General features: G+C 35.8%; 2 protein-coding genes across 2 annotated transcripts; both read right to left on the reverse strand.

Annotated features, from left to right (window-relative positions):
• Window positions 1-26,926: 26,926 nt before the first annotated feature.
• On the reverse strand, window positions 26,927-41,472 carry LOC131027740 (cytochrome P450 704B1). The gene is made up of 6 exons (XM_057957834.2): window positions 41,110-41,472; window positions 40,800-41,015; window positions 28,648-28,923; window positions 28,205-28,567; window positions 27,374-27,577; window positions 26,927-27,293 (listed from the first exon to the last, which is right to left on the reverse strand). Exons 1-6 carry the CDS (start codon window positions 41,446-41,448, stop codon window positions 27,030-27,032), a joined length of 1,662 nt encoding a protein of 553 aa, XP_057813817.2. The 5' UTR covers window positions 41,449-41,472; the 3' UTR covers window positions 26,927-27,029.
• A 5,479-nt stretch (window positions 41,473-46,951) lies between these two features.
• LOC131027741 (cytochrome P450 704B1) lies at window positions 46,952-51,469 on the reverse strand. Its single transcript, XM_057957835.2, has 6 exons — window positions 51,090-51,469; window positions 50,353-50,568; window positions 49,157-49,453; window positions 48,612-49,001; window positions 47,494-47,694; window positions 46,952-47,410 (listed from the first exon to the last, which is right to left on the reverse strand). The coding sequence occupies exons 1-6, from the start codon at window positions 51,393-51,395 to the stop codon at window positions 47,231-47,233; spliced, it is 1,590 nt and encodes a 529-aa protein (XP_057813818.2). The 5' UTR covers window positions 51,396-51,469; the 3' UTR covers window positions 46,952-47,230.
• Between the last annotated feature and the right edge of the window lie 20,620 nt (window positions 51,470-72,089).

Here is a 72,089-nt window from a genome sequence, read left to right on the forward strand (position 1 = left end):
ATCTGTATTATAACTCCTAGAGATCTGAAACCACTCTCAAACATCCTGCAAATATATACATGAAATAAAACTTAAAGTATAAAAAAGGAAAAAGACAAAGGGAAATGTGACTTAAACTTAAATGTTATATTTCATGTATATATAGTTTGTTTTTAAAATAAAAAAATTAATTTAAAAAAAAAAAATGTATATATAGTTTATTTTTAAAAAAAAGGGAAACAAGATCCCGTTTTGAAACGAGATCTCGTTTTGTTTTTGAAACGGAATCCCGTTTCAAAATGGGATCCCGTTTGCTAAATGTGTTTTTAATTATTTTAAAAAACGAAACGGGATCCCGTTTCTAAAAATTTCAAACTTTGGTTCGGTTGTAGCTTCGGTTTTGGCTTGGAGAGCCGACCCTTTGGCTTGGACCTAGTTTGACCCGCAACTTGAAGGCCAAATCAATCTTCATATAAAATAATGACTTCAAAAATATATTTGAACACCAAATTTTTAGAATTTTTTTAAACAATGAAAACCCATTATAGTAGAGACTGTCTAGATTTACAATATGTAATTTTTTTAAAAAATGGATCAATTTTTTTATTTTTTAAATAATTACTAATGAAAGAGGTCTATAAACTCGAAATAACATGGTTTTTTAGTTTTTTAATAACTTTTTGTCTCTAAGTTTTTTGAAATTTTTTTTATATGGCATCAAACTAGAGACAATTCTATACAGTTTAAAAAAATAAAATAAAAATGTTAAGTTTAGGTCAAATTATGCTTGCCGTACACAAGAATTTTTCAAAACAATGATTATGCCCAATAAAAAATTAACAAAAAAAAAAATGCAGAAAAAAATTACAAAAAAATATTCTCATCAAAGGTGAGTGAATTATAGATCTTTTCCCAAAAGGATTTATAAAAACAATTTCATTTAGGTCAAATTATGCTTGCCGTACACGGGCATGGTATGGTCCTGAAAAGTGACTTTTAAACTATAGGTTTTAGTAATGCCTATTCGAACTTCATTTTTAAGATTTGGGTATTAAAATAAATTACATATTTGGAAAGTAGACTTCGAGCACTACATTTTCTATTACTGAAGTTTTTAAAGATTCATTCTTTAAGTGCCTCAAATATTTAGGTCAAACAAGATGAAATTGAAAAAAATGGGAAAAAACTTCAGGTACCCTCTCTCTACCTATCTCTCTCACCCACCCTCTTTATATCTACCTATCCCCCTATATCCATATCTCTCTTCCTCTCTAACTCTCTCTATCCCTCTCCCTCCAACCTTTTCTCTCTCCCTTACCTCTTCCTTTATCTCTCCTCTACTCTTTTTCTCACTTCTCTCTCTATATATATCTTTACTTAACTCTCACTTTCTCCATCTCTCTCTATCTCTCCCTCCCTCCCTTTTATCCTCTCTCTCACTCTTACCGACCCTCTCTACCTCTCCCTCCCTCTCTCTTTCTCCCTTTCTATCTCTCCCTCACCTCCCTCTCTATCTCTCTCAACATATCTCTCCCTCTCCCTCCATCTCTGAGCATGTTATTAAATTCAAATAGCACACTGTTATTTAGATTTTCTAATAACATGCTCTTTTTTTGTTTATTTTTGGTGATTTGGCCTTTTTTGTGCACCATCTTGGTGCATACACCCCATTTAGGTTTTCATGTTCAACTTTACCTCCTCTTCATGGGGATTCAACCAAATTCAAATCATTCTTTGCAACAACATAACCAATATCTTGAAAATCATCATCATAGGTCCAATCATTCCCATAAATTGCATATTGAACCTTTATTTGGTACAATTACTTCCATGCTTTAAAATTTAGAGATTTTTCTTAGAGAAAATTTGCAATTATTGAAACATATTCAACATACAATGTTGATTCTTCATTAGGGACCATGCTATGTTGATTTTGGTTCTCACTATCTCCTATCATTTAGGTGTCCTCTAATTTGACATTTGGTTCTCACTGATGAATACTAAGAGGCGGGGGGGGGGGGGGGGGGGGTGAATTAGTATGCCAAAAAACTGGAAACAAGCTTTTAAACAGTTTAGCAGGTAACCGGTACAACAGATTCACTAATAAACCAGTTAAGATAAATGCAAACCAAATAGAAAACAAAGCATTCACCCACAAGAGCACAATCACCATAACACAAGATATTTGATGTGGAAACCCAAATGGGAAAAACCACGGTGAGCAGAAACTCACAAGTAACTATCTGCAGAATAGAAACCAGACCAGTTAAGGTCATACAATGTTCTTCACCAGAATAGATCTTTGTTAGGAGAAGTCCTGTTAAAGACTACCTTGTTAAAGGATTTCAGATCCACAATTGTGAACCACCTTGTTAGAGGATTTACAAAGGCTTTGTTGAGCCTACCCGGTTAAGGGCTCTAGACTTGTTGAATATGTGAGTAATCAACAAGTGAATGATCTAGCTAATAGCACAGTCTTCTTAATTAGATCCTTGACAACTCCTTGTTAATGCATTTCAGCATTACTTCAATCTTCAATATCTCCACATTCTATCTCATCACATAGACCTAATCTTCTCTTCAATGATCGAACATAACCTTTTTTCTTCTATGTCTCACATATCACACATCACATATGCAAACCCTAGATATGATGTCCTTATAAAGGAAACTGATTTCAAGTCGGTCCAATAGAATTAGACTACAAGTTCCTAGGTTCAGCGCATCTAGACACATTTGGTAACATGACACAAAATCACCGCCAAAGTGTCGGTGGATGATAACTCATCACACATTATAGTAATACCGGTTGGTAACTCATCACAGAGTAATACCAGTTAATACAATTTACCGATTACCGGTTGTCAAAAATGAAGACTGGTAGATCGTAGTGTTCCGATCAAAAGTTAACTACCGCTTGGTTCCTTCGTGCCGCTTGAGCTCCTTGAACCGCTTGGGATCCTCGTACCGCTTGGGGTCTTCATACCGCTTGCGGTTTTCATATAATTTGTGACCAGTAAACCATTTCCTACAAAACACCGATAGTCTAAAGACTATACATTCAATAATACACAATATCAGTTGGAGCAATTATCGGTTGAGCATAACTCATGCATCAAGAAAGTGTGTGTCCATCAATGACAATCAAAACATCATCAAAATGCCAACAATCTCCCCCTTTGGCATTGATGGCAACACTTAGGAAAATTTTGACATCTAAGTGTTTTACAACAAAAATGCCATAATCAAAATTACTCCCCTAAGCATATACACTACTCCCCAAAATGGTAACATGAAAGTACATGAAATGGTAACATTCACCAAAATTTTAATGTACACTACTCCCCCTTTGCCAACAATGACAAAGTAATGCAAAGTAACCACTTTTTTCTTATATAATAAAATAGAGTAGATGTTCATGACAATAAGGAATGAAATTTCTCAAAAATAGATTTAAAGTCCTGCATAATAGTTTTCATGGCCAATATCCATGACTCAAGAAATGAGGTAGCAACCTCACTTTCAGTCTTCATCTGGAATGCCAGTTCTTCCATTGCATCAATGGTACTCATCTCTTGAGTTACCGTGATAGCTTCCAGGTTGAGAAAACATTTCTGAAGAATCTGCAGTTTTGGCAATAGGAGCAGTTGAAGCTCCTGCAAATCTTTAGTCTGGTTGCTGATCTCTAAGTCCATCTTGGTAGTCTGATGCTGATAATGATGAATGGTTTGTCCATAGGTAGTGAATGAATCATATGGCATCTTGAAATTGCTGATATAATATATGCCTGTAACTCTGATTGGAGTTTAGCTTTTTGTTTAAGCACATCGTCACAAAATAGATGGGGTTGGCAGATTTTACTCAATAGTAATTTACCTTCACCCATAGCAACACTCATATCATTATGTTGTTTCAGTAGTTGTGTCCGTAGTTCATTCATTTGCTTGACTAAGGCAGTATTGAGTGCCTTTTCATGGTTCTTCTTTGCAGTTGCTTCAGCAACATCTTCCAAGCATTGTACCTGGTCCTCTACTATGGTACAAAGAAGTTTGATCTTGGATAGAGAGGAATCGGTACTAGGGAGGTTGGTATCGGGAAGTAGACTGGTAAGGGTGTCAGCCATAGTTTGTATGACATCTTGTTCTTTCTTCCTTCACAATTCTTCTAGTCTCTCTTGTGCAAGTTTGATGCTTTGTAGCAGCTCAGACTCATATGCTGATTGAGTCAAACTTGCAAGAGCTAGATCAATAGGACTGGTGGTATCAACCTGTTTGGTTTGATCACCGGTTGCCTTAGGAGTATGCCCTCCTTCTTTTGTTATGATCTCCGCTTGTTTGTTCTTCTCTACTTCCTTCTCCTCTTCTGCTCTTTTCTTGTCCTCTTCTTTCTTCTTTTGCTCCTCTTCTTGTTTTTTCTTCTCTTCCTCCTTCTTCCTTTCTTCTTCCTTCCTCTTCTCTTCTTCTTTCTTCCTTTCTTCTTTCTTCCTCTTATCTTCTTCTTTTCTCTTGTCTTCTTCTCTCTTCTTCTCTTCGTCTTTCTTCTTTTCTTCCTCTTTCTTCTTCTGTGCCTCTTTTCTCCTTTCTTTCTCTTTCTTTTTCTCTTCCTCTTTTCTCTTGTCTTCTTCTCTCTTCTTCTCTTCCTCTTTCTTCTTCTCTGCCTCTTTTCTCTTATCTTCCTCTTTCTTTTTCTCTTCCTCTTTTCTCTTGTCTTCTTCTTGCCTTGCTTTTTCCTGTTACTCTTTCTCTGCTTTCTCTTTGTCCTATTTCTCTTTCTTAGCTTGTTCTATATCAGGAGTGACATCCTCAATATCTAATGCATCAACATTGATAGGATCAATTTGTTCCATCACTCCTTCTCCTTGACTATCAAATACCTCATCTGGTTGGCCTGAGGATAAGTCAGGTTCTTGATCATCCTTCCTAGCGGGTTCAGATACTTGATGTATTTTGACAACAACTTTAACATGTATATGTGTGTCCTTTTCCATTTCTGAAGATTTACCTTCTAGTAGCCCGAGTCTTCTCCTTCTCATGAAGAAGATGCCTTTGTTCTTATCCATTATTTCAGATAATTCAGAATTTGAAGCATCAAGAAAGTATTGTGTAAAATTTTTCTCCCTGATCTCCTGTTCTCTTTCAATGGCAATGCGCCATTTATTATCTAAAGAATTATACAAAGAATCTGGTGTAACCGATCTAATCTCATATGGCGACCGATCATTAATACATAAGTATTTAATGACTTTCTGTTCTACCTCTTCTTTCTCATTACAAGTTCACCGCTTAGAGTTCTTTCACTGATTGCTTGAAGATGGTTGCAAGATTTCGCACAAGATTTCGTCAACTGCTAGACAAATTGCTCTGGTTGCTCTACTCTTGAAAAATTCTTCTTTCGAAAATAGATAAGTGATAATGACAATGAAAACCCTTTTAAACAAACTCTCACCTACCATAATAAATGCATCATTGCTAGGGCACAAACCCTAATTTTGCCTTTTACCTCTTCAAGCCTTTTGCCGACTGACAGGTAACATATACCGGTTAAGGTCTTTACCGATATAAATTGGGGGTTCAAAATATTTCACCGATATGTTCCCCCTAAGCTTTTTTGAAGCGCAGTTTGCTGGTTTAGAGACTTCCACACTAGGTGCAGAAACAGGTTCATTTTGTGACTCTTCTTCTGATTTCTTTTTCCAAGTTTTATTTATTTCCATTTGAACGGTTTCAATATCAATATTCCCTTCTGGAGTGATTGGTATATCACGTGATAGGTTCTTTCTCAGTCTGCAAGTTCTGACAGTGTGTCTCAGTTTGTTGCAATGATAACATACCATTCCAGGTGTTCTCCATAGTCAGTTATTCATACTTTCATTCTTTCTTCTGCATGTTGCAGCAATGTGACCACTACCATGACAGATCAAACAAGTTGCTCTCCAACTAGTAGCTGCTTGATAACCACCTGACCAATGGTCATAGGTATTGTACCGGTTGGGATTTTGGTTCATAGAAGGTTCCGAGATGACTCCTTGAGTCCTTGGAGGATATCTCCCAGTGTTGTGCAAAACTGACCTGCATTCAAATGCTCTATGCCCAAACTTGTTGCATGCATAACAATTTCTATTGAATCTATTGGATCTAGGCATATTGTTTTGAAAATAAGGAAAATTGTTGTAGGCCTTGCTTCTACACACATTGGCAGTATGTCCTTCTTTGAGACAATTAAAGCAAACAGGTTTAAATTTTTTCTTACCTTTATCCTTGGATATCGGTTGCTTCTTTGATGCTTCAGCTTTTGTTCTAGAGGTCTCACCTTCCTCATATCTAGAGAAACCAAGTCTAGTGGTATTCTTTACTGGCTTTGCCGATTCTATCTTTTGCTCTAGCTTAGTAGTACTCTGATTGAATTTGGCAAGTATCTCCTTTGACTCAGTAAGTTCCTTGGAAATAGTAGCATTAGATTCCATCAAGGTTGCATTCTCAAAAATAGCCATGTTTAGTTCACCTTGCATTTCTTCTTTTTCCACTTTACTCTCTTGGAGATGAGCAGTAAGGGTACTGATTTCTTGCTTCAGCTTGGAGATCTCATGATCTTTGTCTTTTACCAGATCTTCAACTTTCCTTCTATTCTCAAGCACTTGACACATTCTGATAGTCAATCCTTCCAACTCTTTTCTCAGATTGGCTTTAGATTCATTCATTTTTTCAACTTCTTCAACTAGGGCATCCATGTCAGCTTCATCAGAAGAGCTATTTTCAGTAAGTTCCATAAGTTTTTCAGCATGCTCTCTTCTTTTGGCCAAAGAGGCTTTATACTTGACTTTGAGTTCATCATAGGCTCTCTCAGTCTGAGTGAGATGATGAGTAAGTTCCCTCACACTGTATTCCCCCATATCTCCTTCCAAGTGGTTAGACTTATAGAAAGGTTGGCTCTGATACCAATTGATGAATACTAAGAGGGGGGGTGAATTAGTATGCCAAAAAATACTGTAAACAAGCTTTTAAACAGTTTAGCAAATAACCGGTACAATAGATTCACTAATAAACCAGTTAAGATAAATGCAAACCAAATAGCAAACAAATCATTCACCCACAAGAGCACAATCACCATAACACAAGATATTTGATGTGGAAACCCAAATGGGAAAAACCACGGTGAGCAGAAACTCACAAGTAACTATCTACAGAATAGAAACCAGACCGGTTAAGGTCATACAATGTTCTTCACCAGAACAGATCCTGTTAGGAATCTAGATCTCTGTTAGGAGATAAGTCCTGTTAAAGACTACCTTGTTAAAGGATTTCAAATCCACAGTTGTGAACCACCTTGTTAGAGGATTTACAAAGGCTTTGTTGAGCCTACCCGATTAAGGGCTCTAGACTTGTTGAAGATGTGAGTAATGAACAAGTGAATGATCTAGCTAATAGCACAGTCTGCTTAATTAGATCCTTGACAACTCTTTTTTAATGCATTTCAGCATTACTTCAGTCTTCAATATCTCCACACTCTATCTCATCACATAAACCTAATATTCTCTTCAATGATCGCACATAACCTTTTTTCTTCTATGTCTCACATATCACACATCACATATGCAAACCCTAGACATGATGTCCTTATAAAGGAAACTGATTTCATGTCGCTCCAATAGAATTAGACTACAAGTTCCTAGGTTCAGTGCATCTAGACACATTTGGTAACACGACAGAAAATCACCACCAAAGTGTCGGTGGATGATAACTCATTACACATTACAGTAATACCGATTGGTAACTCATCACAGAGTAATACCGATTAATACAATATACTGATTACTGGTTGTAAAAAATGAAGACTGGTAGATCGTAGTGTTTTGATCAAAAATTAACTACCGCTTGGTTCCTTCGTACCGCTTGAGCTCCTCGAACCGCTTGGGATCCTCGTACCGCTTGGGGTCTTCATACCGCTTGCGGTCTTCATACAATCTGTGACCGGTAAACCATTTTTTGCAAAACACCGATAGTCTAAAGACTATACATTCAATAATACACAATACCGGTTGGAGCAATTACCGGTTGAGCATAACTCATGCATCAAGAAAGTGTGTGTCCATCAATGACAATCAAAAAATCATCAAAATGCCAACACTCACTATCTCAGTCTCCTCCTCCTCTTCCATAAATCTCTTCAGCTTGAACTTTGAAGGATTATGCCACCACTCTGGATTGTTTGCCCACCACCAAGTGTTCACCACAATGTACAACATGTTTTGCTCATTGATTTCTGCTAGTCGGCTTCTCTTCGTATTAAAAGCAGTGTGATCTGAATTATTTTGTCAAATCAGAGGACAATACCCAAAGTAGAATTTGTGGTATTGTAAACACATAACAAATCATATAAAATTTCATTTCATTGAAAATATGTAAGAACCATACAATTTTTGGCAAACTCTGTGAAAGATTGTGTGCCCTTGAATCTATCCCATTTGGGCAAACTCTGTAAAAGAGAGTTGTATGCCTGGAATCTATCCAATTTGGGCAAACTCTGTAAAAGAGAGTTGTATGCCCGAGCCTTACAATTTAGGCAATCTTGTGAAGGAGCGTATGCCTATAACTCTGTAACTCTATAACTCTCCAACTCCTTGCAATTGGATTCGAATTGGGCTTATTTATAAGCTTTCAAAGAAGCTGAACAGTCACCACATTTATGCCCTCATCGGAAGTCGAAAAGACAATCCAATATTGAAAGGTTATTACATTTATATGAGGACAAAAATTAATTAAAGATTAAAATATTTAATACTCTGACTTATTTCTGATCATTACTCCCTTCTTGAAAGGCAATGGGCCCCATTGCTTGATCATCTTCCAAATAAAATTCTGCCATGTAACTTGAAAGTGCTAGTGAGACTCTCGAGAGAATAATCGCTTCTTCCTGATTTGCTGTATCAGCAGGAGCCTGGTCAGCTTGAGGCGTAGTAGCTACTGGTTCCTTGGTAGATGCTGCAGTAGCTTCCTCGTTTCCTTCTGCTGAAGACGAAGACAAGGAAGAGTTTGGCGTAGTATGGGCAGTGGCTCATTGGCTGTAGATGCACCTGCAGCGATCGAAAATGACTTTGATACCACTGATCTGATTTATGAAAACCAGATTACAATACCTAGTGTGATACTTGCGGTATTGTAGATTTCAACACAAAAAAGAAATTGACAACAAGAAGATTGCAAACCAAAAACTGTCTCCATTCTATTCAAAATTGGAGTTTATACAAGTTGAATGTATCCCAAGGGTCACACAAATCCCTTGGAATTTGAAATGAAGAGTCATCATAATGTTTATTACAATTAAACTATTAAAACTATCAAAATTATCAAAAAACTAAATATAAAATTTCAGTCCACTTTGAGAAGGCATAACTTTCTCATCCTAGCTCCGAATTACAAACCGTTTGATGTGTTGGAAAGGTACTCAAATAATCTAGAACCAAATTTCGAAAACATCAATGATGTCTCGTTACGTTTCCAGGCACCATATTTGTCTAAAAATGCACCGAAGACCCTCAAAATTGCAATTTACTAAAACATATAAAATTTTGGAAAAATTAGATTTCAATATTTTCCCAATTTAATCCTGATCATTCCTCCCCCCTTAAGAGGCAATGGGCCCCATTGCACTAATCTGCTACAACAGATGAGGAAATTGTTCTTCAATTTGTTCCTTAGTAAGCCACTTGCCTTGATGAGAATGCTGACCAACTCGAACCACCCGATACAAAGGGATTTTCTGATTTCTCAAAGTCTTTAAAATGGCTTCAGTAACATGGTCACACTGGACTGGAGCAGTAGTAGAGGGGTTTAACTCTGCAGCTTGAATGTATTCAGTAGCTTGGGAGATATCCAATAAAGGAGGAAAATAGGGTCTCAACAACTCCACATTGAAAACTGGATGCAGTCCCAAAAAGGATGGCAAATTAAGTTCAAAAGCATTCTCACCAACTTGTTTCACAATAGTGTATGGTCCATAACAAAGAGGTCAAAGCTTCCTATTTGGTCCATGCAGGCGCTCTTTCTAAAGATGTAACCATACCTTGTCACCAACCTGAAACTGATGGGGAATTCTATGTTTATCATGTCTTTCCTTATACTTCTGATTACTCTGCTCCAATATCTCATAAACTTGTTGTTGTAGGTGTCTAATGTTATCAATGAATTTTTCTGCTTTATCTACCTCCTTGTCACCATTCAATGGACTACTAGACTGTAGAGATGGTATTGCTACATCCATAGGTGCCAATGGCTGGTACCCAAGAGAAACCTCAAATGGACTGTGCCCTGTAGTACTATGGAGTGCACGGTTGGTACTATGGAGTGCACGGTTGTAACTGTGTTGCACATAGGGTAAGCTTTCATCCCATGTGCGAGGATGTTTTAAATGATACATCCATAAAATCAACTTCTGAATTTGTCTCTTAATCTCATTATTTTCCAAAACTGACCTCCTATATATTGGCTCATGTGGTAGCGGTGTGCCTGGCATTAAATCAATAGAGTGCCTGACTTGACAGTGTGTTGGTACTCCCACTGGTGGTGTAAACACACTGTGATATTCTTTCAAAATTATATCTATTTGATTTTGTTGATTCTCTGTTACCTTAGCATGTGTATAAAGAACAACTGACTTTGTTTGTTCAGGGCGAATCATGAGTACAATAAAAGCTCCAGTTTGAGCAATCAAGCGTTTACATTGTTTAGCACTAATTAAAGATGTAGTTTGTGTTGGACATACCTCTGGTATTCGGTACCTCTTCTCACCAAGCTTGATTGTAACACTACGTGGCCTTGACTCATACACCCCATGCCTCTGATACATGTATGGCTGCCCCAGCAAGACATCGCATACATGCAATGGTGCTACATCACATATCACTTCATCCTTGAAAGGCTTGATTGAATATGGCAAACGACATTGTTGATTGATTTGAATATCTTGTCCCTCATTCACCCATCCCATAGAGTATGGTTGTGGGTGTCTTGTTACTTTCAAATTTAATCTTTTGACTGCCTCCCTAGAGATCAAATTCTTTTGACTCCCACTGTCAACAATAAAATGTAGAGGCTTTCCATCAACCCACATCTGTGAATGAAAAAGTCTCTCTTCATCTTCATGGGGAAATACTTTAGTAGTTCCAACTACGGCATATGGGTTTGCTTCTATGATGGAATCATTCTCCTCTTTCTTAGAATTATCTATTGGTGACGATTCAGGTTCAGCTTCCTCCCCTCGTATTTCTGTCATCAAATTTTTAATACTTCGACAATCCTTTGTATTATGGGTTGGGGACCTATGCATCTCGCACCACATGCCTGTGTCTGTCTTTTTAGTAGACCACCATGTGTTCTTGGGTGAATTTGAATGAGGTTCCTTGGTCATCTGTTTCCCTGCAAATTTATTGCCACCTTCAGCCCTTGGCTTGTTGTTTGCAAAGTAGTCCCTCTTCCCTGTTTGCTTGGATTTTTCTTCAATTTTTGTAGCATATTTATAGGTAGTTGCCAATGTCTCAATATTTAAAAAATCCATCTTTGTTTGAATATACCTGTGAAGTCCACTCCGATATTTCAAAATTCTATGCTTCTCTGAATCATTAATACCGAGTTTTGCTGAAAGTGAATGGAATGTATTGGTGTAATCTTGCACAGACTGATCCCTCCTTTGGTGAAGAAGCTGCCATTCTATGTATTTTTGTTCATATACATCCTTCGGGAGGTAGGCTTCTTTGATATATTCCACAAATTCTCCCCATGTGGGCTTCTTATCAAGAGATAGTATAAAACCATCTTCAGCAACTGATTCTTGTTCTTTATTTGCTACTTTGGTTTCCCATGCTAATTTCACATGGGTTTCAGCTTTGAGGAGAGCAAATGTTATCTTTTTAGCATCTGAGAAATTATTTACAGAAAAGTACCTATCCAACTTTGATAACCAGTTATCAACAGCTTCAGCATCGACCTTTCCTTCAAAATTTGGGATGTCGAAATTGACCTGCACTTTGAAAGGGGTATTTCCACGAAATGGTGTTTCAGATTCAGAGGGTTTTTGCTTCTGTAGGAGGTATGAAAATTGACTCATCATCTCCTCTCGTTGCTTATTTAAAGCTTCCTCGACCAACTTCTTAACATCATTGTCTGACATCTTTGATTGTGTGCGTCTCAAAGGTGGGTATTTTGACAAATCTTGTGTATCCAATCCTAATCTTTGGTAGGAAGACCTTGTGTAAATTGGCATAAAGGAGCGTTCCCGCTCTGATACCACTGATCTAAATTATTTTGTCAATTCAGAGGACAATACCCAAAGTAGAATTTGTGGTATTGTAAACACATAACAAATCATATAAAATTTCATTTCATTGAAAATATGTAAGAACCATACAATTTTTGGCAAACTCTGTGAAAGATTGTGTGCCCTTGAATCTATCCCATTTGGGCAAACTCTGTAAAAGAGAGTTGTATGCCTGGAATCTATCCAATTTGGGCAAACTCTGTAAAAGAGAGTTGTATGCCCGAGCCTTACAATTTAGGCAATCTTGTGAAGGAGCGTATGCCTATAACTCTGTAACTCTATAACTCTCCAACTCCTTGCAATTGGATTCGAATTGGGCTTATTTATAAGCTTTCAAAGAAGCTGAACAGTCACCACATTTATGCCCTCATCGGAAGTCGAAAAGACAATCCAGTATTGAAAGGTTATTACATTTATATGAGGACAAAAATTAATTAAAGATTAAAATATTTAATACTCTGACTTATTTCTGATCACAGTGGCATGAACGAACAGTGAGTCCTCCTAAGATTCGAACCTGTGATCACACATCATCCTATACAAAATATTATAAAGCATGAGTTGAATTCATTTTCTAATAACTATATGTTAGCACAATCTTCCGCCTTATTCTATTTTTTTACTCTGCTTTATTTGTGTTTTATGGATATCCTTCACAACATCTTGTTTTATCGGTGATGGATGGATAGCTTTAGCTTTTGCTTGTTTTAAGCAAACTAAGGAAGATTTTTGTGCATTCAAATCTGTTGTTTCCAGATTTGTTCACGTCTTTCCTTTTTCTTTATCCTACATTGGAGATCATTGTAATCTATATATTTTGTAATTACTTCATTTCCAAATCAATGAAATAGTTTAGTTCTTATTCTTCTCTCAAATGTTATCTTCTATTTTACCTCAAGTTGTGTTGTTACTTTCCTAGCTAGATTCTTACTGTGCATGTTTAAATAAAATTTTACATGGTATCAAAGCACAGGTCATCGGTTCGAGTCCCTCAAGCCCTAGACCCATCATCCATGTAAGCTTGACTTATCGATATGGTACGTAGTGGGTACAAATCCTACATGGTATGTGATTGTATATGGCTCTACGTGTGGGGGGGTGTTGGCATAGCGACCATATCGACGATGAGATCCCTCTCCACCATTGGTACATGCTTTTGGTGTGATGGAAAAAATCCTCATGGTATCAAAGCGCACGGTTGCTGGAAAGAAGAAGCATTAACAATCTTTTGCAGTTTTTGAAGATTAGAGTTGTTTTGGAATGAGATTTTTTATTGTCTTGGGGATTGTCTGTTATTTCTTTTATGTATTCATGAACTGAAATAAAGTTCCAAAAGGAAGTAATCTAAGTCTAGAATGAGAATTAAATATCATCCATCTGTCATAACTTTGGAAGAAGGAAATTACAAGTCCTGGCATGATGGAATCCTAAAGCACTATCGATGGATTCATCTATTGCCACATTTGTATGGGCTTATTCCTAAACCAAGTACTTGTTGGCACAAATCTACATGGGAAAGTAGAAATGATCATGTCTTAGGATTAATTGATTTAAGTGTTGGGGAACACACATCATGGGCTCTATCACACATTGAGTGCCCTCACACTCTTTTGGACACTTTATGGGAAATGTATGGAGATCCCATAGAACCTCCATTCTTGTATGATCCAACTATAGACATGCTTCACTCCCTTGATAATGATGATGATCCTATTTGTGATGATGACACTGAAGAGAAAATTACTTATTGGAAGAGTCTTGATTGTCTAGATTGTCTTGATTACACAAAGACATCTCTTTCTGCTTCTCCTCTTTCTACACCTCCAACATTGGTAGCTATTTAGTCACCTCCACCTACCAGTTTGACAGAGATTTTGGCTTCTCTGAATGCTACCTCAAATTCTCTATAGCAGGTTCATTCTTGTCCTCTTGATGAATGAGATATCATCCTATCAGACTTTTATCATTTGTTTGTTGAATCTCTTCTTGATCATGATGACAATATTGAGGACACATACCATCTCTCCAATGTCAGCTCACATCAAGATGCATATTCTTTTGGTTTGGATTGTCTTGTTCTCTCTCAGCCACTCCATGCTACTTTCTTGAAACATCTTGATTCATATCCAAACAAATCTCACACTTCACTGATCATTTTTCTTGAGTCTTGTATGGTAGAGTGGCAGTTCAACATCAAATTGGAGAAAAATGAGTATTTTGGAGAACCATTCATTTTGATTCCTTCATACATTTCACTTGAGTGGGTATTCCACAGTTTGACAACTCAAGGTTTCTATCTTCCAAAAGGAAGAGGCATAATTTGTTACAGAGGAACCTATTACAACATTCAACAGGCTACATTCTGTATTGTCATTCTTTCTCTTCTTTATGAAGGCACAAATCGGCTCTATCTTTTCATTTTCATAATCTGCGAAACCTTCTTGGGGTGAAGGACATTATGCAGAGTTAGTGTAATTTTTTGAGGGGGGATTTTGTTCCCACTGGGTTTTCCCTCTTTCCTCTTCCATTTTTTAGTTTTTAGTCTCCTTAGTTAGACTTAAGGGGGGGTGTTAGCGCAATCTTCTGCCTTATTCTATTTTTTGACTCTGCTTTATCCGTGTTTTATGGATATCCTTCACCACATCTTGTTTTATCAGTGATGGATGGGTAGCTTCAGCTTTTGTTTGTTTTAAGAAATCTAAGGAAGATTTTTGTGCTTTCAAATCCGTTGTTTCCAGATTTGTTCATGTCCTTCCTCTTTCTTTATCCTACATTGGAGATCATTGTAATCTACATATTTTGTAATTCCTTGATTTGTAAATCAATGAAACAGTTTGGCTCTTTTTCTGCTCTCAAAATTTCTCTTCTATTTTACCTACAAGTTGTGTTCTTACTTTCCTAGCTAGATTCTTACTGTGCAGGTTTAAATAAAATTTTACACTATACTGCTCTCCAAGCCCATTTCATTGGCCTGAACATATTCAACAACTTTTTGAATATCTTCCTATCGTTCTTTGTAGTGTTGGACAACTTTCTAAGTAAAGAAGGGAAGAGTCATAGTCCTTCTCACCTTTTGCCAGTGCTCACCATAAATAGTGAACACCATGTCTTGCCCATTGCCCATGAATATATCTAACACCAAGTTATTTTTTCTAGAGCTGAATTCGACACCATGTGTATGAAGAACTTGTTTTGCAAGCTCAAGAAATGACAACACCACCATATTTATGCACTCCAATCTCAGCATGAAAACGTCTCCTATAACAGAGAGTAGAGTCATACAAATAGTGTTAGGTCCCGGAAACAATTGAGAGGGGGGGGGGGGGTGAATCAGTTGTCCTGATAATTACAAACCAAAACTAACTTAACCAAACTTAATGCTTAATACTGGTAAACCAAACTTTAATGCCGATAGACAATTTTATCAGTTAATTGCAATACCGGTAAAGTTTAATGCATGAAACAGAAAGGCAATAACATCCACAATACATAACACAGATATTTGTACGTGGAAACCCTGTAAGGGGAAAAACCACGGTAGGAAACCTTACCCACAATCAGATGATACTACTGCAGATAGTATGTGTGTACAATATGGAGTTTGCACATGCAGAAAGGCCAAGTGCCTAGAGCTCATTGCTCAATCACAAAATGGGAGTCACACTGACTACAATTAGATGGTTAAATCCAATGATAATGTACTGCTCAAAATAGCATCTTCATATGCTGGATTCAGTACCGATTAACCTCTAATTTGCCTTCTTCAAACATTCCTTCAATCTTGAATGATGTCTGTGTGTATAGCTCTGCTTATATTCGCATATACCTTATTATATTCCTCTTCCACTTTACTTGTTCCAATCTCACAAATGAGATCTTACATTTATACCAAAACCTAAGACCAAATGAGTAGGTCGGCTCACTAAAAGATATTACAATAAAATCAATTACAAATGAATCAATATGTGATACATGATGTCAGCTCAATGCATTTACAACAATAATGAATTATCTTCATGATGTGTCATGTTGATCTAGAATAGATATGCTTGCCGGTGCATATCCTAGACCTATTTGTCAGTAACAGCAAATATGCAAACCCGATTAGACCAAAGAACAAATCACCAAAACCAAGTGTCCAAACAATGTCTTCGACATAACCAAGTAATCTCTAAATGATAACAGATCATCCTCAGTGCCGATGAACAATATAACCTGCCGGTGAACCAGATACCGGTGACTGTGGACAAGTCACTGATCATGTCGGTGAACATAACCAAAGATCTCCAAGTGTTTCTCAAGTGTTGACAAGTGTTGATATCAATGACAAAAACAATGCAACACATCCATAATACCAACAAATAGAGATGGAGAGAGATATATTGAGAGAGAGAGAGGGGACAAAGGGATTAGAGGGAAGGAAATATATATATATATATATATATATATATATATATATATATATATATATATATATATATATATATATATATATATATATATATATGAGATTTGTAAGTAGTGGTGGGTCCCACATGACAACTTATGTACTAACTATTGAACCTCACACCACTATGGGGCCCTCTCCCCTATTAGCATCAAGTCAAAATTTGGTTCACCTTCTCCAATACATGTTCATACCCATCAATACATCTCAACACATAATTTAGTAACATTGTTAGCAAAATAATTAGAAATTCATTTGTTACTACAGATATATTGACACAAAACTTACAGTTCAAGGGGTTGAGAGTAAGCAATGTTACACAACCAAATGGATTTGTGCTTGATTGTTGTATTTAGGACACCCAATTCCCTCATTTTATATAATCTTAATGTTGAAATGTAAAATAGATTACCTAGATCTAAGAGATAGAGGGGAATATATTTTGCATTCATTTGCTTGTGAGATCATCTTAGGTTTGTTGCATGTTTGTTTGTTATTCTCAATTGTTTCACTCATAGTTATAATATTTGGTTTGTTGGGATCCTGGTTGACAAGGACGTGACTCTTTCAATCCAAAAACTTCTCCAGATATTTTTGTAAACATTGCATGTCCTTACAACAAGCTAGCATAAAAGATTACACATAGGTTAATGTCCACACTCATAGGTGATTCTAAAGGAAGAACAAACATTCATCTAAACTTCATTGTGAGTATCTTAGTTGCTTCTGGATTTGATTATGTAACTTCTTTTAGCATCAACATTTCGAATCACACTCTGTGATCCATCATCAAATTGTTTAAAAAATGCTCGAATATGAAAGATTGTAAGTTGTAGACTTAAACTGGTTCAGGTCGTATTTGAAGGGTTGGGTAAAGAGAGATGTACCCAATCCTTGAAATACAACCTGAACCAATTTAAGTCTACAACTTATAATCTTTCATATCCTAGCATTCTTTAAACAACCTGGTGATGGATCATAGAGTATGATATGAAATGTTGATGCTAAATGAAGTTACACAATCAAATCCAAAAGCAATTAAGATATTAGTATGGATTGTGGAAATATGATGATATTAATTCATTTTGAATATTCTTGCATATATCTATGTGAGCTTAAATTACAAGGAAGCCTAATCCATTGAATTCTATTGAAAAAAATGTCTATGCATTAATGAGGATCTCAACATTTGGCCACTTAGTCATTTGGAGATTGAGCAATGAAATGGTTGTGTGGATTAATTAGGTTTTTCTATTCTACGCACTTGTCCATATTTTACTCCCTTTGTGATAAATTTTTTGAGCTTTTATTTTATAGTTTCACTTGTTGAAGAAACCACTTCCATTAAGCATTGATGAGGATGAATTGACTTTTATAAATTATATGCAGTAGTTATTTTGTTGTTTACTTACCTGTTCAAGAATCCAATTAAATCAAACTCTACTATCTATTTTGAATATTCTATCAAGATTTCAACTTGGGTGATGCTAAGGTCAAGGAGTACCTTTATTGACGTCAAGTATAACTTTCTTTTAATTGATTAGTACCATTTTATTTACTCATAAAAAAATGTATAGTATCTTAGCATATACATAAATCTAGCAGTAGTCCCTAGACCTTGGGAAATACCAAATTTGTATTAGTGCCTGACAGTTCAAAGAAAACCAACAATAACATTTGCACACGCTTGGTGTGTTAACAATTTTGGATTAGAAGTATTGCTCAAAATAAATGTATAGTAATACCAAGGGTTTTATGATAAACTTTTTTCCCTTTCCACTTTGACTAGTGATTGATTTGTAACACTTGTTTTATGTGATAAAGGGAGAGACATAGGAGTATAGAGAGATGTAGAGGTAATGAGATAAAGATAGAGGAGATATATAAGAAGAAATATGGAGAGAGATAAAGAGGCAAGGAGATATAGATATGGAAGTTTAGAAAGAGGGAGAAGGAGAGAGGGAGAGATGAAGAGGGAGAGAAGTAGATAGATAGAGGTAGAGGAAGAGATAAAGATAGAGAGATATAGGGGTATAGAAAGGCAAAGATAGAGAGCAAGATATATAGAGACATAGAGGGAGAGATAGATAAAGAAATAGACAAATAGAGAGTAAAGGCATATATATAAGGGAGAAAGGGATTGATATAGATAGAGAGAGAGAGAGAGAGAGAGAGGACCAAGAGGGAGATAGAAAGAGAAATAAAAAGATGGAGATATAGAGAAACAAAGATTGAGATATAGAGAAACAAAGATGGATTGAATGAAAGAGTCTAGAGGTTAAGATAATAAGATATAAAAAGATGGAGTGATACAGAGAGAGGCAATGAAAGGGATGGAAATGTGTAGTAGGGATAGAAAGGAGAGATGGATGGAGAGAGGAAGAAGAAGATGAAGAAATAGAGGTAGAAAGAGGGAGACAATATAAGAGAGGGAGAGATGGAGAGATAGAAAGATATAGGAAGTGATATATAGAGAAAAATGAGATGATAGGGACAATGTGTTCAACTTATTTCATAACAAAATATTGATGAGTTTTATAAACGTCTCCTATCTTTACTAAAATATATTCCATTTATTGAACACTTTAATTCTAAACAATGATTGTATTTGTTTTGAAAATAATCTAAACCTTATAGATTCTTTTTTGGTTTCATATATATATATATATATATATATATATATATATAAGATTTGTAAGTAGTGGTGGGTCCCACATGACAACTTGTGTACTGACTATAGGACCCCACACCACTATGGGGCCCTCTCCCCTATTAGCATCAAGTCAAAACTTGATTCACCTGCTCCTACCAATCAATACATCTCCACACATAATTTAGTAACATCGTTAGCAAAATAATTAGAAATTCATTTGTTACTACAAATCTATTGACACAAAACTTACCATTCAAGGGGTTGAGAGTAAGCAATGTTACACAACCAAATGGACTTGTGCTTGATTGTCGTATTTAGGGCACTCAATTCACTCATTTTAATATAATCTTAATGTTGAAATGTAAAAACGATTACCTAGATCTATAAGAGAGGTGAATATATTTTGCATTTATTTGCTTGTGAGATCATCTTAGGTTTGTTACATGTTTGTTTGTTATTCTCAATTGTTTCACTCATAGTTATAATGTTTGGTTTGTTGGGATCCTGGTTGATGAGAACACGACTCTTTCAATCCAACAAATTCCCCAAAGATTTTTTGTAAACATTACATGTCCTTACAACAAGCCAGCATAAGAGATTACACATAGGTTGATGTCCACACTCATAGGTGAACCTAAAGGAAGAACAAACATATATATAAACTTCATTGTGAGTATCTTAGTTGTTTCTGGATTTGATTGTATAACCTTTTTTTATCATCATTGTTTCATATCACACTCCATGATCCATCATTGGAATGTTTATAGAATGTCAGGATATGAAAGATTGTAAGTTGCAGACTTAGATTGGTTCCAGGTTGTGTTTGAAAGGTTGGGTTCTACATGCTTGTGTCTTTAAGTCTTCAAATACAACCTGAACCAATTTAAGTTTGCAACTTACAATCTTTTGTATCCTAGCAATCTCTAAACAACTTGATGATAAATCACAGAGTGTGATTTGAAACATTCATGCTAAATGAAGTTACACAATCAAATCTAGAAGCAATTAAGATATTAGTATGGATTGTGGAAATCTGATGATATTAATTTATTGTGAGTATTCCTACATATATCTCTATGAGAAATTACAAGAAAGCATAATCCATTAAATTCTGAAAAAATGTCTATACAACATGGAGAATGCACCATATTAGACAACTTTTTCTTCAGAATTCAGTAGCTTTGAGATTGTGAAAGATCAATCAAATTGTTGTAGCTAGGTTGGCTTCATTCAGAAGTCAAATTGAATTGAATTGGGGTAGATTTGGCTTCTTACAAGGCAGATTTGTTGTAGGGTTTTCCTATTTACTGTTTTGTTGTTGATTCTTCTGTGGTTTGGAGGCTTCTTTTCCCAAACACACAACTTGCTCATTTATTGGCACCATCTTTCACTGTTTGGGTGTCTTAGTATTTAAATAAGAGCAGATTTAAATTGTTCTAGAATAAAAATCAGAACTTTGTAAGTTGTTGATTTATTCTTTCTTTTCAATAAATTGGCTAAGGACCTATGGGTATGCTTCTAAATTCTCCAATTCATTGTTTCAGTTGATTAAATTCATGTATTATTCAATATGTGTTGCAAATTAAAGAAACCCTATTCTGCAACTTCTATCTATTTCTAAAAGACCATCTTAATAATTAAAAATTACAAAGAAGATCTACAAATTACAGCAGGTTGAAGAGTTGAACCAACAAGGGTTCATCACAGTGGTATCAGAGCTTCGATCTTGCCTTCCTGGAGGGTTAGATTTTTTATATGCATCAACAACAGACTAGGCTCACAAGTATTACACACACAAGAGACCTGATTTACAAGGTGATCCTAATTTAACTGAAGAAATACCCTTGGAAATTATGGGGGACAGGAATGATGGTGAGCCACGCAGAGAGGCTGTGAACAATGAGGACCAAGATGTCAGAGTTATTATGAGGGGTTTAGTAACAGGGCAACGACAAGTGGCAAATGTGTTGCAGCAGTTGACTACACTCATACAACAGATCACTGTGCCAAGGGGGCATAATCAAAACCAGGAGGAAAATGGTAGTGTTGATGGTCGCCCAAGGGCAAGAGTGACTCCCACACACACCTATGATAGGCCTACACGCCCAACCTTTGTTAGGAATAAACCTGAAGAAGAGGACGTGGCTGAGGATGAAGATGAGGTGGCCTTTACGGTTAACGTAACCACACTTCATGATGAATGGGATGCATTACCACCGAGAGTTAAGGAACATCTTAACTTTGACAGGTTTATGAGTCAAAAGAGGGAACACAACAAGAAGTGGAATTGGAATGGCAGGAAACCTTGGAGCAAAACTAATGATCTCAAATATGCAATCAACAAGCTCATACTTTCTACTTTTGATGGCAGCAGTAGTGTTACAGTCAGAGCTTGGATTAGCAAGTTGGATACCTTCATGAATCTACGTCCTATGTCAGAAGAAGATGCTATTAAGTTTGCAGCTTTGCATTTGGATGGGGTAGCCCATGACTAGTGGCACCATGGGATGGCGACTTTGCATCATGACCTTATTACTACATACCAAGAATTCATTGACAGATCGGTTGAGCGTTTTGATAAAAGAGATCCAGAGTTGCATTTTAGGGATTTAGCTCAGCTGAAACAAATGGGGAGCTTGGAATCTTATATTAGTGAATTTCAGAAGCTTTCAGTTATGGTAACTAACATTTCAGAGAGAAGATTGGTCATTCTTTTTGTTGAAGGTCTTTATAAGCCTATGAAAGGTTGGATTAAGGCTTTTGATCCCCCTACCTTGCAAGAAACCATGAGGAAGGCACATAGCATGGAACTTACCGCTCCTCGTAGTAAGTTCACTCCAAACAATTCAAAACCATTCTCAACATTTAATGACAGCAAGTCTGATCAAAAGAAATCAGAAAATGTGGACCAAGGGAAGAAGTTTACAGCGCCTTTGGATAGGGAAACACTCAATGATTTGCGTAGAAGGAAGTTGTGTTTTAATTGTAAGGGTCTTTATGATCAAAACCATGATTGTCCCCTCAAGCCTAAGGGTCAAAATAGAAATATGAAGTGGTTTTATGAAGGAGAAAACATGACTAATAACACGGACCAACAAGCTGATCAAAATGACTCCGAGACTGAAAATTCAGAAAAGGAAGTTGAAAATGAAGGAGAATTCGATCTACGGGAAGCTCATATGTCTAGCATGCAAGGAGAAGGTTCTTTTAGGTTGTGTGGACTCTTGGTTGGTCAAAGAGTCATTTCTCTACTTGATACACGTGCAACTCATAATTTCATAGATGCACGGTTGGTGGAGAAGTGTGGGATTCAAACTCAAGAGTTTGAAGGCATAAAGGTGAAAGTTGTTGATGGTAATGTGCTGACTTGTGATAGAATGATTTCAGACTTACCCATGAAACTCAATAATTATGAATTCAAAGCTGATTTTTATGTGGTTAACATGGGAAACATGGATGTGGTTCTTGGCATGACGTGGCTTCATGCCATAGGTGAATTTACACTCAACCTCAAAGATATGGAGATGAAATTCAGGGTTGATGGGACTAATCATATTCTTAAAGCTATCAAAGCCAGCAACTTGAAATTAATCACTCTTAAAAGAATGGAGAGACTTGTCAAGCATGACATGGTGGATTGGGCAGCAGAGTGTAAACTCATGCCTACTTATGAGGAACATCATAAAACACCTTATCATTCAGATATTCAAGAGCTTAGAGTTAAGCATACCAAGGTGTTTTGTGACATACCTCCTGGTAGGCCTCCTGATAGAGGCATAGAACACATTATTGAGCTTGAAGAGGGCACCAAACCCATTATGATTACACCTTACCGACATCCCAAGTGGTTGAAAGATGAAATTGAGAAAACTATCAAAGAACTTCTAGCAATGGGACACATAAGGCCGAGTAAATCTCCTTTCGCTTCATCAGTTGTTTTGGTGAAGAAGAAAGATGGTACACTCAGAATGTGCATTGATTACCGTATGCTGAATAAAACGACTATAAAGAACAAGTATCCCATTCCTCGCATTGATGAGTTGTTAGATGAGCTTCACAGAGATTGTCACTTCTCCAAGATTGATTTAAGAATAGGTTATCATCAGATCAATGTCAAGGAGCAGGATATTGAGAAGACTGCATTTAGATGTCATTGTGGACACTATGAGTTTTTGGTTATGCCTTTTGGGTTGACCAACGCACCAGCTACCTTTCAGTCCACTATGAACAGGGTCTTCCAATCTCAGTTGAGAAGATTTGTTATGGTTTTCTTTGATGACATTTTGGTTTATTGTAGAAGTTGGGAGGAGCACTTGGTTCACTTGGATATTGTTTTAGGCATACTTGACAGGGAGTCTTTCTACGCCAAAGAGTCCAAGTGTGCACTAGGAATGGCAGAACTTTTGTATTTGGGTCACATAATCAGCAAAGAGGGAGTTCACATGGATCCTGATAAGGTTCGTGCCATTGTTGATTAGCCTACACCTGAGACCCTGACTCAACTCAGGGGATTTGTTGGTTTATGTGCCTTCTACCATCGGTTTGTTAGTGGTTTTTCACGGCATGTTGCACCACTCACTGATTTGACCAAGAAGGGTGCATTTGTTTGGACACCTCTCGCACAAGAGTGTTTTGAGAAGTTCAAACAATTGATGACTACATGTCCAGTTCTTGCTTTACCCGATTTCACCAAACCTTTTAAGCTTCATTGTGACGCATGTGGAGAGGGTATTGGTGCAGTAATTATGCAGGATCGTCACCCTATAGCTTATGAGAGTAGGAAGTTTAGGAGTCCGGAGAGGAGCTATAGTATTTATGATAAGGAAATGTTGGCCATCATGCATGTAATGGCCAAGTTCAGGCAATATTTAGTTGGCAGCAAGTTTTGTGTCAAAACTGATCATAATAGTTTGAAGCATTTTCTTGGATAGCGGGATCTAAATGAGCGTCAACAGAAATGGGTCAGCAAGTTACAGTCTTATGATTTTGACATCTCCTATGTCAAAGGGACTTAGAACATTGTTGTTGATGCTTTATCTTGCCGCTCCCAATTGAGCTCCATGGCAACTGTGTACGAAGATTGGAAACACTTGATTATAGTAGAGTATGCCAAGAATCTATGGGCATCTAGTATTATTGATGGAACAATACAGGACAACAGGTACTCTCTTGTGGATGACCTCATCATTTACAAAGAGATGATATTTTTAGTCCCAGGTTCTGAGGTGAAATGCATAGTATTGAGGACTTTCCATGATTCACCTATGGCTGAACATCCTGGGTACTTTAAGACCTATAGGCAAGTACAGGAGAGATTCTCTTGGAAGGGTCTCAAGTTTGATGTTCTTCAGTATGTCAGAGAGTGTTCTGTTTGCCAGTAGAACAAGCAGGAGCACAACTTCCTTGCAGGGTTACTTCAGCCACTTCCTATTCTTGACAGGAAGTGGGAATGCGTGTCTATGGACTTTATTACGGGCTTGCCAAAAGCCCAAGGGAGAGACAACATCTATGTGGTGGTTGATCGGTTGACTAAGTATGCACATTTTTTTTTGATCACGACTACTTATTTCGTTGGTCAGGTGGTTGATCTTTTCTTTCGTGAGGTATTTAGATTGCACGGTTTACCTCAGAGTATTGTCAGTGATAGGGACAACAGATTCATGGGTCACTTCTAGCAGAAGTTATTCAGATTTTGCGGGACAAAGCTCACTCTGAGTACCAGTTACCACCCCCAGACTGATGGACAGACATAAATTGTCAACAAGTGGGTGGAGGGATACCTGCAGAACTACATCTCAGGGCAGCAGAAGGCTTGGGTGAAGTGGTTACATTTGTGCGAGTATTGTTATAATTCCACTCACCATATGACCATTCAGATGACACATTTCAGAGCTTTGTATGGATATGATGCTCCTCGTTTTTTGGATTTATTGATGAGCGATTGCCGAGTACCGAGTGTTGGGAATCTACTACAGGAGAACTAGGATATTATGAGAGCACTTCGTGATAATATTCAGAAGGCTCAGAATCAACAAAAGCAAAATGTTGATCAAAGGAGGGTTGAGCGATCTTTTGAGATCGGGGATATGGTGTATTTGATACTACAACCCTATAGATAGTCCTCTCTTAGAAAGAAGGGCTCAAAGAAACTCAAGCCATGTTACTATGGTCCTTTCAAGATTTCCAGGCGAGTTGGCTAGGTGGCTTATGAGTTAGATTTACTGGCTGATAGTAAAGTTCATAATGTGTCTCATTTGTCAAGCCTTAAGAAGGCATTGGGACAACAGATAGTTCCTTCTGCAGTTCTACCACTCTTAGATGATGAGGGGAAGTTAGTGCTAGTACCTGAGGCCATTCTGGAGTTCAGAGAGTGTCATTTGCGGAGAAGTGTCATCAGAGAATTTTTGATTAAATGGAAGAATCTGTCGATAGAGGATGCTACTTGGGAGTGTGATAGCATTTTACAACATCTAGCATTGAGTTTGCTTGAGGACAAGCAAATTTTGGGAGGGCGAACTGCAATGTCCCCATCCTAGTCAGGGACTTGGGATTGAGGAGTTAGCCTATTTTTGGACCCTTGTAGGCTAACAGAGTATGGATAAAGGGGTCAGTAATGCAATATCTTGAGGAGTGGTTTGTCTATTTGTTCTAGTTTGGTGTTGAGTTTAGTTCTAGTCTTCGTTTCATCAATTTCTAACACTTTATGAGGATTTCCTTTTTTTTAGGGAAAAATTGCTAAAAATAGACATGGTCTTATTTTCATTGGCATGGTGAACTGTGGCCCTAGCTTTTGACATATTCAGTTTCAGAGCAATAATGAGAGAGATATGGATTTTTAAGTGGTTCCACGGGCAATTAATATTTTAATGAAATATTAATATAAAATCATAAAGTGCATCACTTAAATTTATTTAAATGAAAATTTATTATCTCCTAAGCTAGGCGTTGCTTTTAGGGTTAAGTTGGGAACCCTAAAAACGAGTTATTATTTTTTAATCCCTAATTGCCAAAAATCGTACCTTTTGGGTATTTAGGCAGCCAAGATGGAAATTAAACCTCATTCTTGATATTGAGCATTTGACATTTTCTTCTGAGCACTTGGCTATGGCGGCTAGGGTTTGGACCTGTTTTGGAGAGCGTGCATTCTTCAGAATTCAGTAGCTTTGAGATTGTGTAAGATCGATCGAATTGTTGTAGCTTGGTTGGCTTCATTCAGAAGTCAAATTGAATTGAATTGGAGCAGATTTGGCTTATTACAAGGCAAATTTGTTGTAGGGTTTTCCTATTTACTGTTTTGTTGTTGATTCTTCTGTGGTTTGGAAGCTTCTTTTTCCAAATACACAGCTTACTCATTTATTGGCACCATCTTTCACTGTTTGGGTGTCTTAGCATTTAAATAAGAGCAGATCTGAATTGTTCCAGAATAAAAATCAGAACTTTGTAAGTTGTTGATTTATTCTTTCTTTTCAATAAATTGGCTAAAGACCTACGGGTATGCTTCTAAATTATCCAATATTCATTGTTTGAGTTGATTAAATTCATGTATTATTCAATATGTGTTGCAAATTAAAGAAACCCTCTTCTACAACTTCTATCTATTTCTGAAAGACCATCTTAATAATAAAAAATTACAAAGAAGATCTACAAATTACAACAGATTGAAGAGTTGAACCAGCAAGGGTTCATCACATTCCCACAATAAAAACAAGTGTTCCTGGTCATCATCTGCTTCCTCGCCGGTGGATGATCATTGGTAAAGAGGGCACGAGCAAGCTTAAGGCCATCCTGTACTTTACTTGGTGACCTTTCACAAATTTCAAATGTGAAGAACCGTAGAAGCAATGCAGCAGCTATTTTCATCTGCAAGTAGGCCGACTCCTTTCCTATGCAATTTCTCGGCCCAGCCTAAATTTCATATCAAATAACAGTCAGCGAAACACAAAAGTTGAGTAATTTTAAAATTCCAAAAGGCTAAGCATACATGCCTGAAATGCTGTGAATTTAAATGGAGACTGAGGCTGAAATATGCCATCTTCATTAAGCCATCTCTCAGGCTTGAATTCCATGGCATCATCCCCCCAAAGTCTCTGCATTCGACCCATTGCGTAAGGTACATAGAATACCACATTCCCCTTTGCGATTCTGCTGCCATCTGGTAGAATGTCATTACTCACAGCACTCTTCCCATCCTACAATGCAGACAAACATTGAGAAAAAAAAATTGCTTGATCAATTTCTGAAACTCGAAAGAATTCAGCCAATTAACAAGAGCGTATAACATGGAAAAGCAGGACAAACACTGCAACACTACAGCATACATTCAACATTCCAAACTGGGGAGCTGAAATAATCAATCCAAAGAAGTGCGATCTGAAATGTTGAAAAAATAATATAAATTTTTCCTTCCATGAAATGTCATTTGAAACATCGAAAAAAATTAAAACTTTTAATCATGAAATATGCAGACAATATCTAAAACAATTTTTACTCTGGAATTCTAATCATAAAAAGTGATTTGAAAAATTTCAGAAAAAACTAGAATGCAAACTTTCCCAAAAATTCTTATCATAAAATGTGATCTAGAATAATGTAAAACACAAATAAAATACAATGTTTTTCTTTGAAACTCCTAATCACAAACTGTGATCTGGAAGGTTGAAAGAAAATTCAAAAAGAATTTTTGCCTTAGCAACTCTTCAACTGAATCTCATGGACCGTGAAAATTTAATAGTTATTATCCATAATCCCCCATTATACTGGCGTTTTGTTTAAAATTTCATTTCATCAGAAATTTTAAATGGAAAAATGAGAATTACCAGAGGGACAGCAGGGAATAAGCGCAGCGTTTCAGTGATGGCAGCATGCAAATAATGCATATTATTATTCAGCACATCGTAGGTCAGCAGCTCAGAATATTTCTTAAAGCAACAAACATCATTCTCATCAATGGCGGTGCCGTTAAAACCTGGAATACTGTGCAACTCTTGCACTATTTTCTCTTCTACTTGAGAATTTTCAGACAGCAACCAAAGTAACCAGGAAAGAGTGATAGCCGTGCCATCCCGTCCTGCAAAAAGAAAATTCAAAACAGCATCTCTCAGCTTTCTATCATCATACAATTCTGGATTCTCCTCGGCCATTGACAGCATCCTCGACAGGAGATCAGATTTGGATTTCACCTGCAATAAATTGGGGCAAAATTACTCATAACCTTCATTGAACAAAAAATAACTATTTAAGTAGGGTTTCAGTCCGGTACCTCGTTATCTTGGATGGATTGTTTGCGCTTCTGTATCAAAGGGTAGATAAAATTGTCCAAAACCCTAACGTCCTGTTTGGCTTTGGCCTCTGAACCTATGTTAAACTGCTTCTTTAATTTCCAAAAGGGATCAAAGTATCGAGAAGCACAGTGAGCATTAGACCTGTCAAAAGCTGAAGCAAACGGGACATCTGGTAAAGAGGAGACCAGGCTACCGATTTCTACTCCAAAGCTAAGCTCGCCTATAGAATCAATTGTCATCCGCAGTAACAGATCCTGCATATTAGACAATTCTGCAAATCTTTACATCTCAAGAAAGGAATTTTCCATTTTAATTTTCAGTGCCCACATAATATCATCATTACAGTGCGAGGTAAACAAAATTGCACAACCAGACCAGAGATTTAAAAAAATAGTACAGTAAAGAAAAAAAACTGTTGACTACGTATTCACGGCCAGAAATTTCAAACGCACCTTTTTTAAAGCTTTACTCAAATTTATCTTTGGTCTTGGAAAAGTCTTTTCCGATTAATTCTACTTGTTTCTCTCCATTTAAATTCACAGTACAATAGGGGAAGAGCACCACTAGTCGTTATAGCTAATTTCGTGCATCTCAGATTTTGATTTTTTTTTAGTTGTCTTCGTATGCGACTTAATTGCTTACAGCTATTGATCTGGCTTCTGGGTAGTAACAATGGACGTTGTGGAATCAGTTACACATTTCAAAGTGTTTCCTGATACCTAACTAAAGATGTTCCAATAATTGCTTATAGTTGTACACAAATGGGCCAATTAATTACAAAAAATGATCGGCTATTGGTACAAAACAAATTTATTAATGGTGTTTTCACTATGACGGCTATTAGGGGGTCAACATGACAATAAGGTGATGGTTATTGGAACTATATTATCTATTGGTGCTCTTCCCCTAGATTCTATGATTTGTATATATTATGTCTATTGAATCTAATGTGGGTAATGGTCTTTCTATGGATGTGAGGTGTCTACAAGGTAAGCGAAAGATTGATTGTGTGGGTGGTTGCTTCCTCTTACTTAGAAAGTTTTGAAGTTAAATATTGACGATTTTTCGAGGGGGAATCATGGGCTTTTAGGAATAAATGGGATTGGTAGAGATAGTTTTGATGGTGTTCTGTTTTTATTTTCTCTTTATAAGGGGTCTCATATGAATAATCTCATGGAGTCTCTTATTATAGTATGTTTTGGAAAGAGGGTGTGTCCTTGTTGGCACAATATTATTTGTGAGTCTGATTCTAAAGTGGTGGTTGACATGTTGAATGACTAGCGATTGGATGGAGTTACTTGGCACTTAGCTTTAGTTGTTTGACAGATTTTGTACTTGAGTTCTTCTTCGGAGGGGGTTGGTTTTTGTCATATCTCTAAGGAGTGGAATAGAGTAGTTGATTGCCTAGCTAAATTGGTGTTGGAGCACCTCATCAAACCCTTCAAGATGACAAGTCAGACTCTGATAAGGGAAGATAAGGCATTAACAATGTCTTTAGGATGTTTTATATAGGTTTTCAATCATGCATTATATGTTTGTAATAATGAACCCCATCTTGTGAGCCAAACTCTTATTTTGGCATTTCTATGAGCCAATTAGGACTTTTGGACAATAGGGGATCAAATGTGTTGGTTCTAAGTGTTTTAAGATATTTTAGGAGGGGTTGAACTTGACCCAAGGCATTAGGAGTGCAAAAGTTGTCAAAAGTTGTCATGAACAACTTTTATGCACTTTTTGCATTTTGTAATTTGAAACTCCTCCAATGGCTCTAACCTCTTGATTTTTGGTTGAGAGCAGTTGAGGAATGGTTTATACACCTCGTGGATCCAATTTCCAAGGTGTGATTGTACGGAGAAGAGTTTTGATGCAAACAAACTAATAGAATTCTAAGCTTTTCCTGCAATTCTGGAGTTTTGGTCCGTGGTACAGTTATGTACGGATTAGGGTCCATTCCCAATGATGTGAATTGGTTGGAGAGGAGCGTTAACTCTGTTTTGGTTTTGATTTTAAATCTTGATTGTGTGTGTTGCTCCTGATATTCAAGTTTTGTTGTAGGTACCCGGAAAACCAGGGTTTACCTTGGGTTTTTCCTCCTTCATGGCCATATCATGCACTTTACCAATCTGAGGCTCATGGGATTTGGTGAAAGGAAAGTATGGTCAATATATTTTAGATTTCCAAGAGTTTTTTTGCAGGAGGAGCAAGGGAGAGAAGTGTTTGGAGCGACCCTAGGTAGACATCTCTATGTGGCTACCTAGACCTCGAACAAACAAAAGTACCTTGTGTGCAAATGGCGATGCTTCCAGGTGTGTAACCTTGGAATCCCTATTGATTTATGTTTCCCAACATGCCCATGGGATTGTAATTTACCGGTTCATTCATCTGAGCATAGTTGCTTCACAAAAGAGGCCTAATTAGCCCTTTTAGGACAGTCAACTTCCTACATGCAAAGACCTTTATTTTCCAGACCTTGAACCTTCCTTTTGGGGACTTGTATAACTTCCAAAAGGGTGTTTGAATCCATAATTTTTTTGCCAAGGTGTTTGGGAAAATTTTAGCTTAAGGTCCCTTTACTCGCTAAATAGGGCTACAAGCAACTAGGCCTAATTGAGTGAGTTTCTTAAGGAATGAGCATGTATTCTTGCAACCGGTGCTTTGTCTGACCTTAGGGAGTCTTGTATGACCCAAAACCAGTGTGAAAATGATTTGTAACCCTTGGAGGTATCATGGAGTGTGTTGTAGCAAGATACCCCTGATTGAGTAGGCAAGAGTCTTGGAGATAGTGAGAAGATTGTACTAAAGTTGTAGAGCCTTGCCTTGATAGGATCCCATTCATGTGCTAGGGGGTCAGTGTCATACATTTTGAGGTGTTTGGCAGGTAACAAGGAGGGCTCTGCATCATAAATGGGCATCTAAGCATATGGAGGGTTGGTATGTTGAGGATTTGAATCGTTTGCCTCCAAAATTTTCTAATTTGTTGGAGGATTTAGTTAGGGAGGATATTAATGTTTTATTTGATTTGTTCTGTTGGATTGGTGACCTTTCTTGTTATTAATTTCTCTTTTTTTATTATCTAATAAATTTTTACCCCTTTTGAAAATAAAAACTCTAAAGTCACATTCTAATTACTTCTAAATATAGTCTCTCTAATTTTAATTGCTTGCCAAATAAAAGAGTTAGGAATTATATTTAACTATAAAGAAAATGAAATTTGTGTCAATAAAATAAACTATATTTAATTACATTTTAAAAATGTTGTCATGGAAAGTCGTATCTCATGCTAGAGACACATCTATCTATATATGTTATCTATTTAAAGAACATTCTATAAGTTTTGCAATAGAGCAAATCTATTTAAGCTCTGCAATTTCAACGATTAGTATCATAGCCTAGTTGTTGTAGAATAAATTATAGAAGGAAGAATGGTAGTTAAAAACCATTGAAAGTGTAAATGAATGAAAAATAAGATATGTGAATTGGTGTAAGATACAAAGATTCTTTCACAAGAGAAAGTAGTATGAAGATCTAAAATAACCAATTAATATAAGGTATTGGTTCATTTTCAAAATCTTGAAAGATATTTGCACAATCCCATTAAAATTGTTTGATAGAATTTTAGCCTTTCTAACGTAGATTAAAAATTTAAGGTGGACATTTATTTTTGAGAGTTTGAAATGCATTCCAATTATGCGTAACACCATTCTTTATCGACCAAGCCCAAACCATAAAACACAAATGAAGTGGATGACTTGTAGAGAGGTGACATGTATATATTTATTGTCATATATTAGTGGAGCAATTGTGGTCACATCTAACTTGTGTGTGCACTATGTAGACTTTATTCTTAGCATTCCCTTATGAGGACTAAGGACACGAGGACAATTACCATTGTAGAAGAGACAAAGTCATGAATCCAAACATTGTCATGTATTTTATCAATTGTTGCCAACATGAAAGATCTATGGCATGTCCCCTCCTGGATCGTTATACATAAAAAGAGAGAGAGAGAGCCCAAATGAATTAATAATTACCAACGAAGGAATATTTGAAAGTTATTTATTTATTAAATATTATTATAACTAAAAATATTCCTTAAAAGGATAAGGATGGGAAAAAGAATACGTACAACGTAATCCTATGCTTTTTCTCCAACGAACAAGAAAAGTATTTAGACTAATTGACATTAACATTTAATTGGACATACATCACTAGTGGTCCGCAATTGTGTGAAGTCTCTAAAAGAGACAAAATTGCGAATGTAATCAGAAGACCATTATGATGAACCACCATTTAAGAACACTAATCGTATAGTCAACGATCATGATTAAGGACATAATAGGCACTCTAAGAGAATTTGCACCGAATGTAAAAATACTTAATAATATTAATGCATGGATTAATTGAATTAGGTTAGTGTAAATAAATAATTAAAATAATAATATAAGTAATAAATGAAATATATATTTAAGTTATTTTAATAAAGGAAATGTTGTTTAATAATTAATATATTTAAATGGAATGGTACTTAACATTTAATATATCTAAAAGGAAATGTTATTTAATATTTAATATATTTAAAATGAAATAAAATTTAATATTTAATATATTTAATATTTAACATATTTAAAAGAAAACAAATATTATTATTAAATATTACCCCAAAGGGCACGATCAAACCTGATGCAGTTGGGTTACTTCCGCACCCCTTCATGCGGAAGGGGCCCGTGGAGGGGCACAACCCCTCACGGGTTATATTAAGGAGCAGCGGCAAGGGATTAAGGGCAGGTAGGAAGGAGAGGGAAGGAGGGAGAAAGGTCGTCTGCTGCGGGTAAAAGGTAAGGAGCGGGTTATTACTTATATTAAATAATATAAGTCTATCAATTAATGTGCAATGTTCATGGATATTAGTTAATATATAATACTCAACAATATTAGTTAGTAGGTAATGTATAATGTTCATTAATATGAGTTATTAATTATAGTTTAGTGAAGGTATATATATATTAGTTATTGTATAGTATTCACTGGTCTTTAAATATAGGTAAAGGCATAATCATGTTAATGGATGTATACACAAATTTACTCACTAGGAAGGATTATGTAATACAAAGATATCTAATAAAACTTAATGCATATATATATATATATATATATATATATATATATATATATATATATATATATATATTCAGTCAAAACAAGGGGTAACAGAATGATTATAAATATAGATATTGATTACAATAGATAGGTAATGAAAGAAGCTAAGGTTAATGAATGTAATTAATGTGTACGTAATGTGTATGATAATGAATACTTAATGAACTTATTAATGAATGGTTTATAGATGTTAAGGAATAAGTATAAACCGTATGTTAATGAATTTGTACTAACATACGTTAATGAGTATACGTATCAATGAATAGTAGGGATATAAATTAATAAATGTAATGTTGTTTAATATTAATTAATGTGTAATTTTCATACATATTGGTAATGTGTAATGTTCATTAATATGTGATATTAATCGTAGTCTAGTGAATATATATATATTAATTAATGTGTAGCATTCACTCGTCACTAAACATAGGTAAAGGATATAATTTGTTAATTGTTGTATGCATAAGTTTGCGTATTAAGAAAGATTAGGAATACAAAGGTATGTTAAGAGATGTAATGCATATGTGAAAGATGGAAGGTTATATATATCTATGTTAATTAAGAATACATTAAGAATTCATGTTAACACAAGGGATAGTTTATGAACTGAAACTATTATGCAAATGTATGGCTTGGTTGACTCAAACTCAACCAAGAAGAGAAGGATCGGGTCAATACCCTTTGAGGACTTGGATGATGGAGGCATCATCCAAGACAAGGAAAGGCAAGGGTCTTCCTTGGCTGGCTTGGGTGTAAGAGGTTATACCCAAGACGGGACTCAAAGGTCGGGTCGATCCCCTCTGAGGACTTGGATGATGAAGGCATCACCCAAGGCAAGGAAAGGCAAGGGTCTTCCTTGGAGGGCTTGGGTGTAAGAGGTTACACCCAAGACAGGATTCGAATTCATCTTCGATTTTCTGGAGGGCTTGGAACCAAGGGGTTCCAAGAAGGCGAGCTTCACGGCCGCCTAAGGACATACTTTGTATGGCATTTGTATCCTTTTTATTAGATAAAAATTATGATTATGTTAATTAAGCATTGAAGCTAGATTATAATTTAGATTACTTATATATACATATATGTTTGTCATGTTCTAACAATCTGTTTTGCAGATTAATGATCCCTAAATTGTAGGGACCTTACAGTGGTATCAGAGCAATGATCCTGCCATCCTATAGGGTAAAAACAAATCACTCTAATAAAAAAGAAAAGTCAAACAATGCGTGTATACTTCGTGTTTGAAATTATCCATGTGTATGCTTTGTGTTTTTATGTGTATACTCCGTGTTTGTGATTCATATTGGGAGACAACTCTGTTCGAGAAAATTGTCAATTGCTTGAGGACAAGCAATTTTGAGAAGGGCGGACTGTCATGTCCCCTCCTGGATCGTTATACATAAAAAGAGAGAGAGAGCCCAAATGAATTAATAATTACCAATGAAGGAATATTTGAAAGCTATTTATTTATTAAATATTATTATAACTATAAATATTCCTTAAAACGATAAGGATGGGAAAAAGAATACGTACAACGTAATCCTATGCTTTTTCTCCAAAGAACAAGAAAAGTATTTAGACTAATTGACATTAACATTTAATTGGACATACATCGCTAGTGGTCCGCAATTGTGTGAAGTCTCTAAAAGAGACAAAATTGCGACTGTAATCAAAAGACCATTATGATTAACCACCATTTAAGAACACTAATCGTATAGTCAACGATCATGATTAAGGACGTAACAGGCACTCTAAGAGAATTTGCACCGAATGTAAAAATACTTAATAATATTAATGCATGGATTAATTGAATTAGGTTAGTGTAAATAAATAATTAAAATAATAATATAAGTAATAAATGAAATATATATTTAAGTTATTTTAATAAAGGTAATGTTATTTAATAATTAATATATTTAAATGGAATGGTACTTAACATTTAATATATTTAAAAGGAAATGTTATTTAATATTTAATATATTTAAAATGAAATAAAATGTAATATTTAATATATTTAATATTTAACATATTTAAAAGAAAATAAATATTAATATTAAATATTACCCCAAAGGGCACAATCAAACCCGATGCAGCCGGGTTACTTCCGCACCCCTTCATGCGGAAGGGGCCCGTGGAGGGGCACAACCCCTCACGGTTTATATTAAGGAGCAGCGGCAAGGGATTAAGGGCAGGTAGGAAGGAGAGGGAAGGAGGGAGAAAGGCCGTCTGCTGCGGGTAAAAGGTAAGGAACAGGTTATTACTTATATTAAATAATATAAGTTTATCAATTAATGTGCAATGTTCATGGATATTAGTTAATATATAATACTCAACAATATTAGTTAGTAGGTAATGTATAATGTTCATTAATATGAGTTATTAATTATAGTTTAGTGAAGGTATATATATATTAGTTATTGTATAGTATTCATTGGTCTTTAAATATAGGTAAAGACATAATCATGTTAATGGATGTATACACAAATTTACTCACTAGGAAGGATTATGTAATACAAAGATATCTAATAAAACTTAAATGCATATGTTACAAAGGGTAAAGTATATATATATATATATATATATATATATATATATATATATTCAATCAGAACAAGGGGTAACAGAATGATTATAAATATGGATATTGATTATAATAGATAGGTAAAGAAAGAAGCTAAGGTTAATGAATGTAATTAATGTATACATAATGTGTATGATAATGAATACTTAATGAACATATTAATGAATGGTTTACAGATGTTAAGGAATAAGTATAAACCGTATGTTAATGAATTTGTACTAACATACGTTAACGAGTATACGTATCAATGAATAGTAGGGATATAAATTAATAAATGTAATGTTGTTTAATATTAATTAATGTGTAATGTTCATACATATTGGTAATGTGTAATGTTCATTAATATGTGATATTAATCATAGTCTAGTGAATGTATATATATTAATTAATGTGTAGCATTCACTCGTCACTAAACATAGGTAAAGGATATAATTTGTTAATTGTTGTATACATAAGTTTGCGTATTAAGAAAGATTAGGAATACAAAGGTATGTTAAGAGATGTAATGCATATGTGAAAGATGGAAGGTTATATATATATGTATATATATATATATATATATATATATATATATATATATATATATATATATATATATATATATATATATATATATATGTTAATTAAGAATACATTAAGAATTCATGTTAGCACAAGGGATAGTTTATGAACTAAAACTATTATGCAAATGTATGGCTTGGTTGACTCAAACTCAACCAAGAAGAGAAGGATCGAGTCAATACCCTTTGAGGACTTGGATGATGGAGGCATCATCCAAGACAAGGAAAGGCAAGGGTCTTCCTTGGCTGGCTTGGGTGTAAGAGGTTATACCCAAGACGGGACTCAAAGGTCGGGTCGATCCCCTCTGAGGACTTGGATGATGAAGGCATCACCCAAGGCAAGGAAAGGCAAGGGTCTTCCTTGGAAGGCTTGGGTGTAAGAGGTTACACCCAAGACAGGATTCGAATTCATCTTCGATTTCCTGGAGGGCTTGGAACCAAGGGGTTCCAAGAAGGCGAGCTTCACGGCCGCCTAAGGACATACTTTGTATGGCATTCGTATCCTTTTTATTAGATAAAAATTATGATTATGTTAATTAAGCATTGAAGCTAGATTATAATTTAGATTACTTATATATACATATATGTTTGTCATGTTCTAACAATCTGTTTTGCAGATTAATGATCCCTAAATTGTAGGGACATTACAATCTATGTGCATGCAAACATGAAGAAAGATTCTTTTGCCATTTGAGTTTGTAACATTTCTTACAAGTCTATGCTTGTTACAATCAAGTATGTTAGTTATTGAAGTCATTTTTAAAAAAAAAAAATTGGGCATATCTATCTAAATGTTTTTTAAAAAGTCCTATGTTTAGTTTGAGAAAGAATTAATGGTGTCATAGAATAAGAAAGAGTGATAATTTTAGAAGGTGGCATTTTATTTTTTATTTAAAAAAAAGGGGGGGAAACAACTTAAAAGGAAAAATTATTTGTTCCAATGAGAAATATTTATAAAAGAGTCAAGCAATAAAATGAAATTGTGATGTGTAAAAGAACATTTTGGAAGAATTGATGAAAGTTAAAATGTAAAGTAAAAATATTAGAGAAAAGTTTAAGTGATTTGATAAACAATCTAAAATCCTTACAAAGAACTAGTTATCAAAAGGATGAAATATCAAAATTGAAAGGAAAAAAAATCTCTCATATCAATTGTGTAAAGTATCCCTAAAGGGCAAATGTGTGTTAAGGTGTAAGCCTACACTATGATTCATTTCGTTCCAATCTCTAATGTTTTGTGTTATTCATTTGATGAATCATTTGATATATGTGATATAGCTAAATATAAAGAGTATAAGATTGGAGATAACAATTTTTTTGAATCTACAAATCTTGTTGATGATAATGACAAAGAATTTTTTGAAAAAAGTGTTGGTTTTAAGATATGAAAAGAATGGGTTATGGTGGAAAAGGCTTGAGAAAGTGTAGGCAAGAAATTAGAGAGTCCATTGAACCAAGTGTGAGATAAAAAAATTAAAGTCTTGGATATATTAGAAGTAAAGAAAATGCAAATGATGTTAAAGTAATATAGATACAAATAAGTGAATTCAAGAAATGTAGTGTTCCTAATGTTCTCATTGTAATATGCAAGAATATAAAAAATGAAACGTTTTGGGATCTTCATCCCTATACTATTTTTGAATTGAAGAGTCATTATGAAAAATTGTGTTGGACAAGAGAGTGAAGAAACAACATATGAAAGTATCTTACATGGATGAATTTTGAATGGATTGTGTATTTAGTTAACAAAAGATCACAAATATGTTTAAAATGTTGTACAAACATAAATATTCTCATGTCAAACAAAATAGCAATCAAGAAAGGCTTGAATGTTTGAGTTGGGTGACTGATGAACATTGATTATGTCTCAAACAAAGTAAATATCTTTCTATATGTTATTAGTGAAGCAAACATATTAATATTACGTATCATTTCATTAAGAGAAATAGTGAACAATGAAGAAATCTACTTGAAGTAAATTGTAAATAAAAAGATCAAATATATTCACAAAGGCATTAGTAAAGAAGAAACTTGAATATTTAAGGAAGAATTTGGGATGTTGAAGCAGCTAGTCGTAAAAATTAAGTGGATTGTTGGAGTAATTTTTTTTTGTTTTTCATCAACCATTAAATAGTTTTCACCATAATTAAACAAAGAGGGTAAACATATTGAATTAGTTTGAGGCTTGAACTTACTAGAGAGGGTCACATTTTGATCATTTTATAAAGTTGGAAGAATTTGAAAAGACTATTTAGATTTTGTGGTATGAAGGAGATTGCAATATTAATCATTCATGATTGATTTAGACTCAGCCTTGAGGAAATACAAATATTTGAAGAAAATCACTATGAGTACTCAGAAATAATTACTCTTAGTATATATTTACAAAAAAATAACTTGTTGACTAGACCTTTTATTTTCACAATTTGACAATTTTCTAGTCAACTTTGTCTCTATTCAAATCTATCACATTTTCTCCTCTCTTCACAGTTTTTATTTATTATAGCACCAAAGACATGCATAGGTAGATATAATCCTTAAAACCATACAAATTAACATATAAGTTTTTTACTACTATAAGAGTTTTCAAATTCTATCCATGCATTATGTTAGATTTTCAATTGGAGAACTTATATATGTAAAATAAGTAGCATTGATCACATAGATCATTGTTAAATCTAAAAATGTAGCATTGAATGTAGAAATCATTGATAAAACCTAAAACAATTTAGCATTAATTGTAGAGATCATTGCTAAATTTTAAAGTTATACCATTGATCACAAAGATCGTTGTTAAATCTTTAAAAATGTAGTATTGATTGTAGAGATTATTGTTGAATCTAAAACATTGTAGCATTGATTATAGATATCATTGTTATATATAGAAAGTTGTAGAGTTGATCATAGAGATTGTTGTCGATTGTAAAAAGTCAATGTGTTGATTGTAGAGATCATTGTTAAATCTATAAAAGTGTTGAGCACAAAGATCATTGTAACTGAATTCACCTCCTCTATTGATAGAACTACGAAAGGCATCTTAGTGTGGCTAATGATGAACAGAGGTAATCAAAAGTGTTCCAAAACAAAGATAAGTTTGTATATCTTTGAGAAAATATTGGTGTTAAATATTCATCATCAATACATAGGTAACTAATAAACCTATTTGTTAAAAATAAAGTTTTTGACATGAAGATGGGAGTGTTCCAAAACATTTTATCATGGAGAGTCTTGTCTCATACAAAGACACATTTAACAACATATGTTATCTATTTAAAGATCATTAGATCTATAAGTTTTATAATAGAACAAATTTATTGAAGCACAAATCATTTATTTTATTCGAGGATCATATAAGAGAAGCACAATTGAGAGCTAATGAGATCTAAGTAAAACTAGTTCCATGGAGTTTCTTGAGGACGAGGGGACGAGTTTTGGGGATTGCGGGACCAAGGGCCAAAATTTGGGGATGGTGAGGGGACAACAAGGGATGCCCGCAGAGAGAACTGGTGAAGGGGTGGTGCTAATATAAAAATAGAGGTGAATTGAAATCTTCAAGGCAAAAACTACAATATAACATCTTTGTGAGTGCCCGATGAAAGGCCAATTAACTTTCACGAAATTAAGGATTGACATCAGTATATAATGACATGTATCATATAGCAAGTGACCCATCGACATCCCTATGACGGAAGTGGTGGTGTTGAAGGAGAACATTTCCCAAATACCCAAATCTTGAAAACATCCTCTACAAAAGACACATCCCCCTGGAACTCAAGAAAGAATCTAGTAACATTTACAAATTTATGAAATGCAATGCAATGAATAAGAGAACTACCTGCATATTCACAACTGCACCATTAATGGCCTTTTGCTCCAAAACAGAGTTCAGTTTCACCGCATATTTCCTGAAGGCATCTGTACTGTAAAGCCGCAGCATCTTGGAGGAAAACTCAAGTCTGGCAGATTTGCGTTGGAGTCTCCACATTTCTCCGTCCGTGTTCAAAATACCATCACCCAGAAAGTCATACTGAATCTCATGAGCAGCACTTCCCTGCAAAATCAAGGAAAGAGGAAAAAAGAATTAAAAACTTAAGCCCAATTTCACTGTCACGGATAATGGAATTCAGAAACTTCAAAACACTGACCTTTACATAGTTATCAAATTTAGTCATGAGGATATACTCAACGTTTGCAGGATCCACAGTGAAAAAGAATCTGAAACCCATATGGCTTGCCTGGAACGTGGGCATTTGTATAGCATAGTCTGTGATCCAGTCGTACAGGCGGTGGAAATTTGTTGTGAGTTCGAGAGTAGAACCGAGCAAGGGCCATGCTCTAGGTCCCCCTGGGATTCGATCTCTGGATCTCCTGATCCAAATCCATACGCCCAATGCTGTTACAGCTACTGTTACAGACAAGACCAGCAAAGAAGACATTATCTGCCAAAAAAACAAGAAGCTCTTTTCAGGGTATCTTAGGAGCATGGAGGATGTACATTTGACCCTACTAGTTGAAATTGGAAATGGGTAATATCATAGAATAGAATAGAAATTTTTAATATTTAATTGGAAGAGTTGTGTAATTTTATTGGTAAATATTAGTAAAAACAATTACTACGAGAAATGTATGCATTGGATTAGTTGTTCAAATTTTTGAGGTAGTTGTGGTGCACGTTATTGGGATGTCTTTAAGTAGATATCACGTACATCACCTCTAAATAACCACTTTTTGATCTCTGTGCACATATTGAATCATTTTACATTCTTCGTAATAGCTTTAAGTTCTTACATCACATATGAAGACAATTTTTTTTTTCTTTTCAAAATTCGATGTACCATTTAGAAGCTTAAGGTGTGTGAAGTTAGCTAAAAGAGCTAGTAGCTCTCTTCTCCTAGTCTATAGGACAATAGGTTCTTTGGCAATTCAAACTTAAATAAGTCTTTGTGACTTTAAAGTTTGGAAATTAGTAAAATAATAAGAGCATCTAGCTACAAATAATTGATACAATTGTTAATGATATATTAGTGATGTTTGGGAGAATATTATGGAATCAATCAATATTATGTTTTGTCATTTTAGATCATTTTTGTGATTGTAGATTTAATTTCATAAGTGTGGATTTGATGTAATGAGAAGATTTAATTAGTATTTGATCTTTGTTAGTTTTTGAAATGTTGGTTTTTGTTTGTCATGGCATCGCTAATCTATTTTCACATCAAAAGTAGTTCTTGTGCTTTCTAATTTGTATGTGAAAGGGAAATTGCTTCCCTTATGTCAAACTATGAAATAAAAGATCAACGCTTTCAAATATACCATATCTCGTATATAGATACTTTCATAAATATTTTCAATGAAATTTACAAATAACGACATAATATCTTTAAGATCTAAGAGAATATAAAATGAACTGAACTTTAAAAAAAGAACACCAAAAATAAAAAAAATAAAAATTGTCTTCAGTATTTAAAAAATAAACCCACTTTAATCTAAAAATATCCCATTGAAATTGTTTAAAAATCAAAATTCACCATTATAGAAACGTAATCCAAACATACAATCAAATTAAAGTTGAGTCAATACAGCTGAACACGTGATGCAATGCATGACCGGCTGGTCATCTATCTACCTATTCGCATTAGTGGTTTACCGCGACAGACGGGAAGAATATCCTTGTCTGAGCTCACAGCAACTTGACGAACCGGTAATGACTCACATGAAACGAACGCTAGCCTAAGTATGCCGCGAAATATTTTCCATCGCTTTTGTGGGCCCCAAGAAATCTCTGGAAAATCTCTTAAAAAACATTTTTTATTGGAATAAAAGAAAATAAATACAATTTAGAAGAAATAGATCAGAGTGCGAACAATAAATTGGGAGTAAGTCATCATAATGGTTAGTGTGAATCCATCATAATAGACACTGAAAGAGGTATAGAGGGAACATAATAGAAAGAGGTCATCAAAATCAAGTTTTGTGTCAAAAGTTTGTGTTAGAAGAGTTATTTTAAGAAGGAATAAAATTGGTCGATTATGAGTTGATGTTGGAATAGTCAAAAGCTCAGAATTTTATCAAATGAATTCTTTTCTTATAAGATATATGGAACATGGTGTCTATAGGTCATCTTCCCAAAGTCAATCTAGAGTGGTCTCACAAATGAAGTATATAGTACCATAATGTAAGCAATCATTGAAGAAGAAGGAACAAAGCTCGAATCCATTAGAGACTCTTAACACAAATGAAAAAGTATATGGTACCATAATGTAAGCAATCATTGAAGAAGAAGGAACAAAGCTCAAATCCATTAGAGACACTAGCACAAATGAAAGTTGGAGAAGATTAAATACATTGTAGAAAACATGGGAAGAGCCCCCAGTAGCCTATTGAGACAAATCATGGTGTAAAAAGGGATAGCTAAGCCTTGACAGATGATGTGGTGTTTGAATGAAACCTCTCAACACTATGTTATTGTACTAATCTAGCATATGGATAGAAGTTGACAAATCACAATTGTCTTCATTCCAAGACTAGCAATAATGAATAGAGCTAACCATGTGATAGTATGAATTAAAGCAGATAGTTAGAATCTCAATTGAGATAATTAAATAGTATTGGAAAACATAACTAGACATTTGAATTTTCAAATGCATTTGAGGATAATTTGCCTATAGGTGTAGGAGATAAGGTTGAACTTTTTGGAGGCATCCAAAACAATAGATTTCCAAGAGAGGACGAGTAGAAGAGAAGAACAAGTAAGCTATACATTATTAAAAAGGTAGCAAAACCCAAAACCATGCTTAATGAATTTGAGTTTAGAGTGGAATGGACGAGGCAATGGGGGGTTAAGATAGGTGAGGTGTTTGCCAATAGGAAGTTTGAGATGAAGGGTCCTCTAAGCTATGAGTTGGAATTGAGCATCGGCCTTAGACTTCCAAATTCGTTAGCTAAAGTCTATTCCATTTAGACTAGCTACACTTGTAGCTCCATGGAGAGTTTAAGTGAGTAGAGATGATGAGACAAGGGAGGAGTTTCCTATAAATTGACTTGAGGGGGAAACAACAGAGGTTGTGTGAGCTTGATCATCACTAGTATTTGCAAAAATAGTTGTGATTATGAAGAGAGAATATTATAAAGACTTAGAGGGACAAGTTGCTAGATATGCAAACTCTTGTGTTTATCTAAAGAGGATAGCTTGTGTTTAATATTAATATTCTACCAAATCTTCCAACTAAAACTATAAGGGTGCCAAAGATCTCTAAAGGTCTAAATTCCTTTCTTAAAAAAATATTTACCATCGAGCTATGTGATCAGACCCAAGGTTTGTTATCTAATTGAATGTGTATATTCCCCCAAATTGATGTGGATGCAAAACTTGTGCTATGATTGACTAGCTGATCATACCAAAGGAGTCTTCGAGAGGTGGTCTACTAGGCCTTCCAAATGGAATTAAAGTGGGTGGGACCATTCATTTTAAAGAAAGGGGATGTGAGTATTTTTTTTTATAGGCCTCCCATAGTAGCAATATAAATATAGTGTCTCACCAAGTGTTTCCAAGGAGATCGACCTTTAATAGCTCTCACTAGCCACTTGGTTGTAAGGCAAATACCTTGAGTGAAGGGATATATAATAGCCAAACCTCCTTTATCTTTTGCTTGAATAAAGTGAAGTTGAGAAGTAGTAGGGCATCCTTTATTATTACCCCTTTTGGCCCAAATGAAGTTAATAATTAGCTAGCTAAGCTAATTGTGATAGGTTTTAGAAGGAAGCCAGCATGATGGCATTTGAACATGGTTGGTATGAATTTCTAGTGGATTGAGAGAAGTCAAACATGGCACTATAACTAGATTTCTCAACATCCCTTTTGGCATAGGTATTTCTCTTAGAGATATGTGGAACTAACATATATTTTTATCCTTTTGACATGCTTGTCAAATAATTCTTGCATCTTTTTAGAGCTTCCTCTTTTCTTCTAAAATAAATTGACAATATGAACCACGTGATAAACATTGAGGGTGTGTGTTAGAGTATATTATTTATTTAGCCTAACTATATTTAATATAAGGACTCCAAAATAACATGTACAAGACTCTAACTCATAAGTTTTATCCTTATAATATACTTAATAGGAGGTAATTTATAAAGTTTATCTTTATTAAAAAATAAATTTATTTATTAATTAAATGTACAACTAAAATGTTATACGAGGAAAGGTTGTAACCTAGTAGTCATCAATCTCATAGATTGCTTTAGATAAAGACAATCATAAAGTATATTAGACATTGTGATTATATATCATATACATTGATATGTACTAGTGACAGGATTGTTTCAGAAGTATCGTAGTGGATTGTATATGCATGTGAGAAATTAAGGAACAAAGGCAAGGAATAAGATATTGTGAAACCCAGCTTCTTGATATATTTGTACATACAAACATTATTATAATTTAAATCTTCAATAAAAAATAAAATTTTAATGTATTTTTTACCTAAAAGAGTTTTCCCTAAATAGAATGTTGTGTAGTGTATTTTCTCTATTTTTTATATAATTTTATTTTAATTATTTTTATCTATATTTAATGGTTAGTTGCTCATTGATCTTGTTTCCTAACAAATGGAGGTCATAAAGAAGGTCGAGCTTTCAATTAGTGTGCATATTATAAATGATTCAACTCATGAATGTGAATAAGATGTTTTGATGGTGGAGAATTCTTACAAACACTTTTTTTGAACTCCATATGTTTATGCTTTGAAAGATATTGAGAAGATAGATAAAATAGTGGTGACAAAAGCTAGAGTAATAAAAATGTTTGTATGTAACCATCGCATGTCACTTGCATTATTATTTCATAAAGAAACTCCTCAAATTAATAGCGAATAGATAGCTAACTTTTTGTTTTTGTCAAAGGTGTTTGACATGTAGAAGCTTCTACAATCCATGGTGGTTTATAGAGTGTACAAAGTGGACTTCAAGGAAAACTCAAAAAAAGGGAGCAAGTGAAACAAAAGGCACTTCATGATGCTTTGTGATCCACAATCTTAGTAATAAATTTAGAATGTTTGTTTATATTTTACTTTTGATTTCTAATTTTGGAAATTTTGGCATTCAATTTTATTTTATGTTAATTTAGAAATTGAATTTGTTTTAAATATTTCCTACAACTATGTTTGCTCTATCACATCCCCTTCTTGTGAGGGTAATCAAAGTATATTGATATATAACGTCGCATAGCCTTAAAGATATTTATGAGATATTTGATAACATGTTTGACTAAATGAAGCAAGTAGTTCATAACAAGAGCTCGAATTAAAATTCATTGATGAGCAATAATGAGCATACTAGGCCTAATATGTAGAGATGCAAAAGTTCAACCTACTAATGATGATGCATAATACTAGGGATGCATCTAAATTTTGAAAGCAGTTTATGTAATTTATAAAAAATTAGGATTTTGCATTCAACAAATTAGAGGATAGGGAAAATATCATTATTCTAGCTCAAAGAAACTTTATTTGATGGTGGACATGACGTGGGAAGGATCCAAGGATGATGCGACAACTTGCCACTCACTTATTGCCACAAGTAATTAATTCCTCTATTATAAAGACAAATTGATCAATTGACCTACTAGTTCATCCACTTGGTCATGAATAATAGGCTTAGTATTAAGCAAGTGAAAATGTTAGTCGTTGGTTATAGTGCTTTGTGACTTCGAGATTGACTCTCCTAGCATCAATAAACTATAGGCACATGTTGTGATATTGATCATGAAGATACTATACAAATTAACGAGGAAGATGTGGTTGATAATGAAGAAATGCAACATGAATCGATTGATATCTCTTTGAAATTACAAATTGATATAAAAATGATATAGAATAAAAATTCTAGTTTAATTTTAATAACCCAAATAAAACATTAATTACACTTAATACTATATATCATTTATATCAATTATCATATTGCTACTAACACATCATTGCCCATATATAATTTTAAAATTTTAAAACTTTTTATACTTAAATCAAAAAACAAATCATTAAATATCAAATGTATACTTTGTAAGACTACTTTAGTAGCAATTGGTTTTTCTAAAAATCCATAAGATAAAATATCGAATATCTACTGAAAATAGAATTCAGTTCAATCAATTCTCCATATAATTAACTCAGAGAAGTTGACTGTTCAGTAGTCCAAATCCGTTAAGCAGTGATTCTGAATCTTTACTAATAATAAACTGTGATTGCATAAAATTTTGGCCTAATTATATTAGATTCTTTTGGAAATGGTAACTTTCAAGCCATGGGCCATGGAGAGAATGGCCATCATTCTATAATTGACTGGATGTCCAGGAACCAAATGGAAGTTGAAGAATCTGCATAGAATTGCAGTGGTCATCTTCATCTGCAGGAATGCCGAGTCTTTTCCCAAACATATTCGTGGTCCGGCCTATAACAATTCGATAGTCAATTATTTATCAATCGACAATAATTTTATATCTCATCCAATTACCAAATAGAGACTGATAATACCTGAAAAGCAGTGAACTTAAAAGGGGAAACATGCTGGAATACTCCATCTTTGAACCATCTTTCAGGTTTAAACTCTTGTGCATCATGACCCCATATGTATTCCATTCTTCCCATGGAGTAAGGAACATATGTTACCATCCCTCCTCTCTTCAACTTTGTGCCATCAGGCAGAGTATCATCCTCCAAAATGCCCTTGGGATCCTTTTATTATTTACCCAATTCAAACTGATTAAGTTAGCACTTACTTTTATATATATATATATGCATGCACCTATGATAAATTGCTTCAAAATTAATCATCAATGAAAGAGTTCAATAAAAACCTAAAAAGGTTTATGAGAACATTACTCTTATGAAAATTAAGTGCAATAAAAACTCCAAAAATAGGGTTTATGAGAACATTATTTTAAATGAAGTTTTTTTTTCAGCAAGCTGAATTAAACCATATGTTAGAAAGATTGATCGTGTGGGCTGATGGCTTCCTCCTCCTCAAGAAATTCTGAAGATAAACACTGATGGCTCTTCTATGGAGAATTATGGTCAGGCGGATATTGGTGGTATTGGTAGAGAGTTCTAGTGATGTTCAGTTTTTCTTTTCTATTTATAAAAGGTTTCATACAAATAACTTCATGGAGGCTCTTGCCATCTTGTATGCTATGGAGAGGGATTGTGATCTTGGTTGGAAAAGGATTATTTGTGAATCTGATTCACAAGTGGTGGTGAATATGTTGAATGAGCAGCAATTGGATGATACTAATTGACTTTTAGTTCTGATTATTTGGTAGATTCTAAGTTTGAGTAGGTCTTTTGATTCTGTTGTTTTTTCTCATATTATTAGAGAATGGAATAGAGTAGCGGATCCCCTGGCCAAATGAGTTTCTGATCACTTGCAAGGTTGAAATATTGCAAATAAGGGATACTTGCCTTTGGATTTATCTCATATGTTAAACCAATTAGTTATAGAGGATATGAATGCGTAATACATTGTTCTTTGCTGACTGTTGGCCATTCTTGCTTTGTAATTCTCATTTATGTTTAATAAATTTTTACCCTTTCTGAAAAAAACTAAACCATATGTTAAATAAATGCAATCAAACACCAAATGTGATAAAAATTACCTGAGGAACTGCAGGGTATAAGCGAAGAGTCTCTGTGATGGTTGCATACAAATAAGTCAATTTTCCAAGAGAGTCATAGTTAAGCAACTGAGAAAACTGCTCCATCCTTTTGTGGAAACCTTGAATATCCTCTGGCCCATCCACTTGTATGAGGGTCACTCCTTCCTCTCTTGCTCTTTCTGCTTCAAATTTGCACAATTCCTCATACACCTTTGTAGCTTCATGAGGGTGAGTGATCATCATGTAAACAAACCAGGAGAGAGTGGCAGCAGTTGTGTCACGCCCAGCAATCACAAAATTCAGAACTATATCTCTCAGATTTTTGTCTGACAGTTTACTTTCTGGATCCTCACCCAACTCAATGAATCTGGACAGTATGTCTGGTTTAATCTGAAGCAGCCAGATTTAAACTGTAAATCTTTAATATCCTGCTTTTCACTTGTTAGAAAGCTTAAATTTTGGTGAAAGCGAAATTCCCCTGTATCAGACATCTAATGTCAAATTTTTCAGTTTTTGTAATTTTTAGGAGAAAAGTGTGTTAATACCTGAGATTGCTTGCCTGAGGTTTTGGTCTTTTTGATCTCTGCTTTTCTTTTGCGAATCATAGAATAGGTAAATTCATCGATTGTGTGTATGCTTTGGTTAACCAATGCCTCTGTTCCAATGCGCAGAAAACGTTTGATTCGCCATAGAGGGTCTATGAAACGCAGAGTGACTATAATGTTGGCAGTATCAAAAGCCTTGGCGAATGGAGTATCTGTCATTTTCAAAGACAGCGTCCCTATCTCTACTCCAAACCCCACTTTACAGATGGAATCTAAAGTCATTCTCATCAAAGCATCCTGTGTAATGTACCAGATTAGTTCCATAATACATTAAATCGACTAAAAATAAGCATGGAGTACAGTAGAACAACAAAAGACAATCAAGAGGACCAACAATGAGACTAAAAGGGAAAAAAAACTACAAGCCCAAACAAAGAACTAACCAATTTCAGAATGGTTTAAAGTCAAATTGTTTCAGCGATCCTATTTCAGAATGGTTTAAAGTCAAATTGTTTCAGCGATTTTTGTTTGACCATAAAATCCTATTATCGTAGATTTTTCTTAACGGTTTCATCATCCAAACCCGAATCAAAATTTATAGTATGTTTCAGGTGAAGTAATCATCAACCTCTACTTAGTGTCAGGTGATGTTGATTCATAATCAAGCTCTGCCTTATATCAAGTGAAGGATTCCTCTATTCAGTGTGAGCACTGTGAGGTGATGGTTCATTCATAATCAACCTCAACCTCTGTTTTATATCAAGTGGTTGCTGTAAGAGCAGTATACAAACAATCTATTAGAAATCAATTTTTTTAATAAAAGAGAGACAGATTTATCATACATTTATTCCTATTCCTATTTCAGATGTTTAAATTATAAATAATATTTTGGATGTCCAAATTATAAATAATAAGATAGATTTGTTTTTTATTAGATAAAATGAGGAACAAAGATCCCAACCCTGTTATAAAATAAGTCCAAAAACAACAGCAAATCATAAAAAATTAGAAAAGAGACTGAGTTTCATGAAGTTTGTTATATGTTTCTTTCAGAAACTCTTATTGTTAAGATTTCGTAAAGCTCGGAACAATAGTTTTATGTCAAAACATGAGGCTTATATGTAACTCCATACTGTATAAACCAAATCAATCATAAAAAAAAAAAGGGAGGCCCTGTCAAAATCACAAATTCTGACCTGCATGTCTAAGGACTGCTCATATTGTGATGTACGTGACAGGATATATGCCAATTTCAGGGCATATTCTCTGAAAACCACAGTGCTAAAATCCCTCAAATTTTTTGAAGCAAACTCAAAACTTGCAGTCTTACGTTGCTTCCTCCACATTTCACCATCTGCATTGAAAATCCCATCTCCCAGAAGCACTTCCATGTAATTCCTGTATGTTTCTCCCTTCACAACAGATAAATTGTTAATTCAATCACAACCTTCTTCACAATTCATGGTTTTACTTACAATTAAAATGAAAATATACAAGTAAAGACCCAAAAGGACCAGAAAAAATTACCATAAAAACTCCTGAGACTATGATAAACTAAGATCGTTAACAGTGTGTTAAAACCCAAAACCCTAAATGGGGAACTGGACCTCTTTTATGTGTTAAAGGAACCCTCACCAATTCAAAAATCATATAATTTTAAAAAATAGAATTATGTCGATGGATCTTTGATCTGCTAGTGAAGGTGAAAGGTTTTTAATGAGCCCACCACAGATAAGTCTTGCTGAGCGCAAGGCTCCAACATCATAAGGGATAAGGCTGGGATCATACCCCGGACGAATATGACAGAATGGATACCCCTCAGTCCTTGGCTCTTAGCAATATCAGATAGCTAAAGCCGACTTTATTCATAATTTATCCAGAAACATTTACACAAAAACTCTGGCCTACTAAAACAGAGCATGTTATGAATTACCTTTGGATAGTTGGGAAAATTAGTCTTGAGCACATACTCTACATTTTCTGGGTCTGCAATATAAGTGTAGTGTGTGAGAGGCATGGGAACCTTGACAGTCTTGGACTTAGAGAGGTATGAGGCAATCCAGTCGTGCATGTTATCATAGTTGAGGAGTTGCTCTATGGCTGCACCCACAAATGGCCATGTCTTTGGTCCCACTTTGTTTCTCTGACGCCATCTGTATATATATAGCCATGACACCAACACTCCTACAGCTGTTAAACCCAAACTCAGGTTGCTGCAATCCATTTCTGCAACACCCATCTCTGCACAATTGAGCTCTGCAACTGGGAGACGAGGAAGAGTTTATAACAGGGTGATGATGGAGAAACCAAAGTTTTTTAGGTGAGAAGATAGAATAACCAAAGTTTTTCAGGTGAGAAAGTAAAAATGTTGTGGATATCTTTTTCTGCATGTTTCCATCTCATACCTTCAGTGTGTCTCGGGTCTCTTACATTTTCAGTGTATTCATACATTTGGTGTTGCTTAAAATGTGCAAAATCCTTAGAAAATTTGTGTTTTCCACGTTATTTTGGAAAAAACGTTGTGCCTGTTTAACGATCATGGTGGTGGATTTTAAAATCCAAACAAAACTATTATATTTGGGAAGAATTGTAGACTTTACAATAGAAAAGCATATCCAACAAATTAGGAAGAAAAGCATATCACAGCACCATTTATCACTTTGGCATTCACCTAATTTCATAACTTCTGGTAGACAATTAGAAACATAGAGTTATGCCTTAAATCTCTCCTTTCTGAAAAATAGGATGAAAATTAGCTCCTTTCTAAAATTTGTTTTTGGTTGGTGTAGAAAGAAGTCCTCACAACTTTTGTGTAATATCTATTTTTGGACTATTTAAACAGAATTTTGGGTGTATTTGACATTGTAAAGGTACAATTGTTAAGAATTGAGAGTTAAAAGCAGTGTTACAAAACTCTGGGAGTCCAGAGGCGGGTCGCTCTTGCTGAGGTCCATAGCCTCTGGACTCGGAGCCATTCTCTCAGTTAAAACATAACATTGCTAAAAGTAAATCTATCTAAACAGTAGTTGTTGTAGGAAACTATGTAATGACACAACAATTATTGTGGGTTTTGTTAACTATAACTTTCAAAGGTGCAAAATACCTTAAGTAACCCTAGCTTGGGTAATTTACACTCTTGACTAAGTGCTCAGAACTTCATACCCAAGCAACTTGCTTCATTGAGATAATACAAGCTACTACTTTCTATTCAAATAAAATTATTGCTATTACAGAATGATAATCTAACTATCTACTACTTTTGCTTGATTATAGATTCAAATTTATAAGCTAACTGATTCTCTAACAAACATCTGATAGGTGTCCATTCATTCCTTCAAACAAGGAGGAAGATAATTCTTCCAAGTGACAAGAAAACAATGACTAGACAATAATGTCCTATTACAACTTTTCATCTGGCTGATTGGAAAAGAGCTTGTTTGAACTTTTTTATGATAAAATTGATTTATTGGAGATTTGTTAGTATGCATAAATAGATGACAATTTCATATCCAACTTATTTTCAAATTAAAATGAGTGAAATATAATAAATGGTGGAGGTTGGATTAAATGTGTTGCCTTCCCAATAGGGCCAATTTCGACTCAATCAACTTATGTCATGTATTGCTCCTTTATTGTTACAAATTGCTTCAAATGCTTTCTAGGTTTTGTACTCCTCCTTTTCAACTTTTTAGATCATTTTGAAAAGATAAATGTTATTAAGAAACAAGGGGGATATCCCTATTTTACTGAAATTGCTTTTTGACTTTCTACACTTTCCAACAATAGCTATGTGCTAACAACTGTCAACTGTTTTTTCTTTTCAGCTATATGAATGAGCTAATACTTCCACAACAACATGTTAATCCTTCTAAAATACTTGACATTTAATAATCACTATTCATCATAATATATTATCATAATTTAACATTAGCTAGCTAAACATGCAAATGGTTATCAATAATCATTGATCCTAGTTAATGCTTCATATAATCAAGGTAAAGCTAATAAATGCATTGGAATGAAATAATAAACATGGAGTAAAGTGTCATAACTAAGGAAATAAATAGGACAACTTATTGGTTGATCACTCATCCAAAAGCAAAGCCTCCTTCATAAATATAGATTTATTGTTAGTATACAATAAAACAAAGAGAGGACGGAAATCAAATGATCTATATCCATACCTATTAATGTTGTTGTTATCAAGGGGATCTTCTTTAAAATGTAACAAGAGGCTCTTATAGTTCCTCATCAAAACTTGAATTTGAACCTTCTTCATATGCAACATGTTTATAATGTTGTTCTTGTAGTTGTTCTACATGTGTATATTTCTATTTATCAACCATAAAATCAAAATGCACCATTTTGTAAGGCTTTATATAGGGTTGCTCATCATTTTAAAAATGCCTAAGATCCATGAAATAACATCTTTAAAATATAAAATTTATATTGCTATAGGATTCTAAAACTTATAAACTTACCCACAAAAATACACCAACTAGCCCTAAAATAAAGCTTAAAATACATTTCCTTGGAAACTTGAACATATGCTTCATTGCCAAAAACTCTAAAATGAGAAATTGATGGTCATTTACCTCTCTATATCTCATAGAGAAATTTATCAACAAGAGAAAAAATAAATGACATGTTATTCATGTAACAAGCAAGGTGAACTACTTTGGCCCAAAATTGGTGTTCAAGTTTCGCACTACTCAACATGCTTTTGATTCCATTTGTTCAAGTCATATCCATCCTCTTTGCCACTCCATTTTATTGTGAGGTATATGGAGTTTTTTTTTTGTCTAGCAATTCTTACATGACTACAATAGCCATCAAAGGCCCTAGAGCAAAACTCACTACCATCACATGGAGTAATTAGTTACATTATTAGAGTTGCAAAATGTAGACAAGCATAAACAAGGTGCCACACCTAGTTCCCCTAGCTAACACCATTTTTTCTCCATTGAACAACTTGCAATCACTCTTCTAAAGAGAAACACACACCCTTGAATTATTATTTTTAGACACAAAATATAAATTTCTAAGTGGCAATATGCAATACATCCTTGAGGGTTTTCACCCTTCCATCACTATTTTTTTTTTACCTTCTCTCAACCCACAATCTTAAATGTGTTGTCCCCAAGGAGAACTTCCCCACCATCATATGTTAAATATGTTGTAAGCCACTCCTTGTGGGGATTCATGCGGTAGGATGCACTTGAATCTATTAACCAAAAAACATTAGAAATCATGTTAGTAAAAATAATAAGTGCATTAATAGCTTTATCACTCTAAAATTTATCCATGGCAATTTTTTTACTATTTTTCTTCTTATTCTTATATTCCTTGTTGAGATGCCTATGTCTGCCACAATTTTAACACCTCAACCTACTCTTTCCAAGCATTTTAGACCTTCCCTTAGCATGTAACAATCCTTGGACTTCTCCTCATCACCCTTTTTATTGTCTTTACCCCTCTCCTTAGATATTCCTCACACCCGCAATGTATCTTTAGACCCCTTTAAAGTCCTCATTTCTTCTAATAACAGAGTGGCAATGAGAGCATCCAATTGACTATTGTAGTCACACAAATCTGTCCATTTTAATTAAATGAATATTTCGTATTTATTTGATTAAAAATCCACTAGCCACCAGTTAATTAAATTAATATTTAATTAATTCATCCCCAAACATTCTTCTATTAATTAAATAAATTATTCAATTTATTTTAATTAATTCATTAAATCCAATTCCAATCAATTAAATAAATAAAATCTATTTATTTAATTAAATCCCCCTTTTCCTCTTTTAAATAAATTAAATAAAACATTTATTTAAATCATTATCCCCACCCCACTTGCATTTTCCTACAAATGCAACTTGCACACATTTTGAAATAAATGAATTTTTATTTTAATAAAATCCTATTTTCCCTCACCCACCAAATCCACTTGCAAAATCTAATCCCCTTCTAGATTCTTCTAACCCCTTCCTAATTAGCCTAATCCATCCCCTAATTATTGTCACATTCCTAAGCAAAATGGAGTCACTTCTCAAATGGCCCAAAGTCTTGGATAACCATTGAAGGTTTTCAACCTTCAACCACCAAAAACCCCAAAGTCTTTGAAAACCATTAAAGGCTTCCAACTTTCAACCACTTAATCCACAAAGTCTCCAATAACCATTAATGGTTAACCCAAACCCTCCCACATGGTTAAAACATTTGTTTTGACTCAACCTCTATCTAACCCAAGGGTCTCATCAAGCATTTAATGCTTTGACCATGATTATCTCTTAATCATTTGCACAAAGGTTTATCCTTGCATTAACTCCTAATCCAGTGGGTAAGCTTAATTTAGACTTGACCCTTAGCCTTTAGATAACCATGAGGTCTTCTCAGGCCTTTAATGCCTCCAACCTCTTCTCTCAACCCAATCCTGTGTTGACACTTGTCACTATTTTATTGGTGCCAATTGTGCACATGGATCCCCAACTTTCAAGCTTGACCCTTGATTAAACCTTTTAATCCTGGCCATCCATTGCTCCATTTTTTCTATAAATAGAGCCCATTCCTTCATAATCCAGATCCTGAAAACTTGTAAGCATTTAGACTATAGCCATTTTAGAGAGCATTTAGCATAGCATAACTAAATCTTGTCTTTTTGGTAAAATCAATCATTTTAGCATTAAAAATAGCTTTTCATTTCATGTTTGGAGCTATTCTACAAATCTCAATCCTCCATAAGCATCCATAGTGCAAAAAGCTGCTGAGAGCTACACTATTTTGGAACTTGGAGAGGAGAGGAACAAGGGAGAAAGGAGCTAATATCATGTTAAGAGATAGTTGGAGATATCTCATTGTCTTACTTCTTTAGTTAGATTCATTAGCATGTGTTTTTAGTATCTCTCTTGGAATGCCTTCATTTGTGTTTAGTTTTTGATTGACTAATGCTAACGTCTTGTGTGTTTTGTGTTCTTTGATCATAAACTAACATTGTGCCATTTAGGAGGGCATCATTTGGTGAACCCGACGTGAATCGAACACGCAACCTTCTGATATTTTTTTTGTTACCTAACATGTTTGAATGTTGAACTTGACACACAGGTCGCGCTTTGGCGCTTTTGTCGCGTTTTAGCGCTATTGTTTTTGTCTTTTAGCACTTTTGTCTCTTTTTAGCGCTATTGTTTTTTGTCTTTTAGCGCTTTTGTCAAATAATTAGCGCTTTTGTCAGTATTTTGGCGCTTTTGTTCATTAATTAGCGCTTTTGTATTGTTGTAAAAATCTTTTATTTTAGCGCTTTTGTAATATTCTAGCGCGTTTGTGTTAAAGTAGCGCTTCTGTTTTCACACAGACTAGCGCTATTGTAACAGAACGTTGTAAAAAAAAGGCCTTGTAATTGATAAAATTATTTTTCTTAGGTTTGTGAGAGGCAGAATATATATGGAATATAACATTTAAGTATAAGTGACATTTCCTCTTCTCTTTTCTCTTTCTTATACTTTAAGTTATATTCCATATATACTTTCAGGATGTTTGAGAGGGGTTTCAGACCTCTAGGAGTTGTAATGCAAAATCTAGTTTTTGGAAGATCCTCCAAATTTCAGACTTAGTCAAATTTCAGGGCATTTCAGAATCAGGATTTGTAAAATTTGTAACCGAAAAATTGAGTATCTTAGGCTTGTGGAAGCCCCCCTTGAACACCGATTTTTACTAATTTGTTTTTGTTGATACAGGTTAACAACTCACCATAAAAATCACAAATTTGTCATTTAGTGCTTAAAAAGAACTTAAAACTACAAAACAAAAAAAAGAGAAGTTTCATTGTTTTCTAGTTAGGACTCATCTTTATTTTTGGTGCTTAAAATCAACAACACAAATTTGATTTCTTTGCATCAATTCGGACCTAAAATTTACAAACCACACTTCAAATTTTGGTGCAAATAAAATACACAATCCACTTGTTTTGATTTTTGCAAGCGATTTTTACTTCATGCAAACGTGTTTTCCATTAAGTTGACCAGGATTTCAAATTCTAGAATACAAAAACACATTGCTTTTTGAAGTTAAAAAGAACACCATGACTGTTGGAGCAACATCTCCAAATAGTTAGATCACATTTGCAAATGCTGGATTAAAAAGAACAAGTGTTTTACGTATCTGGCACGCTTGTGCACAAAAGTCAGTCGAGTGGTCCTACCTCTAACACACACTATCCTCTCCATTGGCTCTCGTGGTCCTAGGTGCAAGAGAAAAGTGTTAGTAACACTCAAATTTTATCTTTTTAAGAGAGGTCTGCCAAGGGATCGATACTCTTGGGAACGACCTCGAGCGGTAAATCCTTCGAGCCGCTATAGAAATCAGGTGAGAGCGAAAGCTGTAGCCTTGGGTATAGCTGTTCCTACAGTGTAACTGGCCGAAAGGACAAATGGGCCCCACCACCAGTTACAAGGCTCTTAAGTGAGTCACTGCAGAATGAACTTATGTCCAAAAACATCGAACATGACTAAACACCTTTAAGTAGTAGCCCACCCGTTCTATTGATTGAGGATATTTGAGATATAATTTAGTGCAAGAGCATATATGGTTTTGCTCCCAAGATACTCACCATACATATTTCCTTGAGTAAAAACATAGCTTTTTGAAAGGTCACTTGTGGCTTGATAAAAGTGGTGACTCCCCCATCATAGGGATCATCTATTTGTTATGCTCGTGCAAGACTTAGTATATCACATCCTTACCTGCCACGGCGGGATTCATAAGGTATGTAGTACCAAAGTCGAAGAAATATCAAGATGTGGGCTAAATTTATCACAACTGGCCATCTGACCATAGGGATAAAGAGTGTTTGAAGTGTGTTCGTTTTACAGACCTAGTGCAAATTGAGCCGACTTCAGGCTTTGGAAATACACCTTAAAATAAATCTAAAGGAAGGGTCAAAAACAAGTCCAAGGATTGGGTTAATCTAGACCCATACTCATTTGTGCCTTTTTAGGCAACATTCTTGTGTTTGTGTGCTTGCTTTGTTTTCTTGTCAAAGAAAAATCAGAAAATCACTTTCAAAAAAAACAAAGTACTCATCCAACATCTGTCAACACAACCAAGAATACCAAAAACAAAGTGCAAACAACACAAAGAGACAAAATTTATGACCATTCTTCACATCTTACGAAAGAAGAAGTGTCATCAAAATATTACCCTGAAAAGAAGACCATTAAGCTCAAAAGGCTTTGATCAAAAGAAGGAAATTCTTCTATCTCAATAGACAAATCTTTGTCTCACATAGAGTCTTTCTACATCGCATGCGTCTGTACCTTCAAGGTAAAACAAACGAATTTGATTCTGAATCATTGAACCGCAGAGCTTTTATGCAATATAGAGCTCTGAGTTATCACAAAAATCAAGGAGGAAAGATTAATCCCAACTTCTTCCCAAACATCTGTATCACCTACAACACAGCTCGAGAAGTGCCACCAACGCCCGAAAGGGAAGAGATAGAGTTTGTCCCATTTGTGACACAAAGTTTTTATTGAAAGATTGAAGTTGAAAACAAAAACATCCATCATCTCATTCATACATCATCACTTCATCATCAATCCATCCCAAAACTCTCAAAACATTAAGAGGTTCTTGTCCCAAGTTCTCTTTTAGATATTGCTTGAAATCAAACACATCACATCACTTTTTAGATTGTTTCTACATCTAGGATAAGCTCATCCTAAGAGACACATCTATGCAGGGTAAAACTAGTTCATGAGTGAATCCTCTCATTGCTAGGTAGTTAAATCTGTAACACATCTCAGATTTCTCTGCACCTTATCACATCCAAAATCATCAAAACAAACAAGCAATTCAAAGAAAGAATTCTGGTTACATTTACCTTTAGAGTGCTAGAGATCTACATTCCACTAATCATCCATCTTTCATCGAACAACTCATCATCATCTTCAATCAACTTCAAAACAAACTTGCAAACAAAATGGCTCAAACCCGATCACGGTCAAGGCAACGAAAAATTGAAATTGAAGGACATGACCCAAAAACAACCAATAATGATCATCAGATGTTCAAGAATCCACTTCCATCACAAAATCAAAGGGGTCCTTCCACTTCTAGGCGAGGCACTGATACCACTGATTATACGCAGGCTGCGTATAATTATACTGTCAATCACCTGTATGATGCCAGTGAACAAATTGCAACTATCACCTTCAAAAATCCCACCTCAAATTGCAATGTTGTTACACGTCGTGGCAAGGTCACCATCAAGGCAGCTCCACAAGGCACCACCTCCATCCCAAAGCAGTACAATCTTGTGGAACAATTAGACAAAACGCCTGCGCTTATATCCATTTTGGAGCTATTGCGTCTGTCACCCTCTCATAAAACTATCTTGGATCAAGCACTCCAAGAGGCGTCAATCCCTGCAAACCTGAACACGGACCAATTTCAAGCCATGGTTGGAAATCTAAAGTCATCACCTTGTCTCACTTTTTCCGAAAGTGACAACTCTTCGTTCCAACAACCTCATAACGCCTCACTCCACATTGAAGGCTTTGTCAACCAACACAGGATCAAGCGAGTCTTGATCGATAATGGAGCAGGCCTAAACATTTGCACACTACAGTTGGTCACAGCATTGGGATATGCAATAGAATCAGTGGATCCTCGCAAGAAGATCACCATCAAGGCCTATGATGATGCAGAGCGTTCATCCAAAGGAGCTGTGGTACTACCAATCCGAGTGGGCCCTGTGGTAAAGCATATCATTTGTCAGGTTCTGGACCTTCCTCTGCCATATAATCTATTATTAGGGAGACCTTGGATACATGCCATGCAAGCCATTCCATCTACCTACCATCAATGTCTCAAGTTCCCACATAATGGTGCAGAGGTCACAATCCTGGGCGACGCAAATCCCTTTGCATTTTGCCATAATATCAGCCATCAACCAGAGATTACTGTTCCTAATAATAGGGAAGCCATTTCCTCCACATCATATGTAAATCCCACCTCTCTTGCCAGTTCAAACACCCCTATACCCAAGCAAGAAAAGCTTAAAATGAAGGTCGTAGAGGAAGGTCCTGGAGAATACAACTTGAGTCAGCTCTTTTGTGTGGGACAAATGCCCACTTCTCCTAGAACACATGGTAAACCACAGCAGTTGCTCCAGCAACCACTAATCACGCCAGCATGTGCCTTGACGCCTTTCGTCCTTGGAAAGAGTCAAGAGGAAGAAACACAAGATGAGGACCTAGCGGAATGGATCTATAAAGATCCCATCACCACTGATAAACCGCGAGTTACACTGCCTACGGATCAGTATGGCAAAGGCCTTCTCATTATGCAAAGAATGGGATATGATGGTCAGAGTGCTTTGGGATACTGCAAACAAGGACGACACGAACCTCTGCTACCAGAATTCAAGCCCAAAGGTAATACAGGCCTTGGCTTTGAAAAAGAGATCCTTCCTAAACTCAGATTCAAAGGAAAACCCAGCAAACCATTTTGCCCACCTACTGCAAAGAGGACACCTTTCATAATCAAAGCACCATCAAGCACTATCCCCACTGCCCCACTGAGGCTCAAAACCCCAACTCCACCATCTACAATACCAATCATCCCACCAATCAAACCAGTAATCCCATTCGCAACAGCCATTACATCCATAGTACCATTAGCAGAACAACTGTATCAGAATCCGCAACAACATCTATGGCGCCAGTAATTCCAGTAGAAGCCACTGAGTCACCATTACCGATACTTCCAGTAACCAATCCTTTAAATCCCATCACGGTTCCTGCAACACCGATCACCACAAAGGTACATAAACCAGTTACGCCTGCAGTATTCAACTCCAGCAACATCCCAGTATGGTATAGCAATCGGATGCTGGAAAGTGATTCAAAGACCGACTCACATGAGTGGGAATTTGATTCGGTGCAGCTTAATACTTCAGATGAGGAAGACACATCACCACCTCCGCCCCGCAAAGACATCCCTGTTTACGGAGAGGCACAGATAAAGACCACTTGGGTACCTGAGCTGGAAACATCTTCCACAGACCCTATGTCTCATCCTACGCCTGATTCTGACAGGGAGAGTACCATTAACGACCTTCATCATAACGTCTTAACCCTCACTGATACCTCTAACGCACTTAACCTAATCGATGAAGTAATGCCCATTATCCACCCTGAACTTATCGAATGGAACCAACCAAATCCCCCATGTCTTGACCTCTTCCAGAACGATGAGGCTATCATCGACTTTTTGGAATTAAGGGATAATCTACCAAGCGGGGATCACAAAGCTGGATTCGCCATTCAACTTAATAGCGCAGCATACTTCGGGGCGGATGCCAAACCCTTCAGCTGCAAAAATATAACAATAAAACATGGATCTTCCAGTGAAAACCACACGGTGGCGCTGTTTGATCCGACAAAAGAAAAAAGAAAGAGCATATCCAACGGTGAAAACCTCTCTGAGGCGCCTGAGGATGAAGGGTTTGACATTCTCCCTGCTAGTACACAACAGGAACGATCAACGATCCTCATTGAGGAGACCCAAGAATACAATGTGGGGACTCCTGAAAACCCTCATATCATACATCTGGCATCTCTTCTCACTCCAGAGGAACAGCCTCAATTCATAGAGTTCTTCCAGAAGCGTCAGATCAACTTCGCATGGTCATATGCAGACATGCCTGGGCTTGACCCTGATTTAGTCATGCATCATCTCACAGTAGCAAAAGGAGCCAAACCTGTCAAGCAGAAGCTTCGTAAGATGCATCCTCAGATTGTCGTGCTAGTCAAAACTGAACTTAAGAAACTCCTGGATGTTGGTTTCATTAGACCAATTGATTATGCAGAATGGATCTCCAACATTGTACCAGTTGGCAAACCAAAAGGGGGCATCCGCATTTGTACAGACTTCAGAGATCTGAATAAGGCATGTCCTAAGGATGACTTCCCTCTACCAAATATCGACATCATAGTAGATTTGACAGCAGGACATGCCATGCTTTCACTCATGGATGGCTTTTCAGGATACAATCAAATAAAGATCGCACCAGAGGACCAACATAAGACAGCCTTCACATGTCCATGGGGCACATACTGCTGGAATGTAATGCCTTTCGGTCTAAAGAATGCAGGAGCAACCTATCAAAGAGCAATGACCACCATCTTCCATGACATGATGCATACTATGATGGAAGATTATGTGGATGATTTACTAGCAAAATCACTTACTAGAGAAGGACATCTTCACATCTTAGATCAAATCTTTGATAGACTGGAACAATACCATGTTCGACTCAACCCAAAGAAATGTGTCTTTGGAGCGACCTCCGGGAAGCTTCTAGGATACATTGTCTCAAGCAAAGGCATTGAGGTCGATCCAGCAAAGGTAAAAGCTATCATGGACATGCCACCTCCAAAGAATATCAGTCAGCTAAGGACACTACAAGGACAGCTTCAATCCATCCGAAGATTCATTGCACAATTGGCTGATAAGTGTCACCCCTTCACACACCTGCTACACAAGAACATCCGCTTTCAGTGGGATGACAGATGCCAGCAAGCATTTCAGGCGCTTAAAGACTATCTCATGAATCCACCATTGCTGATGCCACCAGATCCAAGTAGACCATTATTGCTCTATATCTCAGCAACAAGTACAGCATTAGGTGTATTACTGGCACAACATAATGCAGAAGGCAAAGAGTGTGTTGTTTACTACATCTCTCGCACACTGGTTGGCTATGAACTCAGTTACACACCTATTGAGCGAGCTTGCCTAGCAGTAATCTTAGCAGCCACTAAATTGCGGCACTATCTATTAACACACAAGGTACAACTCATTGCAAAGATTGATCCACTCAAGTATTTATTCAGCAAAGCAGCATTGACAGGTCGCTTGGCCAAATGGGTGATGATTCTAAGTGAATTTGACATTGAGTACGTAGACCGTAAAGCTATCAAAGGTCAAGTTATTGCAGATCAGTTGGCCGATGCACCACTCATAGGCGATCATCCTCTCATTTCCAATTTTCCAGATGAAGAGATATTCATGATCACAACAGCACAACCATGGAAACTATATTTTGATGGTTCATACACTAGGCACGGCTCGGGGGTAGGCATTCTGTTTATCACACCTCAAGGTGATAGCATCCCGAAGTCTTACAGGCTCACATTTCCATGCACAAACAACATAGCAGAGTATGAGGCTTTGATCACAGGACTCGGGCTAGCCATACAATGGAAATTAAAAGAACTACAAGTATATGGCGACTCCCAACTGGTCATTCGACAAGCAACAGATGAGTATCAGACCAAAGATGATAAACTCATGCCATACAAGCAAATGGTGGACAATCTAAAGACATCATTTACTACTATCACTTTTGAGCAGATACCAAGAGATCAGAATCGAGCTGCTGACGCTATGGCTACCATCGCATCTCTACTAGATCTTCCACAAAATTCAACACGCTACGAGTTCTTGGTAGAACAGCTTTGGATTCCCGCTTATGATATCCCCGAATCCGAAATGATATGTCGCCTTGTCGGTTCTGAATCCCCATGGTACGGTGATTTCTACACCTATCTTCGCGATCATACCCTTCCTCCCAACCAATCAAATAACCAACGTAAAACCTTCATTCGCCAAACTGCTCGATATACCATTATTGCCGAAACCCTATACCGACGCGGTCTTGATGGTACTCTCCTTCGATGTCTGGAACAGGATGAGATAACAAAGGCTTTGGAAAAGGTACATGAAGGAATTTGCGGGACTCACTCAAGTGGTCCATCACTAGCCAAGAAGATCATGCGAGCTGGATATTATTGGCCATCTATGGAAAAGGATTCCTACTACTTTGTCAGAAAATGCAAGAAATGTCAAGTTCATGGCGACCTGATACATGCACCGGCACAGGAACTGCAACCAATCACAACACCATGGCCTTTTTGTCAATGGGGCCTTGACCTTGTGGGTAAGATTCATCCATCTTCATCCAACGGCCATAAATTCATTATTACCGCCACCGAATATTTCACCAAGTGGATCGAAGCTGTTCCACTTACCCAAGTCACCGGCAAGCAGATCGCCTCATTCATCCTCAATTACATCATCTGCCGGTATGGTGTGCCCATGTCCATTGTCACAGATAACGGTCTTCCTTTCAAAAATCAGGATGTTCGTGAGCTTTGTGAGAAATTTCATATCCAACACCGCTTTTCCACTCCCTATTACCCACAAGGCAATGGTCAGGCCGAAGCATCCAATAAAAACATATTGAGGATCTTAAAGAAGACAGTCAATGATGTCGGCCGTGATTGGCATGTTCAATTGAATCCAGCGCTATGGGCATATCGAACTAGCATTCGGACCCCTACAGGTGCAACTCCTTATTCATTGGTCTATGGTGCAGAAGCTATCTTGCCTATTGAGGTCGAGATACCATCATTACGGGTTTCCTTGCACAATCTCATCGATGATGAAGCCTACAGAGTATCCCGTCTTCAGGACTTAGAGTTACTAGATGAGAAGCGACAAGCTGCATACAATCACCTCAAAGCCTATCAGCAGCGCATGAGTAGAAGCTACAATCACCGAGTTAGATCTCGTACATTTGAGGTAGGTGATCTTGTTCTTCGAGAAAATCCTCGCAACCAACCAAACAGAGAACATCAAGGCAAGTTTGAATCAAACTGGTTGGGCCCATATGTTGTCACTGCTGTATTCGGGTCCGGGGCATATCAGTTGGCTACATCAGAAGGAGAACCGCTCGCAGATCCAATCAATAGCATGCACCTCAAACGGTTTTATACCTAAGGTGTACAAGGCATCAGGCTCCCCTGCATATCAGAAAATACCAAAAACATTCAGAAAAAATGTCCTAAAGAAAATACCAAAAACATTCAGAAAAATGTCCTAAAGAAAATACAAAAACATTCAAAAAAGTAAAGAAAAATCATGCATCCAAACGGTGAACAACCACTCCAGTGGCACCTTGGGTAAGTACGATGGCGAAAACCTGGCAAACAGGCGCCACTCGTAAAGGCAATGGCTCCAGTATCTTTCAGGCTCATTGCGATCACATTCATACATACACACATCCATCCATCTAACCATGGCTTGTTATTTGATCTGTCATCCAAGAAAGTACTTCATGCGTCTAGCATCCCGCTTTTTCATAAATCATGTCCAACTTGGGGCCAATGACCTTACAATCTAGATGATGGAAGTGGATTCTACATTACTGGTGATTCATTGGCAAAAACATTCAAAAATGTCCCAGAAAATATCAAAAACATTCACAAACAATACAAAATCCAAAAACATTCAAAAATGACTCACAAAATCCACAAACATTCAAAAACTATTACACAAAATCCAAAAACATCGGAAAAACCATCGAAAATCACCCAAAAACATGACAACACCTTGTACATATTCATCCGATCAGATACAAAACAAACATTGACAAAATACTCACACAAATGACCACTTATCACTCGACCAACACAATCAACATCAACAATCCAAACTGTCTTAAACAAGGATGCATCCTTCCTTATCAAAACAAAGACAAGATGACATTTTCTTTGACAAGAAAATTATGTTAAGCTATCAAATACTTGGTTGATTTGTGAGTACAATCGTTTGTTTATCTGTATTAGGATCTTTCAGCATTGTTTTGTATCATTTGCGCATTACTTCCGATGAAGTTCTGGGGCATGTACTAATGGTGTCTACGTGGGAAGTTCACTAAGCTACGTAATCTTATGCCAAATAAAGTCATAGATCATTACGGCTTGCTGACTACAGCGTATACCTCGACCATATGAGCATGAACCATTACCAAGGATCCATATTCTTTTATTCTTTATGTATATACTATTTGTTTACAGGTACAATGCTCATTCTTTGGTTCCTCCTCATCCAATTTGGATAAAGGTTTTTATTTCTTAGTACGGTATGCACTTGTCTCAGGATATGATCAGCCTAAGATCAAGGAGGACGATCCAAGTCATGCATGAAAGGAGATAATCCTTATCTGTTCCGCAAGCAATACTCAGGTCAACTTGATCCATTATATCAAGTTGCTTGTATTAACTTGCTATATCAAAATCCATGTAAGAAAGACTCTGGTCATCTTGAATCTTTATGTCAAGTTGCTTGTATTTTCTTACAACATTTTAAAGCTCAATGATGAAAAATAAAGCACCATGGATCGTCATTCCATCTCATTTGTATATATTGCATTTCGTTGCATTCCACCCATCCATACATTCATAATAGCTGCATATCATGCATACATAGTCATAATAATGCATACTCTATTTTACTCATCTTCTTCCATAGGACTCGATCCTAGTCCTCCATATCTTCTATCTAACATCAAATCCCCTCTCACCCTCCCTATCTTGATCATCAACATCATCCTAATCCCTTCATCGCTTCCCATCCTCACTCATCCACAAAATTAAGTCAGTTACTCTATCTACACAGATACATCGACTCCCACACACCTAGACTATCAACAGATACTCTGATCAAGTATCTTCGGGTCTCAACAGGTAATCGAATATGGTAATCGTAGACTACATCAGGCATTTATCACAATGACCTAGTCTCAACGGGGTTGCCATGATTCCCCACAACCATCCATCACACGCACACACTATCAATTGATCAACCAATCAAACACAATCCAACGGACAATTACATCAATTGTCTACGTCTCAACGAGTATTTTGCTTCATATACCTTGACTTCATCGGGCAATTACATCAATTGTCTAAGTCACCATCAGGTCACTTTGATTCACTTACTCAGACTTTATCATGTCCAAGCGACCAACTGACATCAACTGTCACGCTTTGACTTGACCAGGGCAATTCAACCGATTGCACCAAATTGTCCAACCAATTTTGATCAATTGTATAGCATCAATCAAAACCCCACACTACATCTGCTATGTATCTCTTGCATGACTTCAGGGTACTCGCTGGTTTGTTGTTTCTTCATATTCACTCCATTTTCTCCCATTCTTTCATCATTAGTTCTAATTTCTTCTATTCTACCTCCCCTCCACTTCTCATTCTTTTTCGAGAGATCGCCCGATTTTTTTGAAATTTTTCGGCCCATCTCTCGAGGGGGCATACCACCCATTAAATTCATATTTTATGGGGCATTTCTTCACACCTATTTTTCTTTCTTTGAAACGACGCGATAAACTGCACCGTCTCAAAGAGGGGCAAATGTAGTCACACAAATCTGTCCATTTTAATTAAATGAATATTTCGTATTTATTTGATTAAAAATCCACTAGCCACCAGTTAATTAAATTAATATTTAATTAATTCATCCCCAAACATTCTTCTATTAATTAAATAAATTATTCAATTTATTTTAATTAATTCATTAAATCCAATTCCAATCAATTAAATAAATAAAATCTATTTATTTAATTAAATCCCCCTTTTCCTCTTTTAAATAAATTAAATAAAACATTTATTTAAATCATTATCCCCACCCCACTTGCATTTTCCTACAAATGCAACTTGCACACATTTTGAAATAAATGAATTTTTATTTTAATAAAATCCTATTTTCCCTCACCCACCAAATCCACTTGCAAAATCTAATCCCCTTCTAGATTCTTCTAACCCCTTCCTAATTAGCCTAATCCATCCCCTAATTATTGTCACATTCCTAAGCAAAATGGAGTCACTTCTCAAATGGCCCAAAGTCTTGGATAACCATTGAAGGTTTTCAACCTTCAACCACCAAAAACCCCAAAGTCTTTGAAAACCATTAAAGGCTTCCAACTTTCAACCACTTAATCCACAAAGTCTCCAATAACCATTAATGGTTAACCCAAACCCTCCCACATGGTTAAAACATTTGTTTTGACTCAACCTCTATCTAACCCAAGGGTCTCATCAAGCATTTAATCCTTTGACCATGATTATCTCTTAATCATTTGCACAAAGGTGTATCCTTGCATTAACTCATAATCCAGTGGGTAAGCTTAATTTAGACTTGACCCTTAGCCTTTAGATAACCATGAGGTCTTCTCAGGCCTTTAATGCCTCCAACCTCTTCTCTCAACCCAATCCTGTGTTGACACTTGTCACTATTTTATTGGTGCCAATTGTGCACATGGATCCCCAACTTTCAAGCTTGACCCTTGATTAAACCTTTTAATCCTGGCCATCCATTGCTCCATTTTTTCTATAAATAGAGCCCATTCCTTCATAATCCAGATCCTGAAAACTTGTAAGCATTTAGACTATAGCCATTTTAGAGAGCATTTAGCATAGCATAACTAAATCTTGTCTTTTTGATAAAATCAATCATTTTAGCATTAAAAATAGCTTTTCATTTCATGTTTGGAGCTATTCTACAAATCTCAATCCTCCATAAGCATCCATAGTGCAAAAAGCTGCTGAGAGCTACACTATTTTGGAACTTGGAGAGGAGAGGAACAAGGGAGAAAGGAGTTAATATCATGTTAAGAGATAGTTGGAGATATCTCATTGTCTTACTTCTTTAGTTAGATTCATTAGCATGTGTTTTTAGTATCTCTCTTGGAATGCCTTCATTTGTGTTTAGTTTTTGATTGACTAACGCTAACGTCTTGTGTGTTTTGTGTTCTTTGATCATAAACTAACATTGTGCCATTTAGGAGGGCATCAACTATAATTAAACTTGAACTAAATTAAATGAATTTGAGTGTTCTACAACTCAATCCCCATCCTTCATGTGAAGAGAATATAATTTTCCTTTCAAGACTAACAAGTTAATGAGACTCTTAGTTCGGTACATCTCTCATTATATTCTACAAACAATACCTATCTTTTAATCTACTTTTACCCATTCTTCATCCAATTTTTTTTTTTTTGGTTTATCATCTCTTCATAACAATTCATCAATCTCTTTCTTTTAAGAGATCCTTCATCTTTAGCTTCCAAGGTTCATATCATGTATCTTTGAACCTTTTGTAAAGTGGAAAATTTCGGGCTTAGCAAATTCAGCATGTGGAAGGGAGAAATCACTAAGTCAATTTTCATTTGGAGGACTTTACATTCAAAAGAGGGGGGAAATCCACTAGATTCAGTCACTAATCAGATTAGGACTGAATATTAAGTAGATTGACTGAAATAGAATGTGTTTGACCCTCTTTTGTAAGTTGACTAGTTGAATTAGGATTAAATGCAAGGAATGAAGCCAAATCAGAGAAAACAGTGAATTGTAGAGTCGGAATTTCGTCGTGCACTTGGATTTGAGAAGTATGAGACGATTCGGAGTTGCTCTGTGAAAACTGCCAAAAGTAGCAGGAACTGTGTGCAAGGACCAAGACACCCTCTCTTGGTCCTCCGAGATTTTCGAGCGTCGAAAAGGGTTTTTACATCTCCATGTATGAAGCTTATCCTGAGAGTTACAATTGCATACATGTTTTTCTGCACACAAAAGAAAAGGGAAATGTGTTGGGAATAGGGACATGCCTTTGGGTCAAACCCCGGTTTTGGAATTAACCAAGTGGTTGAAATAATGTAATTGAAATGATTGAAAGTAGAAATCCTCCTCTTTGAGGGAATGTTGAATTGACTGAAAATGAAATGCGTATACCTCCTTGTGAATTTTTGCTTTCCTCCACATGGAATTAGGACTTCATGAGTTAGAATGATGATCTCCTCTTCAATGCTTGAAATTTTGACTCTATTGTTGCTCCAAAGCTTGAAGGAAGATTGAAAATGCTCAATTGCTCTTGAATTCTTGATCTCTTGGATGCTTGAAGAACTCTTGTGTGTGCATGATAGATGTCCAAATGAGAGGGGAAATCCTCTTATATACTTGCTTGTCAGATTAATTGACTAATTTTTCGACATGAGCCGACATGGAGGGATTTTTCCAACTCAAATTTAAGATGGGTTAAGGGGTCCAAAATGGGTCCCCATTAAGGAGGACCAGGGTGCCGCGCCCTAGTCCTGGTGAGAACCAAGGTGCCATGCCCTGGTCCTGCCCTATTTCGGGGCAGGATCAAGGTGGCATGTGTAGTGCACTTCGAGTTAGGTGGTATTTATAACTTGTATGAGCATAATCAGGTCTCCAATCAAGCCAAGAGGTGCAAACACTAAGGTGAAGACCCAAATGAGATCAAAATTTGCAAGGGGTGCAATTTTAGGACACTATAGACCCTACTTTAGCGGGAATCTAAGCTTATGCAAATACTCGTGGTAAAGTACAAGGAGTTCAGATTGAAAGACTTTCACCACGTCAAAGAGGCAAGATACACCAAGCCCCCAGTGGACTGTAGGATCTTATAACTTCAATGATAAGGTAAAAGGGAAGATCATGTAAGGTTCTCTTACGATGAGTCATGAAAAGAAAAATACCAAAACTTACAAAGCAAAGACAAAGTTCGCTAAGCTAAGTATCAAGAGAGAGAATCATGAGCGGAGTGTATGCCCCCACGTTAAAGCGATTGCGCACACCTTGTCAGGAGAAATTTGTTTGTATTTTGGATATGTTAATATGGTTTTGTCATTGATGTCAACACCTGTCATTACTTATCAGCACTTGGAGTTTTTGGTTATGTTCACCGGCAAGACAGAGACTTATGCAAACACTGGTATTTGGTTCACCAACAGATTATATTGTTCACCGACACTTGGAATGACTTGGAAACTACTTGGTTATGTCAAAGACATTATTCTCTCACTTTGTTTTGGTGATTTGGTTAACTGTTTATTCGGGTTTGCATTTTTTTTTTACCAGCAAATAGGTCCAGGATAAGCACCGACAGACTTATCTACTCCAGATCAGCATGACATGTTATGGAGATGATTTATTATTATTGTAAATGCATTAAGTCGACATCATGCATCGGATATTGATTTGTTTGTAATTGATTTTATTGTAATATCTTTTAGTGAGCCGACTTATTCAATTGGTCTTAGGTTATGGTATATATGTAAGATCTTATTTGTAAGATCGATATACGATTAGGAAGAAGAATTGTAATAGAGTATATGCGAAAATAAGAAGAGCAATACACGCAGACATCATTTGAAGGTTGAAGGAGGGTTTTGTGAAGGCAATCAGAACTACATGGGTACTGAATCCAACATATGAAGATTCTATTTTGTGCATTACATTATCATTGGATTTAACCATCCATTTGTAGTTAGTGTGACTCTCATTTTGTGATTGAGCAGTGAGCTCTAGGCAGCTGGCCTTTCTACAAGTGCAGAATCCATATTGTAAACACATACTATCTGTAGTAGTATCATTTGATTGTGGGTAAGGCTTCCCACAATGGTTTTTCCCCTTACAGGGTTTCCACGTACAAACATTGGTGTTATGTGTTGTGGATGTTATTGTCTTTCTATTTCATGCATTAATCTTTACCGATATTGCTATTAACTATTGAAACTATCTACTGGCATAAAGTTTGGTTTACTGGTATTAAGCATTAAGTTTATGTTAAGTTGTTTTTGGTTGAATTTATTAGACAACTGATCCCCCCCCCCCTTCTCAGTTGTCTCCAGGACCAAAACACATGGATAACACATATTATTCCTAGGGGGAGAGATTATTACTTTGGAGTGAGAGATATTATGTATTTTTGATTTCTAGTTAATGATCTCTTTGGTAGATTGTTGGTTTTTTATTTTTGGCATTTCTGTTTTGGCACTTTGGTATTTTTTCCATCTTGTGTTTCCATCAATGCCAAAGTGGGAGATTGTTGGTATTTTGGATATGTTAATATGGTTTTGTCATTGATGTCAACAATTGTCATTACTTATCAGCACTTAGAGATTTTGGTTATGTTCACCGACAAGACAGAGACTTGTGCAAAACACTGGTATTTGGTTCACCGGCAGATTATATTGTTCACCGACAATTGGAA

Source organism: Cryptomeria japonica, chromosome 10 (genome assembly GCF_030272615.1).
Source record: "Cryptomeria japonica chromosome 10, Sugi_1.0, whole genome shotgun sequence".
Taxonomy (NCBI): domain Eukaryota; kingdom Viridiplantae; phylum Streptophyta; class Pinopsida; order Cupressales; family Cupressaceae; genus Cryptomeria; species Cryptomeria japonica.

Excerpts from the sequence above, each read along its gene's own strand:
- LOC131027741 (XM_057957835.2), bottom strand. The coding sequence starts at position 51,395 with ATGGGTGTTGCAGAAATGGATTGCAGCAACCTGAGTTTGGGTTTAACA. Across the intron at positions 49,002-49,156 it reads CCTCAGGCAAGCAATCTCAG|ATTAAACCAGACATACTGTC; the intron begins GTATTAACACAC and ends TGGCTGCTTCAG. Across the intron at positions 47,695-48,611 it reads TATACCCTGCAGTTCCTCAG|GATCCCAAGGGCATTTTGGA; the intron begins GTAATTTTTATC and ends AAATAATAAAAG.
- LOC131027740 (XM_057957834.2), bottom strand. The coding sequence starts at position 41,448 with ATGCTCCTAAGATACCCTGAAAAGAGCTTCTTGTTTTTTTGGCAGATA. Across the intron at positions 28,924-40,799 it reads GTGCAGTTGTGAATATGCAG|GATCTGTTACTGCGGATGAC; the intron begins GTAGTTCTCTTA and ends TCTAATATGCAG. Across the intron at positions 27,294-27,373 it reads TTAAATTCACAGCATTTCAG|GCTGGGCCGAGAAATTGCAT; the intron begins GCATGTATGCTT and ends TATGAAATTTAG.